The sequence below is a fragment of the Moschus berezovskii genome, chromosome 9 (genome assembly GCF_049115385.1).
Source record: "Moschus berezovskii isolate FMDL1 chromosome 9, NW_MosBer_1.0, whole genome shotgun sequence".
In the NCBI taxonomy this organism is placed as follows: domain Eukaryota; kingdom Metazoa; phylum Chordata; class Mammalia; order Artiodactyla; family Moschidae; genus Moschus; species Moschus berezovskii.
The window spans coordinates 105,030,359-105,102,447 of NC_142468.1; the positions used below are offsets into that span (position 1 = coordinate 105,030,359).

General features: G+C 36.3%; 2 protein-coding genes and 4 pseudogenes across 2 annotated transcripts; all 6 read right to left on the reverse strand.

The window, feature by feature from the left end:
• Nucleotides 1-1,524: 1,524 nt before the first annotated feature.
• LOC129562976 (olfactory receptor 4L1-like) lies at nucleotides 1,525-2,466 on the reverse strand. The gene has a single exon (XM_055436502.2). The coding sequence runs from the start codon at nucleotides 2,464-2,466 to the stop codon at nucleotides 1,525-1,527; it is 942 nt and encodes a 313-aa protein (XP_055292477.2).
• A 9,298-nt stretch (nucleotides 2,467-11,764) lies between these two features.
• Nucleotides 11,765-12,706, reverse strand: LOC148776909 (olfactory receptor 4K13-like; annotated as a pseudogene).
• A 9,907-nt stretch (nucleotides 12,707-22,613) lies between these two features.
• On the reverse strand, nucleotides 22,614-23,539 carry LOC148776910 (olfactory receptor 4N5-like; annotated as a pseudogene).
• Nucleotides 23,540-33,756: 10,217 nt separating this feature from the next.
• LOC148776911 (olfactory receptor 4L1-like) lies at nucleotides 33,757-34,686 on the reverse strand (annotated as a pseudogene).
• A 14,278-nt stretch (nucleotides 34,687-48,964) lies between these two features.
• On the reverse strand, nucleotides 48,965-49,894 carry LOC129563205 (olfactory receptor 4L1-like; annotated as a pseudogene).
• A 7,663-nt stretch (nucleotides 49,895-57,557) lies between these two features.
• Nucleotides 57,558-58,532, reverse strand: LOC129562868 (olfactory receptor 4K13-like). The gene has a single exon (XM_088840415.1). The coding sequence runs from the start codon at nucleotides 58,530-58,532 to the stop codon at nucleotides 57,600-57,602; it is 933 nt and encodes a 310-aa protein (XP_088696541.1). The 3' UTR covers nucleotides 57,558-57,599.
• Between the last annotated feature and the right edge of the window lie 13,557 nt (nucleotides 58,533-72,089).

A 72,089-nucleotide genomic window follows, 5' to 3' on the forward strand; every position in this document is an offset into this window, starting at 1 on the left:
CCTTAGAAATAGAATGGAGACTGGTGGTTGCCAGGGTGAGGTGAGGTGATAAGAGCACACATAATGGCTATGGAGTTTCAGTTTTGAAAGATGAAAAATTTCTAGAGATCTATTTCACAAGGTGCATATGTTTAACATTGTTGTACAATTGAAAATTAAGATGTTATATTTTAACCACATTTTTAAAAAGAATGAACTAGAGCAGGATATATTTAAGTAGATGAATCTCTACAACAAAACAGTGAGTGAAAAAATAAATTTCAGAATAACAGCAATAATATATAGGTACCATCTGTATCAAGTTAAAACTGTGAAAAATGTACTTTTTCACAATGTATCAAAAATGAGGAAAATATTTTTAAAAAATATACAGGGGAGTGATACTCATGGAGTTGATGATAGTTATTTTTTTGCTATGATAAAATAATTGAATATAGAGGATTGCTTGGAGGTTTTTATTATTTCTAATAATCCACTTTTATACTAAATAGGAATCTGAAATAAATAAGGTAAAATGTTAAAAATTTGACAAAACCACATGCCATATCAGTGTCTAGATTAAACTCTACAATTGAAATAGATTATAGGAAAGATACAAATATGTCCAGTGATCTCCAAGGACCTTTCCAACCCTCCTCAAAGCATTTTTTAAAATAAAAATTTAGTGTGAAATATATCAAGCACATATGGGTAGAGAAGCATTTTAAAAGCACACTTTAGCCTATAATTAGTTTGGACTGAAAGGAGATCAAACCAATCAGTCCTAAAAGAAATCAATCCTGATGTGAAGTAAATAACTGAATATAGAGAGTTTCTTTATTTTTTCCTTTTCCATGTGGATTGAAATAGTACTAATGCTCTCACTTGACTCTTGATAGATACATGAGAACACCTGTGAATACAAACATGAATGATGGAATAAGGTAAAATGAACTGTATGTAACTTTTATGTTAGGGTAGAATTTCTATTTTCCTTAAGAATTAAATATGTGCTTCTTGCCAGCAGATGACAGCTATTATTTTGATCTATCAACTTATAGAAAATTTTCCTTGTCAAAAAGCAATAATTCTTATAGGTATTATACGTAAAATTGTAAGTTTATGTGTGTATATGCTTGTGAGTTGAGTTAATACTTTTGTATGCACATTTGGGCAACTGGAGAATTTAGCTGAAAGATCCCTCATTTTGAATTTAAAAGTGGACCAGTTCATATTCGATTTCTCTTTATTTAATGAAGTTCAGTCTTGAACATTTCTGGGTTTCCCACTATAGTTAGTGAGTCAGTTGTTTTTTTCCTCCTTATTTCTTTATTTAAGAAATTTAATCCCAGCTGAATTGAATTCAATTAAAAATTATTCTTTCAATAAAACAAATTATAGAGATATGATGATGGAGCATTTGGTAGGTTTAAAATACATTATGAATATTGAAAAAAACCACAAAAGACAAATTAATACCAACTTATTCCAAGAGGTACTATATATGGATTATGGTCCATAAATCTTTGTCATCATGGTTGTTGCCTAGAAGGTCTTTCTGGAGCTCATATGTTGGGTCCTCAGACTATTCATGGCTGCTTTCATCTCCTGATTTCTCAGAGTGTAAATAATGGGGTTCAGTAAAGGTGTGATAACTGAATAAAACACAGAAAGAAATTTATCCACTGAAAAACTACTAAATGGCCAAGCATAAATGAAGATACACGGCCCAAAGAACAGAGTGACCACTGTAATGTGAGCAGATAGTGTGGACAGAGCTTTGGAGAGACCACCAGAGGGTCGATGTGGAACGGTTACCAGAATGACAGTGTAGGAAATGAGCAAGAGTACGAAGGAGATGAAAGACAACAGTCCACTGTCAGCAATTACTAGCAACTCCAGAACATAGGTCTCGGTGCAGGCGAGCTTTATAACCAGCGGGAGGTCACAGAAAATATTGTCTACTATATTGGGACCACAGAAGGGCAAGGTGATGGTAAAAACCATCTGGCTCATTGTATGCACAAAGCCAACAGCCCATGACAGCAGCACAGAGCCTCTGAGTACCCGGTGGTTCACGATGGCTGTGTAGTGAAGAGGTTTACATATTGCAAAGTACCGATCAACTGCCATAACTATGAGAAGTGTCATCTCAGTACCCCCTAAAAAGTGAAGGAAGAACATCTGAGCCATACAGCCCCATAGAGAAATAGTTTTATTCTCCCTGACAAAATCTGCAACCATCTTGGGGGTTGTGATTGTAGAAAGAGACATATCAAGAAAGGAGAGGTTTCCAAGGAGGAAGTACATTGGTGTGGAGAGGAGATGAGAGTCCAAGGTTATGGTGACCACAATGAGAAGGTTTCCTGCCATAATTGCTGCATAGGCCAATACAAATATGAAAAAAAAGAAAAGATCAAGTTCCCAAGTGTTGGTGAGTCCTAACAAAACAAACTCAGATATCATTGAGCTATTCATCGTTTTCATCAAGTTTGTGTACGTGTTTTCAGAAAGTCTTAAAAATGAAGGTAATCCAGAAAAAGTGATGATTTAATCTGTGACAGTTTTCAAGGTATGGGCATATAGAAAGTAGTATTTGATTCCTACAGGAAAAGAAAAGGTAGATATTTCTGAAAAATACAGTTTAATTGACTAATGCAAGCATATTACTCATATACACTTTCACATTACTGCATTTATTATCAAACAGAAAGGCACAAAAGGGAAATTTATTGTAAAATTTTGTAAATATAGTTTGTGGGTATAGCTTTTCTCTTCACATGTATTTGTTGTTTTTACCATGAGTTTATGAATTTGTGACCCCTGAGTTTAATGGATCATGTAATAATCAAATGGTCTTTGGTCATAAATTAATTCAAGTGGATTAGAATATAGTCATGTAACTTTTTGGCAACTAGTATTCAATCTTTTACCCTTTTCACCTTCCTAGTTTGAAATATTCAGATATGTTCATAGCAAATTGCTACGGTACTTTCTTCTCTCACCTATACTACATTCTCACCCTTCCCTTTCATCTCAAATATATATACCAAATGCTTTAACTTATTCCTGAAGGTTTAAGCTGGCTACAGTCTATCATGTGTCCCTACCTCCCCCAGATAATAATAAAATAAGCTTCCCAGGAAGTTTCTGCACAAGAACATAAATATTTCTGTGTTAATGTTTCTCTCTTCCTTTGTTCTTTCCTTCTCCCTCTGTCCCTCCCTCCTTCCCTTTCTCCTTTCCTTCCTTCTATTTTCTTTCTTTCCTTTTTTTTTTTTCAGTTGTGTTCTGTATCTCATACTTTGGTTCATGAATAAAACTCTTAGCCTCTGCCTTTTGTCTATTTCCCTGACTCTCTTGTTGCTGGATTCCTGGCTGGAGTTTTCTTTCTTGTCTCTTTACGTTCTCTGTGTAAATGATCTCTAAACAATCAAGTCTTTCACAAGTAGTGCTTTTTTTTCCCCTTGGCTCCTAAATGCTTACTTTTTGGTGATGATTGCTTTCCTCTGACTTTTCAAACTTGTGTCCAGACTGACTCTTGATAATTCCTGGTTCAAATATCCTTGATACTTGTACTGTTTTTCCACAATGAGTGGGCACTGGTGGCTTACTTTTGTCTAATTTTCTCTTTGATTTAGATTTTTTGGCCCCATCTTCCTGTTTCTTTTTTTTTCCTTTAAAAAACTATTAATGGCACATACCAGCTGCACAGACACAGAGACAGAATCAGATATACACACATATGCTTATACCAAGTTCTATTTCTAGAGTACAAGGACAGAATGTGGAGAATTTACTCTGAATTTCCCTTTTTTTTCTTTATAGTTCACGAAATATTCAGAAGTTATTGCTTAGTCCAGTTATCAAAACTTGGAAAAACAAAACAAAACACTGAACCAAGGGTCAAGAACCAAATTTTAGTCCTGCCCTAATATGTACCAGGGAAACATACTCTTTAATTCTTTTCAACATTGATACAATTTTCTATAAAAATAAAATAATATCTACTCTTCAACCTCTTGTTTTTGTTGTTCAGTTGCTCAGTTGTGTCCAACTTTTTGCGACCCCATGAATCACAGCACGCCAGGCCTCCCTGTCCACCACCAACTCCCGGAGTTCACGCAAACTCACGTCTGTCGAGTTGGTGATGCCATCCAGCCATCTCATTCTCTGTCGTCCCCTTCTCCTCCTGCCCCCAATCCCTCCCAGCATCAGAGTCTTTTCCAGTGAGTCAGCTCTTCACATGAGGTGGCCAAAGTATTGGAGTTTCAGCTTTAGCATCAGTCCTTCCAAAGAACACCCAGGACTGATCTCCTTTAGAATGGACTGGTTGGATCTCCTTGCTATCCAAGGGACTTGCAACAGATTCTCTAGCACCACAGTTTGAAAGCAGCAATTCTTTGGTGCTTAGCCTTCTTTATGGTCCAACTCTAACATCCATACATGACTACTGGAAAAGCCATAGCTTTGGCTATACAGACCTTGTTGGCAAAGTGATGTCTCTGCTTTGTAATATGCTGTCTAGGTTTGTCATAGCTTTTCTTCCAAGGAATAAGCATTTTTTAATTTCATGGCTCCAGTCACCACTTGCGTTGATTTTGGAGCCCAAGAAAATAAAGTCTGTCAATGTTTCCACTTTTTTCCCAAGTATTGGCCACGAGGTGATGGGACCAGATGCCATAATCTTCGTTTTTTGAATGTTTAGTTTTAATTCAGCCTTCTCACTCTTCTCTTTCACCTTCATCAAGTGGTTCTTTATTTCCTCTGCACTTTCTGCCACTAGGATGGTGTCATTGGCATATCTGAGGTTATTAATAATTCTCCCAGCTATCTTGATTCCAGCATGTGTTTCATCCAGCCTGGCATATTGCATGATGTACTCTACATGAGAAGGAAATGCAACACACTCCAGTATTCTTGCCTGGAGAATCCCATGGAGGGAGGAGCCTGGTAGGCTACAGACTGGTAGGCTACAGTCCATGGGGTCACAAAGAGTCGGACAAGACTGAGTGACTTCACTATCACTATCACTCTACATGTAAGTTAAATAAGCCAGATGACAATATGCAGCCTTGACGTACTCCTTTTCCAATATTGAGCCAGTCCATTGTTCCCTGTCCAGTTTTAATTGTTGTTTCTTGATCTGCATACAGATTTCACAGGAGACAGTTAAGATGGTCTGGTATTCCCATCTCTTTAAGAATTTTCCACAGGCAAAGGCTTTAGCATAGTCAATGAAGAAGAAGTAGATGTTTTTCTGGAATTCCCTTTCTTTTTCTGTGATTGAATGGATGTTGGCAATTTGATCTCTGGTTTATCTGCCTTTCCTAAATCCAGGTTATACATCTAGAGGTTCTTGGTTCACATACTGTTAAAGACTAGCTTGAAGGATTTTGATCTATTTTTGTGTTATTTTATTCTACACATAGGTGCTAAATACCTATGTGCATTCCCCAAATTCTATCATTAACTTTATCTTGTTTCCTGGTGATTGTGAGGATACTCAAACCAATAAGGACCACAGGAGGATTTTTACTCTGCAAGAATTGGTAAAGTACACTTAGTGTTAATGAAAATGTTTCTCCTTATTAAATATAAGTGATAATTTTAAAAGAGTTGTTGTCATCATCATTGGTATTATATTTAATGCAATAAAAAAGTCTACATATAGTTATGAAATTATCAAAATTATGCACTCTTCGATCTCAAAATACTAATAGAAGAAAACCTTGAGGAGAATCCTAAAAGTAATTTTTATAGTTTATTATGTAAAATTGGAAAATTAAAAGCAAATATTATATTTATTAATTTATGCTTTTAAAAAAAATTGCAAGCATATTTGTAAAATATATCCATCTAAATGCACATAAACATGATTCAAATATGTTATGATACAAAATAATTCATTTTTACAATTTTTGCTGCTGCTGCTGCTGCTCCTAAGTCACTTTAAGTCGTGTCCGACTCTGTGTGACCCCATAGACGGAAGCCCACCAGGCTCCCCCGTCCCTGGGATTCTCCAGGCAAGAACACTGGAGTGGGTTGCCATTTCCTTAACTCCAGTGTGTGAAAGTGAAAAGTGAAAGTGAAGTCGCTCAGTCGTGTCCGACCCTTAGCGACCCCACGGACTGCAGCCTACCAGGCTCCTCCATCCATGGGATTTTCTAGGCAATAGTACTGGAGTGGCTTGCCATTGCCTTCTCCGTTACAATTTTTACATATGATCAAATGTGAAATATTTTTGAAATACTCACTCTTCTACTCAGACACAGGTAAAAATAAGTTGGAATCAGAAAAATAATACAGTTATTGCTAACTTGAGGCACAGTTTAAAACTCACGTAAAAAGTTTAAATTTTTGAGTGGTATGTATTTATACAAATAATATTGAACTGAAAAGGAATGAAAAAATAATTGAATAACGCTCAATCAGGCAAGGTTTGGTTTTTCTCTAGCAGAAATTTCTGAGAATGGGATGGTTACCTGTGACTGGGGAGCCTAGCTCTTTCTGTGCTGTTTATGTGACTAAATGAGTAAGAATTATTAGTTCATCAATGGTGCAAACTTGAAGAAAGAAAACTATGTTTAATATTCTGTGTCTATATTCAGAAATAAAGCCTTTCTACACATTTTCATAAAAGCACTTAATGTATGTGGAGATATGTAACTGGAAGCTCTTTTGTTAAGTAATAAAGACTGTGAAGTTTGTATTGATCTTGAATTTTTTTAATGATTATTTATCCTCATAGTGTTAAGCTGTGTATGGATTAGATAACCCATGAGTAATATTCACTTATCACAAAAAATGTTTGACATGTGAACAGTCAGATTTTCTGCCAAAATAACCATTATAAATATTTTCCTAATTAAAAAATAAGCTTGCACAGTTGGTAGAAAAGTTCCAACATTATATGTGCCCAAAGAACTCTTTTCCCATATCAAGTTTAAAATATTAAAGTATGTATTTGTTATAAATGTAGGTAGAAAAAGGTGGTAAGTTTAGAAAAATTGGAAATAGTCCTTAGGTTACAAAATCACCAAAACAAATATATTAGCAGTATAATTAGACAATCATATTGAATAGAAGGTTTGTTACTTCAGGAAAATAAATATAGACTTGAGGGGAACTCTTTTAGATATTCATTTAAATTAATCACATTTAATTTAGAATTCCATAAGTGTTTTCTCAGTTGAAGTAAATATCCAATGTAGGAAAGTAAAAATATGAAGAATTAAATGAACATAAAATAAAATAAGTCAATGTTTTACATTTTCTTGATATGCAATTTTTATTAGACTATATTTTGGACTGGCTAAAGATGTTAAATGTAGCCAAGGATGAAACTAATTTTTTGTTATTTTTCCACATTCTAAATTATTTTGTCTTTTTATAAAATAGTGGTTAAACAATAAACAAACTCAAATTTATGTTCTCAAAATACAAACTCAAATTATAAATCTGACCCTTTAGATCAGGATGTCAGTGGTATTTTTCCATCACAGACTGGCTTTCTTCTTATTAAAACTGGGTAAATTTGTCCAGATGCTATCTGACCCAAATTGTATTTTACCATTGCCTTCATGATCAGAATAATCTGGTTTTCATTAATTTCTAGGTTTCGTATACAAAGTTTCCTCCTTTATTAAAGTATACAGTTTCTCAACGTTATTAGCACTGCTATTTAAACCTACCAGTTCTAGCTGAGGAATGGCCTCTTCAAAGATACGTAGACACAGTAAGATTCTGAATATATATTTATCTTTTATGCCTCTGTGGATATACACGACAATCATTTGCAGTCAGAAAGAAAAAGGACACAAAACACATACATAAGGTGTAGATTAGTGATTAACACCCAGAGGGAATTATTAGAGTAAAGGTGCTAGTTAGTTGTCTCTAGAGTTCAGAGTAAGGACTTAGTCTCTCATTATTTAAGTTGATTATGAATTCATCAAGTGTATGAGTTGTGTGGAGTCTCCCTAATAAGTGCTTTCCAGAAAAAAAGCATTAACTTAAGTGCTTTGGTTGGTAGAGGGTAAGCAAATTTATGAAAATGGATCTACCATAGATGATGGACTTCAGAAAACTATAATTCTATTCATTTGGCTTTACAATCTGAATATTTATAGTTTGATAATTGAATGCATTTATTCAATTAGAATTAAAATAAATAGATACACACAGAGCAAGGCATGTAAGAAAATTCATAGACTATAGACTAGTTCTTAACACAGAGAAAACTTTCCTTTTACTCTGTAAGGGAATAAGAGAGAGAGAAAGAGAAAGAAGCACACACACTCAGGAGCTAGAACAAGCAGAGGAGGCCTTCACCAGTGAAGTGAAGTGAAGACGTTCAGTCATGTTTGACTCATTGCGATCCCATGGGCTGTACCTTACTAGGCTCCTCCATCTATGGGATTTTCCAGGCAAGAGTACTGGAGTGGGTTGCCATTTCCTTCTCCAGAGGATCTTCCCGACCCATGGACCGAACCCAGGTCTCCCACATTAAAGGCAGACACTTTACTGTCTGAGCCACCAGGGAAACCCCTGGCCTTCACCAGGGTGATCAAAATGATTTGTGGTACTCAATAAGTGATTAGTTAGTGGAGTTTAGCAGATTTGGAATTTCATGTAGTCTTACAATTATGTTTAACTTCATGATGGCTCAACAATATTAAAAGAATATTATGGAGGTTACAATAAACTGTGGAACATTCTGAAAGAGATGGGAATACCAGACCACCTGACCTGTCTCTTGAGAAACCTGTATGCAGGTCAGGAAGCAACAGTTAGAACTGGACATGGAACAGACTGGTTCCAAACAGGAAAAGGAGTACGTCAAAGTTGTATATTGTCACCCTGCTTATTTAACTTATATGCAGAGTACATCATGAGGAACACTGGGCTGGAAGAAGCACAAGCTGGAATCAAGATTGCCGGGAGAAATATCAATAACCTCAGATATGCAAATGACACCACCCTTATGGCAGAAAGTGAAGAGGGACTCAAAGGCCTCTTGATGAAAGTGAAAGAGGAGAGTGAAAAGGTTGGCTTGAAGCTCAACATTCAGAAAATGAAGATCATGGCATCTGGTCCCATCACTTCATGGGAAATAGATGGGGAAACAGTGGAAACAGTGTCAGACTTTAATTTTTTGGGCTCCAAAATCACTGCAGATGCTGATTGCAGCCATGAAATTAAAAGACGCTTACTCCTTGGAAGGAAAGTTATGATGAACGTAGATAGCATATTAAAAAGCAGAGACATTACTTTGCTAACCAAGGTCCGTCTAGTCAAGGCTATGGTTTTTCCCGTGGTCATGTATGGATGTGAGAGTTGGACTGTGAAGAAAGCTGATCGCCGAAGAATTGATGCTTTTGAACTGTGGTGCTGGAGAAGACTCTTGAGAGTCCCTTGCACTGCAAGGAGATCCAACCAGTCCATTCTAAAGGAGATCAATCCTGGGTGTCCATTGGAAGGACTGATGCTAAAGCTGAAACTGCAATACTTTGGCCACCTCATGCAACGAGTTGACTCACTGGAAAAGACTCTGATGCTGGGAGGGATTGGGGGTGGGAGGAGACTGGGACGACAGAGAATGAGATGGCTGGATGGCATCACCGACTCGATGGACATGAGTTTGAGTGAACTCCAGGAGTTGGTGATGGACAGGGAGACCTGACGTGCTGTGACTCTTGGGGTTGCAAAGAGTCGGACACGACTGAGCGACTGAACTGAACTGAACTCTGCCATGTCTCCTCAATTAAAATCCTCTTGAAAAGGTTACAAGAAAATGAGGGTTGTAAATATATGATAAATATGATTCATTTCCAAAGCCCATAGTAAATATTGCTAATAAATTTTTTATTCTTTCTAACTGAACCTCAGAATTTTTTTCAATGTAGTTCTCCAGGCAACTGCCAGCAATTAGAATGCTATTAGAAAAGTATTTCAGCTAAGGAGATATACACCTCAACATAGCATGACCTTTGAGGAGATGTTTGCAAGAGAGCCGAGCATTCTTAAAAATAGAAATTAGAAGGATAATATGAGCACAATATTGATATCCAGATGAGATTACCCATACCAGTTGTTAAGGATTGTACACATTTAATTTTTCAGAATAAACTTAAATATTTGGTGCACAATGTCTAAGGTCAAACTAAAACAGGGCGGTGTATTGCTTCTCATCCTGTTTGTGATGCCAATTCATACTATGTTCTCTGTTCCTTGAACCCATGGGAGATAAGGTACAAGTGGGGAAGCTGGGAGAAAACCACAGCACAACCTCTCTCTAGGCTGGCACAGCGGTCATAACTGTGTTCTCTCCTGGCTGATGCGGCAGTGGTAGCAGCAGTCACGCTGTCTTCTCTCCTCTTGTGGCTTACCCAACGGACGCAGCCGTGATGCAGCAGTAATGCCACTGCTCTCTAGGTGGAGTTCACATATCTGTATCACACAAAGTAGCCCACAGGCCAGCAGCACCTGGTGATGTGAATGCACAGCGCTCCAAGTGATCAGAGCTGTTACATAATCATTATTTGCAAAATGTGGGGCAAGAGCGTGAGGCTGTAGGGTGAGAGAGCCTGACCATGCCATCCTGGCTAATTTGCTTTTTCCCTGCAGGCAGATACAATCGAACACAAGGGAAAAAACAAATAAGATGAAAATGAGAGAAAATATGCCTTATTCCAGGTTCCTTGTTTTGCAATATGTTAATAAAATACATCAAAAGAGGTGATCCTGAAGATGTTTGCGTAATTTAGGTTTTCAATACATCTTTAGAAGGACTCTTTGCAATGTTTCCATAAACTCACTGAATCATTAATAAATTCAGATTTGTAACCTCATATAGCCCACTATTTTCTCTGTGTTCATTTCTATTACAATTTATTCTCCACTTAAGAAGACAAACCTTCATGACACTTTAGAAGTATGTTGAATCTATTCTCAAACCTCCCATTCTCAAAACTCTTTAATTGCTTTATATTGCTAAAAACTAGGATTCAGGAGGCCTAAATACTCTGGTCTCTACCTTTCTATGTAATCTCTGCACGTGTCTTTCTTCCTTTCAGTCATCAGCCTCCCTCATAAACGTCTGTCTTTGGTACCTAATATGACTTTCTCACTTTACAATATCCGTATAAACTTTTCCTTCTGCCTAGAATGCTCTTTTTCCCACTCACATGTCTGTTCTTTAGCTTTTTTAATGCTTTTCTGTGAAGACTTCTTAACATGACCTTCTAACATCACCACGCCTAATATGGATGCCTCCTCATTACTCTATGCAAGGCAGAGAGCAGTGTTGTGTGATAACCACGTGTGTGTATAATTTATTTTAAACATTCATAAGAGTTCCCTTGAATTCTAAAACAAGGAGTTAAAGGAGGCAATGAATGCAAGCTTATTGATGTATTACATTTGTGCTAAGAATATTTTCCAATAAAATAAAAAGATACCTTATTTTCTTCACATTTAGTAAGGTAGAAATTTAATATTATTTAACATTTGATTTCAATTATTTGAAGAAATATTTAAATGATCTTCCCTGGTGGCTAAGCCGTAAAGAATCCACTTGCCAGTGTAGGAAATATGGGCTAAATCCCTGGATAAAGAAGATCTCCTGGAGGAGGAAATAGTAATCCATTCCATGGCAGTGGAGCCTCTTGGGCTACCATTCATGGGGTTGCAAAGAGTCAGACAACACTGAGCAGCTAAACAATAACAATAACAGCCCCCAAATTGCAGGGAACAAAAAATGATCGTATACAGCAGACAATATTTAGGGGGTGAACCAGGAACCAATATGCTGGTTGCTCAGTCTCTTAATGGCTGCCTTCATTTCCTGATTCCTCAGAGTATAAATAATTGGATTAAGGAGAGGAGTGATGACAGAGTAAAACATAGAAAGAAATTTATCTACAGAGTAACTATTAAATGGGACAGCATAGATGAAGATGGCAAGGCCAAAGAAGAGAGTGACGACAGTGATGTGAGCAGACAGTGTGGACAGAGCCTCAGAGGGTGCACTGGAGGAGTGCTGCCAGATGGTGAGCAGCATGACCACGTAAGATATGAGCAAGAGAATGAAGCAGATCAGGGGCAAGAGCCCGCTGTTCACGATCACCAAGAGCTCCAGGATGTAAGGATCAGTGCAGGCAAGCTTGATGACCAGGGGGAGGTCGCAAAAAAAGCTGTCCAATACATTGGGACCGCAGAAAGGCAAACCCACCGTAGAAACCATCTGGCTTGTAGTATGGATAAGCCCAATCACTCATGAGAGCAGTAGAAGCCCAATGAGCACCCTGTGACTCACGATGGTCTTGCAGTGCAAGGGTTTGCATGTGACAACATACCTGTAAATGGCCAGAGCTATCAGAAGAGACATCTCTCCACCCCCAAAGAAGTGCATAGAAAACGTCTGGATCAGGCAGCCCCACCAGGAGATGGTCTTGTGTTTTCTGAGGAAGTCTGAAGTCACTTTGGGAATTGCAGCAGAAGAAAGACATACATCAAAAAATGATAAATTTGCCAGGAAGAAATACACGGGGGAGTGAAGATGGTTATCAGCTATCACAGAGATGACAATGAGGAGGTTTCATACTAGGACGGCGACATAGACCAGCAAGAAGATTGCAAAAAAGAATATTTGAGTTTCTTGAGAAGTAGAAAGTCCCACCAAAATGAACTCAGAAACACTTGATCTGTTATTCAGGAGATCCATTCATCCTTCTGCAGAAGCTGTCTGAAAAGGGAAAACAAAGAGGGTGTATAGGAAGTAACAGATCAGGGAACTTAATATTTACTTAAGCATTTTACCTTTTATTCAGAGTAATGACAGTTTGGCAGTAGGACTGCTTTTTAGGTATTTAGCAGTTGGAGATATTTCACAGGACCATGAGACCGTAAAAAGTTGATGATTATGGACCAAGTTAAATCAAATTTTCTGATGGTTAGTGCAAAGCAAGTTCAGTTAGACACAGAAAACTTGTCTCCTTTCATGTTCAACTCCAGATCACACTGTGTATTAGAGTGACAAAGGAGAGTTTTCAAAATCTCCTGGAGGTAGATTTTTATCTTTTGTGAATCTCAAGAAGTACATCATGATATCCTCAGTATGCAGTAATAAGTTTACTTTACTAAAAAAGATATTATGAAGACCAATTCAAGCCTAAAGCAGCATGAAGAAAATAAATAACAAAAATTATAGCAAAAATTAAATGTAGAATTCAGAGAAAGATAACAAAAGAAACCAGTGAAACCAAGACCTGGTTGTTAAACAAATGAATTAAAGCAATGATCCTCTAAATAGGCTAAGAAGGAAAGAGAAGACGCAATTTAGAAAAATCAGAAATGAAGGAGAATTCGTCACTACTGGTCTACTCATCCCATAAACATTATGAGGATAGTAAATAACTCTATAAAATAAATAAAAAATTATTGCCAAAATCACATTATGTGCCTTATGCTTCCTGAAGTGGATTGATTAAAGACATGTATTGTTGATAGAAAGTTAAGTATTGAGACAGCTCCATGGTTTACTGAGATCAAACCTTATTCATTTACACCTGAAACACCAGATTAACTCTCAAAAGTGCAGATACTCATTTCACCTATTTTCCTAAATCTTCCCTTTATGTGGCTGTGTAAATAAGTTTATTCCATCTGTGCATTCTTGCCCTGCATGCTGCATACTGTCACTTCAGTTGTGTTCAACTCTGTGCGACCCTGTGGACGGTAGCCTGCCAGGCAAGAATACTGTGGGTTGCTTTGCCTTCCTCCAGAGGATCTTTCTGACCCAGGGATATCAGTTGCATCTCCTGCATTGGCAGGCGAGTGTTGCAAAATCCGTGACCGATTTTATCTGATATTTGCTTTTAACTCACATATTTTCATAAATACAATGAGTATGTAGAAATACCAAAAATAGTGTTACTAAGACCATGAGCTAGTGATGTAACCAAGGTAGTCCTGTTCAACTTTTCACTCAAAGAGATGTAAGAAGCAGGGTGACTGAACTGTTTACCATTGTGCATCTAAACAAACAAACTAAAAGTATGATGAACTGTTCGAACAGAGTAGCATCTTTGGATAGTTACTTCTCACCTTTGGACCTATTTCCTCTCATTGATTTTCCTTAAGTTTCCTTTAAACTTTAACTTTGTCAAGGATAGATAGAAGTCATAGATATTGTGGTGCTGATTGAGGTGGACTCTGTTAAGCGAAATTATTTTTTTTTAATATGAATAAAAGGAAAAGTCAATATTTCATCTACATAAATTCAGTTATTTCATCGCCTCCCCTGTAGATCTGACTTTAGCTCTATTGTTCAAGTTTAATTACAGGCTCAATGATCATCCCTAGTGCTTTTATTGCCTTTTTCAGAGCCTAGAGGCAGACCTAATGCCAAAATGAGAGAATAAAATAGGACATATTTGATTATTTGTGTACCTTTAACCTGTTAATCACACAGTATAGTTTTTAGAGACACAGTATATCCGGTTGATCATAACGAACGTTTTATGCACTTAGGTATGTAAGATTAATATCAGTAAGACACACATTTGATAAGTGGCCGTACTCTAACCATTATGTTTGACACCATTATCAGAGTTGCATAGAAACTTCGTTCTTTCACATGGTAGTCAGATAAAAAATGGATATGTGAAAATTGGATAGGATATGGATATGAAAATTGATATGGATATGAAAATTGATATGAAAATTTCATATGGATATGAAAATTGATAAGTGAATCATCATTCCTTCTTTGTGCTTCGCACTCTTAATGCAAGACAATGATTTTATCTAAGCTACAGCCACTGGATCTTCTGTGTTTTTCTGAAGTATGCACATAAGTAGATTTGAAGGTGCTCATTGACCTGGCAAACATCACATCCTAGACAGGGTGATTCTTCTTTTTTTTATTTTTACAAACTCAGTTCAGTTCAGTCATTCAGTTGTGTCCGACTCTTTGCGATCCCATGAACCTCAGCACGTCAGGCATATCTGTCCATCACCAACTCCCGGAGTCACAGAAACCCATGTCCATTGAGTCGGTGATGCCATCCAACCATCTCATCCTCTGTTGTCCCCTTCTCCACCTGCCCTCAATCTTTCCCAGCATCAGGGTCTTTTCAAATGAGTCAGCTCTTCAAATCAGGTGGCCAAAAGTATTGGAGTTTCAGCTTCAACATCAGTTCTACCAGTGAACACCCAGGCCTTATCTCCTTTAGAATGGACTGGTTGGATCTCTTTGCAGTTCAAGGGACTCTCAAGAGTCTTCTCCAACATCACAGTTCAAAAGCATCAATTCTTCGGAACTCTCACTTCCATACATGACTACTAGGAAAACTAATGTTTGCTTAAATACATGGCCATTTTCAGACTGCTGTCACTGGATAGTTTGTCATATATTCCTCTCCATAATTCTGAACAAGTGTAATGAAAGCATCAATATTTTGTATGTGTTGAAACTCTATTATTGTCCAAGCCATGAATCAGGCATTTTATCCTTGCAGTTTTGTTATCTATCTCCCTTTATAGTAACTGCATCCCTAGAAACAAATATTCAAATTCCTCTATATTATGTAGTAGCTCAAAGAATAAAGTCATTTAATCTGATCAGGGTCTCCAAACAATTAAAATATCTTGAAAACATAAAAAAGAATAATTATTCTCTAAGAATATTTCTAAGAATATTATTCTCTAAGAATAATTTCTTCGGCCTGGATTGCTGCCTTAATTCCCAGCAAACATGATTACAGTGATTTTTATATTTTTTCCACTTATATAAAAATAATGTTTTTTTCCAGTGCAATTTCACTCTTCAACCCTCACCTCAGTTATTATTTTGGCATTTGAATTTTATCACTTACAGACCCATTTATATCATAAATGAACTAGCGTGACAGATGTGATATATAGGTAGAGTAACACATCAGGATGATGTAACCTACCAGTTGCACTTTTACTTTAGAAGTAACATCACTATGAAATCCTGAATGCTCAGTTATTATCCAGTGATTTTATTTTCTGCTCTGGACTTCAAACTGCTCAATATATAAACGTATCCCTTAATAGGAGGTATAAAGGAGAAAACTTACTGGCTTGTTTCAGAGTCCTCAGAGACTGGCAGTAAAAAGTAACTGTTGTTAACTGTTGTTAAAAGAGACCTTTGCCATTATGGAAATTGAGATACCATTTTTCAATTCTCAAATTGATAATTCTTTAAAGGGTACAATAGATAATCAAGGGGGTTTTGGAAGCTGTCACTAGTTGTGAATTGTGGGACTTTGTATAGTTTCTTTTGTTTTGTTGTTGTAGTTTAATTTCTAAAATAAGCATTAAGAAATGTTATATTTAGGCAAATATATATTCCAGGTGAATTTAACTATAAATTTTATTAAGGTTGAAAATGTCACATTTAAACTCAAATCTGTTGAAATTTATTGAGAAATGATATAAGAAAATTTTCCATCATTCCAATGAAATAGTTACTCCACTAACAATTTTTTTTTGTATATATATATAAAACCTAGCAAATTTGTAGATGCATCAGGTTCTTTTTCGGGTCTGCTCATTTTATTCCTTGTCTTGGCTGTTAACTTTTGAGGAGGTCCTATGCACTTTATTTTTACTCTTTATGTTTGATGGTAAATCTTAGTGTTAGAAAGAGCATGTCCTATCTCATTGCTGTATTCATTCAAAGGGTTCTTGTATGTTTTTATATCTTTTTATTCCAAATTAAGTTGATTTTTACAAAATTGAGTATAATAGGAAATTCTTACATCCCTTTAAATATTTACTATCATGACAGCAAAATTTTGTCATGTTTGTTATTTCAACACATTTTTGGTAACACATTTTTGTTAAATCTAATCTTGCACACTTTGTACTTGGGTGCTACACTTAAATTATGTTTTCCCCTAACATGATTGATCTTACTGTTACTGTTTTTGTTTTACACATATAGGTGGTAAATGGTATCATTGCTGACATCTCATTTCTAATAGTTTTTCTACTACTTTCTTTTCTTTGTATTAGGTTAATGATAAAATGATCTCCAAACAATATTTTTTATATTATTTATCTTGTTAACTAAAATTTTCTAGCAATACTGAGTAACAGTGACAATAACTGCTATGGGCAAAACCTGTTAGCTTCCCAACCATGACTTTCTTTTTTCTTGATAATGCCACCTCATTTTCTTGGGATTAGTTGCCTATATACTTCCTCGAAGCCTCAAACTCTTTATAAAAATCTGCATCTCACTAACCAAGGTCAATCCCAACTCCACTATTTTCCTCACCAGTATCTAGTTTAGCCATGATTGTAGACCAGGTAGCAGAGACTGCTATTATCTGCTGTGTGGCCTTCTCCTGTTCGTCAGTTGTAATGGATACCTGAATTCATTTAGAGACATTGTACAGCCTCCCTTGTAATTAGAACTGGCAAATAGCATAAAACAAAACAATATTATCATGTGGCTACTTGGTGGAAATTCCCTATAAGGGCTGACTCACCAACAAGTCATGCTCTTTGCCTCTTGCTGCTGCTGCTGCTAAGTGACTTCAGTCGTGTCCAAATCTGTGCGACCCCATAGTTGGCAGCCCACCAGCCTCCGCCGTCCCTGGGATTCTCCAGGCAAGAACACTGGAGTGGGTCACCATTTCCTTCTCCAATGCAGGAAAGTGAAAAGGGAAAGTGAAGTTGCTCAGTCGTATCCGACTCTTCGCGATCTCATGGACTGCAGCCTACCAGGCTCCTCCATCCATGGGATTTTCCAGGCAAGAGTACTGGAGTGGGGTGCCATTGCCTTCTCCATTGCCTCTTGCTAACCCTATATAATCCAAGTCTGTGCCCTGACCAGTAATGCTGAAGAAGCTGAAGTTCAACTGTTCTATGAAGACCTACAGAACCTTCTAGAATTAACTCAAAAAAGATGTCCGTTCATTATAGGGGACTGGAATGCAAAAGTAGGAAGTCAAGAAACACCTGGAGTAACAGACAAATTTGGCCTTGGAGTACAGAATGAAGCAGGACAAAGGCTAATAAATTTTTGCCAAGAGAATTCACTGGTCATAGCAAACACCCTCTTCCAACAACACAAGAAAAGACTCTACACATGGACATCACCAGATGGCCAAAACCAAAATCAGATTGATTATATTCTTTGCAGCCAAAGATGGAGAAGCTCTATAAAGTCAGCAAAAACAAGACCAGGAGCTGACTGTTGCTCAGATCATGAACTCCTTATTGCCAAATTCAGACTGAAATTGAAGAAAGTGGGGAAAACCACTAGACCATTCAGGTATGACCTAGTCAAATCCCTTAGGATTATACAGTGGAAGTGAGAAATAGATTTAAGGGACTAGATCTGACAGAGTGCCTCATGAACTATGGACGGAGTTTCAGGACATTGTACAGGAGACAGGAATCAAGACCATCCCCATGGAAAAGAAATGCAAAAAAGCAAAATGCCTGTCTGAGGAGGCATTACAAATAGCTCTGAAAAGAAGGGAAGTGAAAACCAAAGGAGAAAAGGAAAGATATTAGCATGTGAATGCAGAGTTCCTAAGACTAGCAAGGAGAGATAAGAAAGCCTTCCTCAGGGATCAATGCAAAGAAATAGAGGAAAACAATAGAATGGGAAAGACTAGAGATCTCTTCAAGAACATTAGAGATACCAAGGGAACATTTCATGCAAAGATGGGCTCGATAAAGGACAGAAATGGTATGGACCTAACAGAATCAGATGTTAAGAAGAGGTGGCAAGAATAAACAGAATAACTGTACAAAAAGATCTTCATGGCCAAGATAATCACGATGGTGTGATCACTCACCTAGAGCCAGACATCCTGGAATGTGAAGTCAAGTGGGCCTTAGGAAGCATCACTATGAACAAAGCTAGTGGAGGTGATGGAATTCCAGTTGAGCTATTTCAAATCCTGGAAGATGATGCTGTGAAAGTGCTGCACTCATTATGCCAGCAAATTTGGAAAACTCAGCAGTGGCCACAGGACTGGGAAAGGTCAGTTTTCATTCCAATCCCAAAGAAAGGCAATGCTAAAGAATGCTCTCTACTACCAAATAATTGCCATCATCTCACATGCTAGTAAGGTAACGCTAAAAATTCTCCATGCCAGGCTTCAGCAATATGTGAACCATGAACTTCCAGATGTTCAAGCTGGTTTTAGAAAAGGCAGAAGAACAAGAGATCAAATTGCCAACATCCTCTAGATAATCAAAAAAGCAAGAGAGTTCCAGAAAAACATTTATTTCTGCTTTATTGACTATGCCAAAGCCTTTGACTGTGTGGATCACAATAAACTGTGGAAAATTCTGAAAGAGATGGGAATACCAGACCACCTGACCTGCCTCTTGAGAAACCTGTATGCAGGTCAGGAAGCAACAGTTAGAACTGGACATGGAAGACAAGACTGGTTCCAAATAGGAAAAGGAATATATTAAGGCTGTATATTGTCACCTTGCTTATTTAAATTATATGCAGAGTACATCATGAGGAATGCTGGGCTGGAGGAAGCACAAGCTAGAATCAAGATTGCTGGGAGAAATATCAATATCCTCAGATACACAGATGACACCACCCTTATGTCTGAAACGGAAGAGGAACTAAAGAGTCTCTTGATGAAGTGAAAGAAGAGAGTGAAACAGCTGCCTTAAAGCTCAACATTCAGAAAACTAAGATCATGGCATCCAGTCCAATCACTTCATGGCAAATATATGGGGAAACAGTGGAAACAGTGGAAACAATGGCTTACTTTATTTTTCTGGGCTCCAAAATCACTGTAGATGGTGATTGCAGCCATGAAATTAAAAGATGCTTACTCCTTGGAAGGAAAGTTATAACCAACCTAGAAAGCATATTAAAAAGCAGAGACATTGCCAACAAAGGTCCATCTAAACAAGGCTATGGTTTTTCCAGTGGTCATGTATGGATGTGACAGTTGGACTATAAAGAAAGTTGAGCACCGAAGAATTGATGCTTTTGAACTGTGGTGTTGGAGAAGACTCTTGAGAGTCCCTTGGACTGCAAGGAGATCCAACCAGTCCATTCTAAAGGAGATTAGTCCCGGGTGTTTATTGCTAGGACTAATTTTGAAGCTGAAACTCCAATTCTTTGGCCACCTGATTTGAAGAGCTGACTCATTTGAAAAGACCCTGATGCTGGGAAAGATTGAGGGCAAGTGGAGAAGGGGGGCGACAGAGGATGAGATGGTTGGATGGCATCACTGACTCAATGGACATGGGTTTCTGTGACTCCAGGAGTTGGTGATGGACAGATATGACTGGCGTGCTGAGGTTCATTGGGTTGCAAAGAGTCAGACGTGACTGAGTAAATTAACTGGACTGAACTGAATTGAAGATGTACAGTATATATTTATAACCCTAAATAACCACTAAAAACCACAGGAAAAATATTATTAATATGAATATATATAAATTAATAATGGAAAATACTTAAATATATCTCCCAAAAGAAAAAGGACAAAATCAGAAAAAATGGGTGAAACAAATATAAAATAGAGAGTTTTGTCAGTTTTAACCAAACTGTACTTCTAATCATGATATATATAAATGGCTTAATAACCCAATTAAACACAGAGATTGTCATATTGGTAAAATATATGTTGCAGACAAGAAGCCATCGTTAAAGCCATCGTTAAAATAAAATACTTAGAATAAAAGTAAAAGCACAGAAAAAGAAAAGTATGCTAATATGTTATTGTTTAATTAAATTGTGATGTGCTGGTTTACCTCTGCTGCTATAAAAAATTACCACAAACTTAGTGACTTAAAATGCCATAATTTCTTATCTTAGAATTTTTAGGTCAGAAGTCTGATGCACTCTCATTGTGTTAAATTCATAGTGTTGGCAGAGTTACATTTCTTTCTGTAAGCTATAGGAGAGAATACATTTCCTTGTGTGTGTGTGTGTGTGTGTGTGTGTGTTAGTCACTCAGTCTGACTCTTTGCAACTCCATGGACAGTAGCCTTCTAGGCCCCAGCCTTCTCGGTCCATGGCATTCTCCAGGCAAGAATACTGGAGTGGATTACCATTCCTTTCTGTAGAGGATCTTCCCCACCCAGGGATCAAACGCATTCTCCCACATTGCAGGCAGATTCTTTACCATCTGAGCTGCCAGGGAAGCCCTCATTTCTTCTCCTTTTTCAATTAAACCAAAAGAAAGCAGAAAAAATAGAGTAATACAAAACATCTGGCAAGAAAACAAATTTTATTGTAGTCATATCAATAATATCACTAAATATAAGTGATCTTTCATTTTGCACTATTGTCATGAATTTATACATGTATATACATATGTCATATATATAAGTCTCATGAGACATCTACTATTTTTTGTACAGTCAATTTTCAGTATGTAATTTTTTACAGGTATCAACATAATTGACAATCTGCTTCTATATCCCCCGGCTTTATAATTACTATGAGGACAGTAACTTGTTTTATATACCAATTTGTTGGCAGTGTTTTTGGATTATCACTGAGTACCATACCAAATATACCTTTACAGCACTTTCCATGATTTTGTAAGCACTTAATGCCTTATATTACCTTATTTAAAAAATAACCAGAAAAGTTTAGTTATCTGTAACCAAATAATAATATACCAAATATACTGTATACAAAATACCTATCATTATTGTATTAAGTGAAAAGATTTTTGAGTGAACTCAAATTCCTTTATAAGATTTTAAAAATTACCATTATGAATAACCACAAAACTCTCCAAAACTTTGAAATGTGAAGTTAAACTCTTTCATAACCATTTTCCATAGGATATAACAGCTTTCTTTACCTCACTCCACCAAATTAGGAACAAACAACTACATCTTTAAGTGTCCATTAAAATTATGTTGCAGCATGATACTTTGTACTTAATGATATTTTACTATGCAAAACCCTTTATTTAGAATCTCGAGAATCCTGCTTTAAATCAAATATGAAACATTAGTCACTCTTTTACTTAATACCTTTTTTGGCCTCTCTTTGAAATTTGAATATATTGAACATCTTTTTATCGCCTAAAATATATGATTTTCTTGTACCAATCTCTCTAGCTTCAATTCCTGCCACTTTCACACTAACTGTGCTACAGCCATTTTTCTTTATGATTTTCAAATGTATCACGCTTATAAGATCTTTGTGTCCATGTATTAGTCATCCTCTCTGCCTAGAATATTCAGTTCTCATGGTTATTGCATGGTTGTTTCTTTCAAATCATCTGGATATCAGCTAAATACCACTCAATATCTTGCTTAACAACCAAAAATAAAGTAACTACCATCTCTCAGTCAAACTCTAACATGCCATTATTTTTAATTAACTTCAGAGCACTATCTCTTCCAGACATTGTGTCTTTTTTTCAGTTTAATAGTATAACCTGTCTTTATCCACTCAAATACAGCAGATCTGGAATCTTATCTGTCCCATTCATATACTTAGAATAATGCCTGAAACCGGAAAGTGTTTAATAAATACATTATTTGCTAAATGATTGATTCGGTGCGTTAATGAATAAATAACTTATTTAATTCCAAATGAACTTACTCCCTTCCTTGGTTTTCCAGTCTTTCCATTGCATTCAGCAAACCATGTAATGACTCAACAACTTCTTCATGGAAGCTTTTACTTCCTGATTGCGAAGGGTATAAATCACAGGGTTCATCAAAGGAAAGATTACAGTGTGAAAGAGAGAAACCACTTTGTCAGCTGGGAAGGCTCTGAAGGGGCGGGTGTAGATGAAGATGGCAGGTCCAAACATGAGAAACACGATGATAATGTGTGCGGTGCACGTGGAAAGAGCCTTGCTCTTCCCTTCAGAGGAGTGCCCCTTTACATGGCAGAGGATGACTGCATAGGAGGCCAGAAGCCCCAGGAAGCACAGCAGGGTGAGCAGGCCACTGTTGGAGACCATCAGGAGCTCCACCACAAAGGTGTCAGTGCAGGCCAGCTTGATGACCTGTGGCACGTCACAGAAGAAGTTGTCCAGTCGGTTTGGACCACAGAAGGGCAAGTGGATAATAAGAGCCACTTGAACAATGGAATGAGTAAATCCCCCAAGCCACAGAGCCAACAGCAAGGCATAGCAGGCTCTAGGGTTCATGACAGTTGAATAGTGTAAAGGACGACAGATGGCAATGTAGCGGTCAAAAGCCATCACAACAAGAAGGAACATCTCCCCTGCCCCAAGAAAGTGCAAGAAGAAGAGCTGAGTGATGCAGCCTCTATAGGAGATCACCTTCTTCTCAGAGAGGAAGTCCACCAGCATCCTGGGAGCCACAATGAAGGAGTAGGATGCATCCAGGAAGGCCAGGTTCCCAGGAAGAAGTAGAGGGGGGCCGTGAGGCCGGGGTCTGACCTGATGGTGAGGATGATGAGGACATTTCCAGGGAGGATGATGAGGTAGAAAATTAAGACTAGTGTGAAAACCAGGAGTTGAACATCTTGAGACTGGGTCAGACCAGGTAGGATGAACGCTGTCACTGCAGTGCTGTTCTCCCCCTCCATCAGTGCTCAGTCTGCGGAATAACCAAGAGCAGAATGCCATCTGTTATACCCACCTTTCCATCTATCCCCTAGCTCTGCTCCAAATAAAAATGATATTTTCCACATCCAGCACCTTGCCAGCTGAATGCAGTTTTTGCATCATAGATCTCCTGTGTTTTCAGTTAAATTTTCTACCTTTCATTTTCCTGATTCTCCGAGACACTGATCTTATGGCCACACTTGCATTCCTATTTAAGTGTGTGTTTCTGTATAATTGTGTTCCTAAGCTATTTTGCTTGAAGCATGCTAGAAAACTCCTGATCAAAGCGACACTGGTCACTATTAAGGTTGTCAGGCTGCTGTTGCTCTTGTTGCTGTCAGTGGTGCACTGGCTCTAATGCTTAGGTTAGATGCTGAGTTTTGGTCCCCTTCTTCATCTCCACAGAGCAAAGATATTTTGCAGATGCTTCTTTCCTCCAGTTCCTGCAGAATCCCCAGTTCCTGATTTGCAGCTGTGTACCTTGTTTTCAGAATTTGTGCCTTATTAGTTCCATCACAGTGTTTTGCTTTGGTGCCCTTGTGCAACCTTACTCCATTTAGTCACCTGGATCTCAGCAAGTCCACTACGTTACACCTAACTCAGAGGTATTCCCCTAGTTGGGGCATCCCAGGTGACTGAGTGCTAAAGAATTCACCTGCCAATGCAGGAAATACAGGAGATGCAAGTTTGATCCCTGGATCAGAAAGATCCCCTGGAGGAGGTAATGGCAACCCACTCCAGCATTCTTGCCTGGATAATTCCATGAACAGAGGAGCTTCAACCCATGGGGTCACAAAGAGTCAGACATGACTGAGCAACTAAGCACACATTCCCCGACTTACACCTCTGACTGGTCCCCAATCCTGCATGTGTTCCACACCCTGTTCTTAAATTCTAATGAATACTAGTCTGGTCTTACTTGCTCACCATATATAGCCACAGTCTACTTTTCCCTCAGATCTCAGGATGATAGCCAAATGCTATTCCCACAAATATTTTCTTGTAAACCTTATTAGAATATATAAAATATCTTGACTATCTCAACTAATAAAATCAAAGCTAGATCTGGAAATGACCATATAGAACATGTAGTCTAATATATCATTTAACAGATGAGAAAAATAGAGCAATTTCAGTTAAGATTCTTAAATTTACAATGACTTTTCTTTTTTATTCTAATTAGTAAGTCATAGGGGAGAAAAGGTATGTGTTCCTCAGTTTAAACAGATTGTGTGTATGTGCTCAGTTGTGTCTGATTCTTTGCATCCCCATGGACTGCAGCCCACCAGGCTCCTCTGTCCATGGGACTTTCCAGGCAATAAAGTTACTACTATCAACTTGTATGATTTTATTTAGGTGCTTAAATAATTGCTATTTGCTTATGTAAATGCTTCGTCCTTGTGGGCTATAATCTAATCTAAAGAATTCTGTTCATGACATCCAGAATGAAGATTTAGTCTATATAGTGGTCTCCAAAATGGAATATGCTCATCTCAGTGGATAAACAAGATAATCCATTAGGGTGCATAAAAACAGTGGAACTTCTCCATATATTATTATAAATCATGCTTTGAATTTTTAAAAGTATTTGTGATTGATTTCTAAGTTTTACATTGCTATAGTTGTAGAAACATTCTGTAAGTAAATATTCACAGATGTGATATTTGTGCATATTTGTTGAGAAGAATGATGTAAAAGAAGAAAGGTTGTTGACTATAACAAAATATTATAATGTGACATATAGCAATATTTCTCTTGATTTTTAATTGCACACAATGTTGATTTTCAAAAATGCTATGCATACAGTGGAATGCAATTTAGCAATGAAAAGGAATGGAGTACTGATGTATGTTACAACATGCATATAACTCAAAACCATTATGCTATATAAGAGGAGCCAGTCACAAAGGACCACATATTGTTTAATTCAATTTATGAAAAATGTCCAGACAAGGCAAATCTGTAGATATAGAAAGTAGAAGAGAGTTTGCCAAGGAATAGGAATGGGATTAGAGTGACTGTTAATGAGTATGAGATTTCATGGGGAGTGACAGAATGTTCTAAAATTATATCATGTTGATGCTTGCATAGCTCATTAAATACACTTAGCACTGAATATTACGGTCTAAATGGTAAATTTATGATATGCTTTTTGTATCTCAATAAGTATTATTTGTACTGTGCTCAATCGCTCTAGTTGTGTCTGACTCTTTGTGACACCGTGGACTGTAGCCTGCCAGGCTCCTCTGTCCATGGGATTTTCCCAGCAAGAATACTGGAGTGGGTTGTCATTTCCTTCTCCAGATTTCTTTAACTACTATTTAATGTGGCAGAGAAGAGCAGAGAGGAAAAAATTTCTAATTGAAATTTGACATAATTATTACTAGCATCCCTAGAAAGAGGAAAAAAGAAAAGGAAAGAGTAAAGGAAGATCAGCTTTAACAAGTCTGTATAGGGAACTCATGGGAAATTCAGACAATCCACCAGTATTTTAGGCACACTTATTAGGAAACATCAGAACATGTGTTCTGTGTGATTAGTAACATTTGTAAGGAGCAGCCAAGTGTGACAAAAAAGGTGTTTATAACTCAGGGGTGGGCTTCCCTCATAGCTTAAGCAGTAAAGAATCTGCCCGCAATGCAGACCTGAGTTCGATTCCTGGGTCGGGAAGATCCCCTGGAGAAGGAAATGGCAGCCCACTCCCATATTCTTGCCTGGAGAATCCTATGGACAGAGGAGCCTGGCAGGCTACAGTCTGTGGGGTCGCAAGAGTTGGACACGACTTAGGGACTAAACCAACCAAACCATAACTCATGGGCACATATTTGTGCATAAAAATACATATTCACACATTGTGAGTCTAAGAAAATTTAAATAGGAAAAAAGTATCTTTGGTGACCTTCAAATTAGTTTAGGAGCGTCTTTCTTTCTTTTATCCACTTAAACACTGATTTGTCTCCACATTCATTCTTCATTCTGCCTGTAGAAACATGTTCTTAGGAAAGTAAGTCTACAGCTCCCTCTATCTGCTCTTAAGTTTTGTGCATTTCAGGTGCTCAAGGTTATTTCTTTGGGTTAATAGTTCCAGGACAGAGGGATCACTATGAGTTACAAGCTCTTCCACTCCACCTTTGCTTTTATTTTCCATCATCCACCTCTACTTCCTATTTGTTATTAACAAATGAAACTCTATACCACTTAATATTTTAAATTCACTACTCTTCTCCCATTCTCACGTACATACCTTCTATTCCAGTGATTCTCAAGTTGTGCTCATCACAGAGATAAAGGACAGGTGTGCCTTGGATGACTAAAAAAAAAGCATTCTGCTAGACTTACTGTGGTGATCATTTCATAATGTGTGCAAATGTCAAATCACTATGTAGAATACCTGAAACTAATATAATATTGTACATATATGTTTCAATTAAAAACAAATAGGCAAATAAAATTTAAAAATATACATCTTTGAGGTACCATGGTTCAAATTCAAATAATACCATCATACTGTACATAGAAAGTAATGGCTTCAAGTATCACATTTGTAATTTCTCCCTCCATGCTTTATGCTCTTGTTTTCTTATTCTTTAATATGCTATAAACATATATATATATAATAAATTGCTACTGTATTTCTTTGGATAATTTTCTAACAGTTGAAACAGGAAATTAAATTTAAAAAAAAAAGCATTCTGGAAAAAAAAAAGCCCCAAACAGTGGATCTTAGAGGGACAAGCTTTTGTCCTAATCCTATAAAGCATAAAAAGTACTGTCAGCGTAGGCTAAGATAGAGATCTGAATGCTCTCATCATCTCTAATAGTCCTTGTTATTTCAACTGGTACAAAAACACATGTGGCACTGAAGATGCACGGGGAATGTCTATCTCTTTTCCCTCTTTCTCAGAGTGCGGACCCGCAGCTTCCATCCACAAGCAATGCTGAGCATGCCTAGCCTCCAGCTGCTGTCAGATCAGCTCTCCTCTGGGGACCTGATTACCACCCTGGCATCTCGCTCTTTAATCTTTCCCCATTTATTTCCTGTTCTTGTTTTTCTATAATTTCCCATTCTCTTCCTGTTAATTCTACCTTAATACATTCATTTTCTCAATTATTCTTTTTATATTTATATTCTCTTTAGCTTCTTTTAGTTTCAATTTTATTCTTTTATTTTTTCTTGCAGTTTCTCTTCCTTGTTAGAGCTCTTGCTTCCCCGTCCTCCTTGCTTCCTTTCTTGTCATTCTCTTTCTTTTCCCTCTTTTTGCCCAAATTCTTTCAGTGTTAAATCCTTTTCACTTTCTTCTCTATATGTATTCTATTTCATCGTGTTCCATGCCTGTCTTTCCATTAGTTCTGAGATAAGAGATTGTTTTTCTCATTCCATGGTAGAGGGAGTATGGTAGGTGCTTCCTAAATATTCACTTAGAGTGGATTTTCTACAGACTGAAAATTCTTCACTTGGTCTTCAGTGCTAGGCCTTTTCTCCTGAATACTATCCTCTGAAATTTACTCAGTCTCCATCACACATTAGTCACTCAATCACACATTCTCTCACATGTTTTGTCTGTTTTTAACTCATTCTGATAGATATGGAATGACTTTGTGCTCTAAAATTAATCTCCTTAATACCACCCTTGCCAAGATGAAAGTTCAAATATGACAATGTGGTTTCTGATAATGTATTGTTTTCTATATTTTAATACAATATATTGTTACCATTACTACGAGTTTTAAAAAATGTGGATCAGGCAGAAGAATAAGAAATATTTAATTGATAGTAGAGTTGAGGATTATGTAAAATTGTATTCAATTGCACAAATCTTCACCCCTACAGTATCTTATAAATTAAATGGAATAGTTAAATTAGATCATAGAAATTTTTATTTTCCTTTAATACTCCAAGATTTTATATAATATCATGAATATTATTTGAAGATGTTCTATTTAACATAAGTGACTATTTCTGTAGTTTGGTAACTGTATAACCTTGGGCAAGTCACTTAGTGTTTTAAAATCTTCTTTTAATCTTAAAAGGAGAAATAATATATCCCGTCTTTCTGTTCTACGGGGTCAAATGAGACGATCAGTAGCCAAATCACATCTACTTAGACTGAACTAAAACATCCAGTAATTAGACAAATTCTGGTAAAAAATGATAAAGTGGACACTTGTCAGTAGATCTTTGGTCATTACCCTGGAGTTAATTCCATCAAAGATGATGACAGCTTCAATCTGAATCATTTCAGGGTAGAAGATTGTGGATGTTCAAGAAAGTGCCCATGTAAAGTTTTCTTAAATATTTCAGCTAGGGTTTGTGAATCAAGTCTTTCTTATTTTAAGATCCTTAACTTGGAGCCTTACGTTTTTGTATGTTAGGAAAGGACCAGATGCAAGCAAAAATACTCATGCCCATTGAGTGCGTGATCCAAGAAATCTGCAAACTTGTGAGGTCAGTGTAGTTTGTTTCTGGGACTCTTAGGACTCTGATTCTTCCTCCCTTTATATCTGATTTAGCTTGAGGAAAAATCATTCGTATGATATCCCAATTTAAATTCAGATGATTAATCTCCTAAAGCTACTGGCATTTACACTTTTTTATAATAGTGGAAATAAAAAATTTAATTTCTTTAAAGTAACACTAAGCACCAGGAGGATGTGGCAGGAGGTGTATTTGAGGCACAGGGTAGAAGTGCTGTTGGAATGTAGATCTCACCTTTTCTCTGTTCCTGCAACAGTATCCTATTATCATGCATTTTCAGGCAGCAAACGTCCCGGACAGTTACAATGTGAATTGTTTTCTATTATCTTCTTCCTTTCAATGTCTTTCAAATAGGAAGACTGAGCAAAAATTTCACCTCACCAGGTGTTTATTGTTACTCTCAAACAAATGGCTGTTATCTTCCTCCTGATGAAAAGGAGATTAACTGATCATTCCAGAATTTTTCCTTAAATATATATTCTCATGGTGAAACATGATGAATTCTAAATCTGTTCTACTACTTATAATGCAACAAGGAGTGCTTGGGGTATTATAGCTACTTTAAGCCTGCAGAGTACTTCCAGTGGGAATATTAGAATATCATCTAGAATTAGAAAGAGGGAAAGATGAGAATATTTTAAGGATAAACTGTTAAAAAATGTACCAGCTAGAGCCACACAGGTCTTGTTAGGATTTAGAATTTGACAATTTATCAGTGACAGTGATCATGGAATGGCACATATGTTTATTAAGCATAATGAAAGCAGAAAGTCTAGGGAGATTATTTTAGATCTTATTATACAATTCATACAAGTGATGAAAATGCTGGGTTTTTTAATCAGAAATTAAATAGTGAAAATAAATCAATGATAAATATGTTACTACCTGCATTTCTTTGTATAGAAGAGTTAGACAGAGAATATATTATGCTCAAAATGTTTTTCAGGAATAATTCTCCTTAAATAAGAGAACTTCATGATGTCTTGTAGAATAGTCTCTCTAAGGATATGCTGTCTCAAATAAAAGAATTATTCTACTGTTATTTTTGTATTTATAGGTATTCACTTTTTTAATGTGTGTTCAGCTGTAACAAAATAAAGAATTTTTAGTTTCTAAATTAATGATATATGGAAGAAAAAATACTTAATTGTAAAAACTTAATTTAACTTTTTGTTTAAGAAGTGAAATAAACCTATTACATTAAAATTAAAATAACAAACGTCTTTTACAAAAGGAATATAATATATGATCAAGTGTACTTTCATTCAAATTTATATCCAATTCAGCCATATGTGCTGCACATAAATAACTTTGAATATATGTCATTTTGCTTGGGTAAAATGAATATAATAATATAAATTCCCAGAAAGACAGACTGAAATGTAATTGGAAAAGACAGGAGAAAAGAGGGGAGGATGGAAAGACATAATTGAAAAAATAGGAGAAAAGATGTAGAGACAAAGAAACCATGCCCACAGAGATGCCTGTGCCACAAAGGCATGTATGCAGACACAAAAGAAGGAGAGAGGGGACCAAGAGAGAGGAGAGTGTCAGAGAGAGATGAAATATCTCTGGAAATGCAGTGTCCTTTGTTGTGGTTTTTGGTTTTGGTTTTTATTGCTTTTTTATATAATTACAGATTTCTCAGGGATCTCAGTTTTCAGTATTGATTGATAAGAAAGATTCCAGTTCTTTGAGAAGCCTCTGAGAAGTTGAGGTGTTAGGTGCATGGCTCGATTCTTTCCCTCCCCAGGGAGAAATTGAGAGCTGAGGTTTTCAATCACCAAGTAATATTCTATACTGTGGATACAGCACATTTTGTTCTATCCATTCATCAGCTGATGAACACTTGAGGATGTTTTAGCTTTTTTATTATTATGATTAAGGCTGTTGCAATCATTTGTCTACAGTTTGTTGTGTGCATATGTGTTTTCATTTATGTTGCATTGATATTTGAAATAAACTTGCTAGGTCATATGTTAATTCTATGCTTAACATTTTGAAAAACTACCAGAATTTTCTTTAAAAGTGTTGCACCATTTTATGTTTCACCAGCTATGTATTAGGGTTCCAATTGTTCTACATCCTTGTTGACCCTTGAAATTGTCTATCTATTGGATTATAGCCATCCCAGTGGGTGTGATGTGATTTCTTATTGTGAATTTTATTTGGGTTTCCTCCTGATACCAATGATGTTCAGCATCTTTTTAAATACTTATTGGCCATTTGTATATCTTTTATGGAAACATTTATTTAGATTATTTGCCCATTTTTAATTGAGTTGTCTTTTGATTCTAGAATTTTCTAAATTCTTGTATTCTGGATACAAGTCCCTAATCAGATATATGATTTATAATTGATTTATACCATTCTGTGTATTTTCTTTTCCCTTTCTCCCAATTCTCAGTTATGCTGAACTTTTTCTTTGCTTGTCTTGGGTTTTTTTATTGTGAAAGTGTGAAAGTTTCTCAGTCATGTCCAGCTCTTTTGTGATCCCATGGACTGTCATCCGGTCATGCTCTTCTGTCCATGGTTTTCTTCAGGCAAGAATACTGTAGCCGGGCATGCTCCTCTGTCCAGGCAAGAATACTGGAACTGGTAGCCATTCCTTTCTCCAGGGGATCTTCCCAACCTTAGGATTGAACCTGGGTCTCCTGCATTGCAGGCAGATTCTTTATTGTCTGAGCCACCATGGAAACATCTTTTATTGTGAGTTCTCTTTTAAAATATTTCTATGAGAGTAAGTATAGCCTGTCTGAAAATTAAGAGGAAACCTTAACTAAAATTGGATTTGGGAAGGCCTGTAAAGGGAGCTCTCATGCCCCACCATTTATCCTCAGTTACCCCAAACAGGAAGTAATCAGGCACTAACCTCAATGGGGATAGATGTATATCAGTTCAGTTCAGTTCACTTCAGTCGCTCAGTCGTGTCCGACTCTCCGCGACCCCATGAATCAGCACGCCAGGCCTCCCTGTCCATCACCAACTCCCCAAAAGGAAGGACAATCATTCTACTTTCCCAGCAGGAGTAAAGAATACTTTCTTCTTGTCCAGCAACAAGTTCAAGCCAAAGGAAAATGCCTAAGCTCAGACTTCATCTGAACTTTTACTTTCTTTCAATGAACTTTCTTCTTTTTACTTACATGACTTCCTTTGCTTATCTACTCTCCTCACTATCAAAGTTTCCATGTGTATCTCATAGTATCTTTCTGGCAGATGAGCCTTTCTACCTGACATGAATTGTTTAATAAGCCAATTAGATCTGCAAATTTACTCAGCTGAATTTTGTATTTTAACCAGTGTTTCAAACCACAGTTTTTTCAGTGAACTCTTGTGTTTTCTTCTACCAAATACCCAAGCCTATCACTTTGAAGTTGCATGTTAAAAGAAAATTCTCACCTTGATGTTTCAGGACATACAAATAATTTGATGACAAGACAAACCCTTGTTAGGGAAGCACTTATTTTCAACTCCACTAAAAATCAAGTTTGAGAGACTTTTTTTTTTTTTTTCTTGCTGTCTGCTTCTGCTGGGCAAGCTTTCTACTGATTTTCTCTTTTTTTTCCCCCAGACTCTGAGCTCTCGTTCAAGCGAAGTCTGAGCCATCCCTGTTCAGGCTCAAAGTCTAGTCCACAGTGCTCTCCCAAATTCAGTGTTACTAGCAGGCTCTGGGCAGTGTATTCTATAGATGTTCTCAAAGTAGGCAATGGTTCCATGTTGGTGTATTTTCCTGGAATGCCATTCAAAGTTCAAACTAGAGTTCAGGTGTGAATTTTTTTTAATTTATTTTAAAAATCATTAATTTAAAAAATATTTTAAATGATTTTTGACAATTCTATATGTTTTGTCAACCAAGTGACTGAAGAGCTCGAGCGATTTATACTGATAGACCCAAAAATCTTACATAATAATTTATGAAATGACATATAATTCCATCTACCACTGATTGTATACTTTACCTTGCAATTAGTTAGGATTCCTTTAATATCAGGTGTGCTATATTGTAGGACTGAGATATTTTTGTTTACTATGTAGAAATAGAGTTGAATATAATTCTTATGGCAAATATTCTTAAATTATGATATATAACATAAAATCAAGCAATGTACTTCTTTTTTTTAATTGACATTTGAAAGTCAAATCACACTTGTGAGCATGTGGTTTCAAGGCTGCTCTTTGTAGTTCTATTGAAATTGTCCTTCCATTATTTCTTTTTCCTTTCTGGTATTTATATTCACTCTGTCATCTTATAGTAACTATACTATCAAATTTATTTATTTTTGTTCTTTATCTCATTGGTTCAAGAGGTTGAAATTAAATTTTTGCCTTTGCTGTTATCATTCTTTTAATCATGATTTATTCAGGGTACCGCATTTATGGTAGTAGTAGTTAGTGATAATCATTAGCAATCTATATTAAAATAATCTCTAATAGTACCACTACATATTTTTCTATTTATCTCTTCACTAATAAATAAATATTGAATATATCATAAAGTATTTAATGACATTATATGTCTATTTTGCTGCAGATAACTAATTATCATTATGTGCTATACCAGCATTAACTGTGAATTTAAAGCATTTTATCATTAATTTTTTCTGCACCAGTTATGATTTAAAATAAAAGAGTAAAGCCATGTATTACATATAATATATTCAAATTTTGTTAGCCTTATATTTGAAAGCTGGGTTATTTATACAATTCTAAAATCTAAAAATTCTATGTGGAGCTAACATTTTGGATCCTTAATTTTTACATGGCCTCTCGCATTTTCTGATTTCTCAGGGTGTAAATAATAGGATTCAATAAGGGTGTGAATACAGTGTAAAATACAGCAAGGACTTTAGTGCTGGCAAAACTCTTGAATGGCCAGGCATAGATGAAGATACACGGCCCAAAGAACAGACTGACCACAGTGATGTGGGCAGACAGTGTGGACAGAGCTTTGGAGAGGCCTCCCGATGATCTTCGTTGCACAGTGGCCGGGAGGACAGTGTAGGAGACAAGCAGGAGGACGAAACAGATAAGTGACAAGAGTCCACTGTCAGCAATGACAAATAATTCCAGGGTGTATGTTTCCACACATGCAAGCTAAATCACAAGGGGAAGGTCACAGAATATGTTGTCTACAATGCGGGGGCCACAGAAAGGCAGGTTTACCGTTAATACCATCTGACTCATGGTGTGTATAAAACCAATTGTCCATGAGAGTATAACAAACCCGTTCAGCAACCTGTGGTTCATGATTTTCCTGTAGTGCAGGGGTTTACATATAGCCACATATCTGTCAAAAGCCATGGCTACCAGAAGAGTTGCCTCAGCACCTCCAAACAAGTGCATAAAGAACATCTGAGCCATGCATCCCCATATAGAGATGGTCTTGTGTTCAGTGAGCAAGTCTCTGATCATCTTGGGTGTGGTGACCGTGGAGAGACACATGTCCAAAAAGGAGAGGTTTCCGAGGAGGAAGTACATGGGAGAACGAAGGGTGGAACTGCATGTCACTGTGACCACAGTGAGAGCGTTTCCCAGCACAGTAGCCCCATAGATCAAGGAGAATGTCACGAAGAAGACAACCTGAAGTTCCCATCCTGCAGAAAATCCTTGCAAAATAAACTCAGTCACTACAGATCCATTTTTCAGATCCATTTACTCAACTCAAAAAAAGTTCCAGAAGTTTTTTCTTATCTCAGATATTTTCAAGAAATGATTAGTGCCTGCAAATTAGAGAAAATAAAGTGAAAATAATGTTGTTACTGTAGGTTAGTCTACAGAAGTATACAGAGTGGATCCTGAAATGTTGACTGTTTACCTGGGGAGTACACAGAGGACAGAAGCACACTAAGCCTTCTATGAAGAGTTGTGCTACATGAATAAAATGTAAATGAGCATAAATATTACTATTGACACTTTTGTGGCAGTAAATGCAATAATTACATGCACTATGGAGAAATGACAAGGCTCGATAACTATTAAAATGAAAACCAGCTATAATTTGGAAACCATTGCCTTTGTCACATGGATTTATCTTTTTTGCTTCCAGAATTATATTTTGTTATTTTTTAAAACTAAACATAAAGGTTTCTATTGTAAATGCTCCTCTTAATGAAAAACAGACTATATTTTTCACATAGTTCCTATGTTACATAGAATTTTACAACCCCTGATACAACTAACAAAAGAAAAACCTGAATATGAAATTAATTCAATTAAGCAGAAATTGATTAAAAAGACTTATACTGGCCTTTTACTTTATTTCAGAGGGAAAGATGGCATGAATTTAAGTTGATGACTTTCCCAGTGCTTGTGTCTCTCATTCTTCTTCCTGAGCAAGTCTTCTCAAAATATTTATTTCTGCACTTCTATTATGAATACAAAGGTAACATAAATGAAAGGAAAGAAATTATTATATAGCTTAGACAACAACATGTATTGGTAAAGAAACTTTTATTCCTCTTGAATAATTAATTGCCAATTAGATTTTATTACTTTCACTAAATTTATGATCTACTTTGGATAAAATTGAAGGTAGAAAAATAATACATTAGCACTAGGAAAGAACTTTCTAATCACTTTTCTCCACACCTTATTTAGTAAATGAAAAATCAAGGTCTAGGTAAGTAAGTAAATCTCCCCGAGTCCTAAAGGCAAGACCACTCCCAAGAATGTGTAGTGAGTATTAGATGAGATAGTGTATATATAAGCTCCTGGCTTGGCACAGAATGAGCACCGAGAAGGCGTATATTGAGTCAGCTATTCATGAAAATCCAAGATTAAAGCCTGAGAATAATTTATATAAATCCCTATTAGAAAAGTAATAAACCAAGGCTTATTTTATTATCAGATATGAACAATACACATTACTTAATGTAACAATTAAATATTCTCTTTCCGTTTTGTTATAGACATTTTAAGAAAACACACATAATTTCAATATAGATGCATTTTATATTTTTTAAAACCTATGCACACTTATCCTAGACAAATCTCAAAAACTAAATAAAAGAGACCTAACAGAAAAGACCACATGTTATATAGCTTGCTTTATATGAAATATTTAAAAACAAAAATCCGTAAAGACAGAAATTATGTCAGTAGTCCCCGTGAGTTGGGATGTGAGTGCCAATGGGCACTGCTGATGATAATGACTTAACATCAGATTGTGGTGATAGATACACAAATATATGAGTATAAAAATAATCATTGAAATGTGTACTTAAAAAGGGTAAATGTATACTATGTGAATTATATTCAATAAAATGTAAACCATTATACATTTTTAACTTTTATTCTTGTCAAAATTTTGTGTTTGTAAATTATAGAATGGAATTGTAGCATGTATGTTATCATGTGACCAGTCCAGGTTCAACACATAAATTTTCCTCTGTTCATTTCTTTGCATTTGTGCTTTTTTAATAAAATTCTTTTTTAGAAATAAAAAATAAATAAATAAATAAATTTAAAAAAAATTATAGTTTTCTAGTACTGTACAAGTACGTCAAGTACTTGTCAAGTACTTGTCAAGGCTGTGTATTGTCACCTTGCTTATTTAACTTATATGCAGAGTACATCATGAGGAACGCTGGGCTGGAAGAAGCACAAGCTGGAATCAAGATTGCTGGGAGAAATATCAATAACCTCAGATATGCAGATGACACTACCCTTATGGCAGAAAGTGAAGAGGAACTCAAAAGCCTCTTGATGAAAGTGAAAGAGGAGAGTGAAAAGGTTGGCTTGAAGCTCAACATTCAGAAAACAAAGATCGTGGCATCTGGTCCCATCACTGCATGGGAAATAGATTGGGGAACAGTGGAAACAGTGTCAGACTTTATTTTTGGGGGCTCAAAAATCACTGCAGATGCTGATTCCAGCCATGAAATTAAAAAACGCTTACTCCTTGGAAGGAGAGTTATGACCAACCTTGATAGTATATTAAAAAGCGGAGACATTACTTTGCCAACAAAGGTCCATCTAGTCAAGGCTATGGTTTTTCCAGTGGTCATGTATGGATGTGAGAGTTGGACTATAAAGACTCCTGAGCACAGAATTGATGCTTTTGAACTGTGGTGTTGGAGAAGACTCTTGAGAGTCCCTTGGACTACAAGGAGATCCAAACAGTCTATCCTAAAGGAGATCAGTCCTGGGTGTTCATTGGAAGGACTGATGTTGAAGCTGAAACTCCAATACTTTGGCCACCTGATGAGAAGAGCTGACTCATTTGAAAAGACCCTGATGCTGGGAAAGATTGAAGGCAGGAGGAGAAGGGGACGACAAAGGATGAGATGGTTGGAATGCATCACCGACTCAATGGACGTGGGTTTGGGTGGACTCCGGGAGTTGGTGATGGACAGGGAGGCCTGGCGTGCTGAGGTTCATGGGGTCACAAAGAGTCGGACCCGACTGAGTGACTGAACTGAACTGAACTGCTCTCTTGAATATGAAGGATTTCCAGGTGCCTCAACAATTAAAAAATCTTCCTGCAATGCAGGAGACCCTAGTTCGATCCCTCAGTCAAGATGAGCCCCTGGAGAAGGAAATGACAACCCGCTCCAGTATTCTTACCTGGAGAATCCCAAGGACAGAGGAGCCTGGCCGGCTGCAGTGCATAGGGTTGCAGAAAGCTGGACACTACTGAAGCGACTTCGCACTTTAATACGAATATCCTGTAGGGACTTCTCGCTCTTTCAGATTTATTTAAAATCTCATTGTATTAATGGTACGTTTTATACAGAGATTTTCTAAATATCTAGTTTGTGTCTACCTAATTCTACCTTGCCAAATCCTGCTTCAACTGTCATTATATATGCATATTTACTTGTTCTGCCAACACTTGAAGCTTGATCCCTATTCTGCAGAAAATATCATGAGTTTCTAGGTTTTCCATTATTTTCAATGATAGTATGAATTATCTGGATACTCAGGGTTTACTTTTCTTAATTTTAGTCATGATTCCTAATCACATCATCTATTGTCATATTTTACTTTGCAATATCATTTTGAGAATATTTATCTTTTAAATTTTCATGGAAATTGTTGATTATAGCTCATTGTGAAATAAGGATGTGATTTCATATCTTAAAATCCATAGCCTTTTCCTTTCAGCCAATACAGGAGTAATTAAAATACCTTTTTCAGAGTATGAACCTTCTAATGAATTAGCTCTCTGTAATATTTTCACTTACTTGTTCTAAAGGCACAGTATTAGGAGCAGCATGTTCAAGGGTTTATTCAAAATGACAAATCTACTTTTCACTCTCTGTGATTCCCTTCATATGGTTCTGGGTACTATTTTAGGCCTGTTTTATAAAAATGTGAACCACCTTGGAGGCAGACTTGTTGGATCTCTGGGAATCCAAATTTCAGTGGGAGTAGTTAAATCACTGAGGCAAGATGTTCACACTTAATTTCTGATCCTGGAATATACTGTCACTCTCCTGTCATTTCCTGGAGTATTCAAATTTTCCTTTATTCTCTTGAATATGAGGGGCTTCCCTAGTGGGAAGTTGGAATGATTAAAATAGGCATGAGAGTGTTGGTTGATTGTGATATAGTAAGTGTAGACAGCTTTGATTTAACACACACTTTATTTTCCTCACTTCACTCCCAAGAAATTTTCTTACATTCCTTCTAACAACTCTGCAGTAATTTTTGAGATGAATAATCGAAAAATCATTCTGTCCATCAAAATATTAATATAAAAATTGATCTACACATATTGTATAAAAGCACATCTTATGTATATGTTTACATGTTACAGTAGAAATTTTTAAAGATAAAATTGAAATAAATTATGCTAAATTATTTAAAATTGATATTCATTAATGATTAATCATTAAGCTAACTAAAGTATAGCTATTTTCATTATTCAGGTATCTTTCTATGAAATTTTGAGAGAATGTTTATACTCGGCACAAAATAGTTTCATAATCATTGCTGTGTGCTGTTGTGCTGTGTGCTCAGTTGTGTCTGACTGTGACCCCATGGACTGTACCCTGCCAGACTTCTCTGTCCGTGGAATCTTCCAGGCAAGAACACTGGAGTGGATTGCCGTCTCCTCCTCCAGGGATCTCCCCGACCCAGGGACCAAACCTGCGTCTCTTGCATCTCCTGCACTGGCAGGGGGATTCTTACCACTGTGCCGCCCAGGAAGCCCTTTCATAATCATTATCTTTCTTAAAATAAAATATAATAAATTCTTATTTTGTAAGGTGTTGCTTTTACTGAAATAATCATATTGATATTTCTGGTATACTCTGCAACACAGGCTTCAGAGTCTGTTTCAATAACTTGACAACAAGGGCTGCCCTGAATAACTTTTGAATTGGTTGACATCTCTGTTCCTAATCTCCAAATCTTTATTTAATTCTAGTCAAATTCATCATTTAACCCATGGTTTCATACAGAGTTTTTGCATAGATATTGCTTTTTTGCAAGAGTCATTGTAGTTGATGGGAATTTCTCATATACAAATGTTAAAATCTCCCATAGTCTTACAATAAGCGAAATTCCTTTCCACAAGATTTAATTTATTCTATCACTATATTTGCAAACCTTAGAAATGGTTTGTGTGTACCTTTCCATGGTGTTTGCTGATAAGGAATGCATTTTATTTATTGTCATATTGCTCATCTTACCATTTTTACAGAATAGCAGAAAAACAAGTATTTTCTCAGTGGAATGTGGCTTTGTTCATTTGCTATTAATAAGAAACATTCTAAAACACTTTCTATTACATTAAGTGAAAATTTTAAAGCCTTCCATTGATAATTATATGACTATTAATATTTCAAAGAAAATTATCACTAGTTTCATTATGACATTATTGGAAAAGGTGTTTGATATATTTTCAATCTTATGTTTATTGAGGCTTATTTTATCTCCTAACTTGATATCAACCATAGAGAGTGTTCTATGTGCAATTGAAAAAATATGTGCAATTGAAAAAATGATGTAATGTTCGATAAATATCTGTTAAGTTTTTCTGTTCTAATCTGTCATTAAAGACCAATATTTCTTTACGATTTTCTATCTGGAAGAATATCTGTTGATATAAGAAGTGTGTTAAAGGTCCCCTACCATTATTGTACTGTGCTTTTATGTCTGTTAATATTTGCTTTATGTATTTAGGAGTTCCTATGCTGAGTGCATAAATACTTACAAGTGCTATTTCTATTTTGAAAATAAATGATTTTCATTTTTACAAGATGTAATACCAGTCAATCTTGTTTATATTCAGGTTAGCAAATAAGGTATGAATAGCTGCAAAGAGATTTTTAATATTTTAGTAAATTAACAGAGCACTTGATCGTGTAACACAACCTGTAATTTAAAATTGTATTTCATTTAATCATAAATTTCTGATTTTAAAAGCAGAAGATAATCAGCAGCTTAGAAAACAACAGAGAAGAAACAAAAAATAAATTTTTAAAGAGAGACAGGGGACATAGGAGAGCTACTTGGGAAGTGTGGTGTCTCAGTGGCATGTTTACTGGATGACTTGAAGACAGAAATACAAAAAAAAAAAAAAAAAGCAGCCATGAGGTTGTTCTCTGATACCTGTTTCTCCTGCACTACCCTGCCTTTTCAAAGCTTCTGCTCCAGCCGTGTCTTCCATGATTCAGACTTGCTCGTTGTTTCCTAGCATTCCAGAAATTTATTTCTCTTTCTTCTATTTTAGTTCCTAAATTTATGTTATCTTAAACTTAGAAATATTTCATTACTCTGCAATTATTCGCTTGTTCTTGTTTATTTCTAGCTGAAAATTTTGAAGAAAATATTCCTCTGTAGTAGCATTACACTGGTTCAATTCAGTTCCATTGCTCAGTCATGTCTGACTCTTTGCAACCCCATGGACTGCAGCACGCCAGGCTTCTCTGTCCATCACCAACTCCTGAAGCCAGTTCATGTCCATCAAACTCATGTCCATCAAGTCGGTCATGTCATCCAATCATCTCAACCTCTGTCATCCCCTTCTCCTCCTGCCTTCCATCTTTCCCAGCATCAGGGTCTTTTCCAATGCATTTTCCTTTGAATCAGGTGGCCAAAGTATTGGAGTTTCAGCTTCAACATCAGTCCTTCCAGTAAATATTCAAGACTGATTTCCTTTAGGATTGACTGGCTGGATCTCCTTGCTGTCCAAAAGACTCTCAAGAGTTTTCTCCAACATCACAGTTCAAAAGTATCAATTCTTTGGCACTCAACCTTTTTTATGGTACACCTCTCACATCTGTACATGACTACTGGAAAAACCACAGCTTTGACTACAAGGACCTTTGTTGGCAGTGATGTCTCTGCTTTATAATACACTGTCTAGGTTTGTCATAGCTTTTCATTCAAGGAGCAAGCTCCTTTTATTTTGTGGCTGCAGTCCCCATCCACAGTGATATTGGAGCCCAATAAAATAAAGTTCATCACTGTTTCCATGGTTTCCCCGTCTATTTGCCATGAAGTGACAGGACTGGATGCCATGATCTTAGTTTTTTGAATGTTGGGTTTTAGGCCAGCTTTTTCACTGTCTTTTTCACCCTCATCAAGAGGCTGTTTAGTTCCTCTTTTCTTCCTAATATTAGAGTGACTATTACCTGCATATCTGAGGTTGTTGATATTTCTACCAGCAATCTTGATTCCAGCCTGTGAGTCATCCAGCCTGGCATTTCACATGATGTATTCTGCATAGAAGTTAAATAAGCAGGACAACTGTATACAGCCTTCACATATTCTGTTCCCAGTTTTGAATCAATCAGTTGTCCCATGTAACGTTAGAAATACTGCTTCTTGTCCTGCGTACAAGTTTCTCAGGAGACAGGTAAGATGATCTAGTATTCTCATCTCTTTCATGTCCCCTAAAGTCAGGAATAAGACAAGAGTACCCACTCTCACCACTACTATTCAACATAGTTTTGGAAGTTTTGGCCACATCAATCAGAGCAGAAAAAGACATAAAAGGAATCCAAATTGGAAAAGAAGTAAAACTCTCACTGTTTGCAGATGACATGATCCTCTACTGAATAATAAACTGAAAAAAAATTTTTAAAAAAATTTCCACAGTTTTGTTGTGATCCACATAGTCAAAGGCTTGTATTGAAATAAGCAGATCATCAAAGGAGATAATTTAGTATAAAAAAAGAACCCGATATACCACCATTCATCATTGGATCTTGATTGCCAACTAAGTTCTCAATTAATAATCTGAACATTTTAAAATAAATAGAACCCCTGGGATACGTCTTATTAAATACTTATATTTATTTATAATAAAATTGTGACCCAGGATTTGATTTTCCCAAAAAACTTGACAAATTATCTTGTCAAAGAAAACAACTGAAGCTCTCTCTCATCATATAAAATAACCCATGTCTTTAATGATTAGTTTTCTTCAGTTTGAACTGAGAAGTTCATATAATGTTCTAAACTATGTTTTAATTTATATAAGATGGTCATTTATGGTAGTCTTAGTGCTTGGGAAAAGGAAAGAATAAGGCAATAAGTAATTTACTAGTGAATTGCATCTATTTTTTCTGAAAAAAAAATAGAAAACTTGAAGAGGTATTAATTTTAGTGCACTGCTAGTTTAATTTTAACATATAAGGCAAAATTAGAGACAAATATAGCACACAAAAATGTCCCAAAGTAGAGTATATTAAAAAAATAAAAATAAAATTTCTATTAGGACCAGTAAAACTAGAACTCCTCTCTGTCACACCTGCTTTTACCATGGAAAATGAATTAGACATTGGCTTTAAGAGCTTATAGCTGCATCCCAGGAGAAGGAGAAAAAGGTTTTTGGTAAGAAAGCAAATCAAGATATTGCTCTATTATAATTAATATTATTTCCATAAAGCATCCTCAGAATTTCTTTTATTAACTATTGAAAGGATACCATCCCAAATAACTTTATTTGATATTTTTGCCATTTTTAAAGCCAGTCTTTAAATTCTGTTATCTACATGATAAATAATTTATAGATGTTAAGATGAACCAATCTTAAATGTATAGTTTGAAAATTTTGTTTTCTTGTGCAGGCATCTATGAAACTACCACACTTGTCAAATTTCTAAATAAATTTTTTTCACACCCAAAATTTCCCTTCTACTGCTTTGCAATAAACATTCACCAGCAGAGATAAGGACTATTCTCATTTCCCTCACGTAATATCAGTTTTGTCTATTGTTGAATTTCTTTTAAATAAAATCTTACAATGTGTATGCTTTTGAGTATCTTCTCCCTAAAATAACAGTCTTTTAGAGATGTATCCAGACTGTTTAATGTACAAGTTTAATTTTTTTAAATGTATTACCGAGTTTTATTCCACTGTGTGAATGTACTATGAATGTAACCTCATCTTGGTATCCATTTCTCAGAAGACCTAAATTAACATAGTTGGTACTGGGAGTGGTCTGAGAAACAGATGAAAATGGGGATTTGTAGCTGGCTCATCACCTGGTGGCCAATAAGATTCCACTGCAAATGGCAGGGTTCCCAGTGGCTCAGTGATAAAGAATCCAGCTGCCAGTGCAGGAGATGCAGGTTCAATTCCTGGCTCAGGATGATCCCCTGGAGGAGGAAATGGCAACCCACTCCGGTATTCTTGCCTGGAAATTTCCATGGACAGAAGAGCCTGGCAGGCTGCAGACCATGGGGTCATAAAGAATTGGCTCTGACTGACTGAGTGAGCACACATTCACTCAGGTGGTAGATGGGACACAGGCCCTCGCTTAGTGCAGTTGGCTGATGGCTAAATATTTCATGGGTGGTGATCTGGGAATTCAACCTGTTGGAAAGGAATGCTATTGCAGGTGAATGATTCTTTTATTTGGAAGAAAGAGAAGAGAAATTCCTATAAAGAGAGCAGTTGTTTGGTTACTGTAAGTTGTATTGATGCCTTGAAATAAAAAGAAACTGAAAGTCGTTAACTAACAAACATTAAAGGTTAGGTGTAAGGATTTAAAAACTCTTTGGTAGTTTACAAAGAGTTCCTTGTCTCCTGAGTAAGTAGACACAGACAAGCAAGATACTGAAGATCTAACAGAGTTACACAAGTATACCTATAGAATATCCTTCACCTTTGAAACTGTTAGTTACTCAGGAGTGTCTGACTCTGCAACCCCGTGGACTGTAGCCCGCCAGGCTCCTCTGCCCATGGAATTCTCTAGGCAAGAATACTGAAGTGTGTTGCCATTCCCTTCTCTAGGGGATCTTCCACAGTTACACGGATCCAAAAGAGTACAAACACTCCAGGCATGTGTATCATGATAAGGTCAGAGCACTGGTTGGGAAAAGTTTAAAACCCTGAAGTATGGAATGAGTACATCTGGATAAATGCCCTGATAGACTGGTTCTACAGATTCCTCAACATCAGTAAGAGCTAGAACTTTCTGCTGCTCAAGGAGCTTCAGAGGCGTCACTTCTGCAAGGAGATAGGTCATCTTTTAGGCCTGGACTAACTTCCTCTTCTGCTTAATAACTAAAGTAGAAGCCCAGCATAACCCCTGGGATACACTGGGCCTGATAAAAATGAAAGAGACTATTTACTAAAGTAATTGTGAGATTTTACTGTCATGTTCTGGCAGGAGCCGTGAGACTATTATTGAAGGGAGTCATGAGACTGTTACTGAAAGGAGTATTCATGCTACGCTCTCTTCATTCCAAAGGGAATCTTTATGACAGTTACTTTCAATTCTCAGTCAGGCAAATCATGAACTGTTTCATTAGTGTCAGTTTCTGGAGATTTACCTTGCTTCTTTCTTTAGAACATCTTTGCCTGGTTCTCTGTTGATTCTCTGCATTGGTCTCTAAACATTAGACCGTGCAGGCACCTCTCCAGTCTTCACAGACTGGCCTTGTACAGGAGGAGGTCCTCACCAATAAACCTGAACAGAGGTTCTGGAGACCTCTGCCAATGGTTTCCCTCCTCAGGAGGAAGCATGCCTCTTGGTAGTGATTTTTGTTTTCTCACTCTGTGGACAGATCGTGGTGGGGTATGTGGTGAAGCTTTGGCGTCTAGAAGCCCAACCTGCTATCCCCATTCTCCCCCAGCACCTGGACTCTATCAGAACCATCACAGCTCCAAGCCTGGTGAGATAAGTACTAGTTCTTTGGGAATCCTCTGTGAAGTTGGGATGCTAGATCCGTAAATTAACTCTTTCCTTTACAGGTGGAAGCTGAGAGCTGGAATATTTTATCCACTCATTCTGTGCTGAGTTATGGAGAATCAATTATATAACTGGTCCAGCTAACTGCCTCTGTCTTCCCCCAGACAGCCAGACTGTGACAGACCTGTAAGAGCTCCAATACTAGCAAGACCTGAATCTCCTTGCCTGATTTGGTGAGTCTGATTTTTCATTCTCCAGGGGTAAAAGAGATTTTCAATTGGTTTCAGGGTTCCCACAAAGAAAATCTGTTCACTCAGTTCAGTTCAGTTCAGTTCAGTTCCGTTCAGTGGCTCAGTCGTGTCCGACTCTCCGCGACCCCTTGAATCACAGGACATCAGGCCTCCCTGTCCATCACCAACTCCCGGAGTTCACTCAAACTCATGTCCATCGAGTCAGTGATGCCATCCAGCCATCTCATTCTCTGTCGTCCCCTTCTCCTCCCACCCTCAATCCTTCCTAGCATCAGACTCTTCTCCAGTGAGTCAACTCGTCGCATGAGGTGGCCAAAGTATTGGAGTTTCAGCTTTAGCATCAGTCCTTCCAATGAACACCCAGGATTGATCTCCTTTAGAATGGACTGGTTGGATCTCCTTGAAGTCCAAGGGACTCTCAAGAGTCTTCTCCAGCACCACAGTTCAAAAGCATCAATTCTTCGGCGCTCAGCTTTCTTCACAGTCCAACTCTCACATCCATACATGACCATGGGAAAAACCATAGCCTTGACTAGACAGACCTTGGTTGGCAAAGTAATGTTTCTGCTTTTTAATATGCTATCTAGGTTGGTCATAACTTTTCTTCCAAGGAGTAAGCGTCTTTTAATTTCATGGCTGCAATCAGCATCTGCAGTGATTTTGGAGCCCAAAAAAATAAAGTCTGACACTGTCTCCACTGTTTCTCCATCTATTTCCCATGAAGTGATGGGACCAGATGCCATGATCTTCGTTTTCTGAATGTTGAGCTTCAAGCCAAACTTTTCACTCTCCTCTTTCACTTTCATCAAGAGGCTTTTGAGTTCCTCTTTGCTGTTAAATTGGTGTGTTTATTGGAGAGCAATGGACCAGGGATTCCTCCTCTCATGTTGCTCATGTCACTCTTAGCATCAAGTAGTGAGGTAAGCTGTGACGTGAATGAGTCTTGAAAACATTGAAGAGAAGCCAGTCTAAAAAGACCACATCCTTGCTTCCCTCACACTCCCGGCTCTAGGCAACCATTAGTCTACTTTCTACTTCTAAGGGTTTGCCTATAAAGGATATTTCATACGAATGGACTAAAGTAACGTGTAGTTTTTAGTGACTCATTTCTTTAACTTAGCCAAATGTTTTCAAGATTCATACATAGTGTAGCATATGCCAGTACCTGATTCATTTTTATTTCCAAATAATATTCCATTATATGTATATAGCATGTTTTACGGAGAAGGCAATGGCAAGCCACTCCAGTACTCTTGCCTGGAAAATCCCATGGATGGAGGAGCCTGGTAGGCTGCAGTCCGTGGGGTCGCTAAGGGTCGGACACGACTGGGCGACTTCACTTTCACTTTTCACTTTCACACATTGGAGAAGGAAATGGCAACCCACTCCAGTGTTCTTGCCTGGAGAATCCCAGGGACGGGGGAGCCTGGTGGGCTTCCGTCTATGGGGTCACACAGAGTCGGACACGACTGAAGTGACTTAGCAGCAGTAGCAGCAGCATGTTTTATTTATCCATTCATTAGTTGATGAACATTTGGGTCGTTTTAACATTTTTACTAGTATGATGAAAGCTGCTACAATCATTTTAGTATAATTTTTGGGGTGTACATGTGCCTTAATTTCTTTTGAAGATGAATTTGGAATGAAGTAACCTGGGCACATGGTAATTCTATATTTAACATTTTTGAGGAACTGCCAAAATTCTCTCCAAAATGGTTACACCATTCTGTATTCCATCAGCAGTATATGAGGGTTCCAATTATTCTACATCCTTGTCAACCCTTGTTATTTGTCACCTTTTTGATTATATCCATCTTAGAGAAATAATCATAATTTTATGGGACAATTTTAGGTATAGCATAAAACTGTTTCACTGGTAATTTTTTATGAACATTCTGGTCAATAATATGTTATAGGTTATTTTGACATTTGTGAACTACTGCAAGGAGATCCAACCAGTCAATTCTAAAGGAGATCAATCCTGGGTGTTCATTGGAAGGACTGATGCTAAAGCTGAAACTGCAATACTTTGGCCTCCTCATGCGACGAGTTGACTCACTGGAAAAGACTCTGATGCTGGGAAAGGTTAGGGGCGGGAGGAGAAGGGGACGATGGAGAATGAGATGGCTGGATGGCATCACCGACTCTGTGGACATGAGTTTGAGTGAACTCCGGGAGTTGGTGATGGACAGGGAGGCCTGACGTCCTGTGATTCATGGGGTCGCGGAGAGTCGGACACGACTGAGCGACTGAACTGAAATGAACTGAACTGAAGCATGAATTTGGAGAAGGCAATGGCAAGCCACTCCAGCCCTCTTGCCTGGAAAATCCAGGAGGAGCCTGGTAGGCTGCAGTCCATGGGGTCGCTAAGAGTCGGACACGACTGAGCGACTTCACTTTCACTTTTCATTTTCATGCGTTTGAGAAGGAAATGCAATCTACTCCTGTGTTCTTGCCTGGAGAATCCCAGGGACACGGGGGAGCCTGGTGGGCTGCCGTCTATGGGGTCACACAGAGTCGGACACGACTGAAGCGACTTAGCAGCAGCAGCAAGCATGAATTTAGCTTGCCATACAGTTTAAAGAAACAGGCTACCAACATGCTGTAAAGAATCCGAGCACTGTGTTTTAACAGCATCACTTTGGATGAACTTGAAGATGCATTGAATGGAGAAAAAAATCTATATCTTCTTTAGGATTAATTTGAAAACTATTGCCTGGAACAAGAAGAAATGTTTAGTCTCTTGAATTGGGGAAGAATATTTAAGTTTAGCCATCAATAAGTTTGGGATTCTGAATTCAGCAAGAAATGCCCCCTTGCCCTTAACACTAACAAGCAAATGTTAATTTGCTTATAATTGCAAGAAAAATTTCAAGCTTACCAAAGACAATTGAACCATAGTTTAAGCACTTGGAAAAGACAAGTTACATGGTATATTACATAAAATTTAAAAAAAAGTGCTTCTACTTTTGTTTCCTTAGGTTTGAAAGTCAGTTGTGAATACAAATGGAATTTCTTAAGAGTGTTTGATTTCAAGGCTGCTCTATGAAGTTCTATTAAAATTGCCCTTCTATTGTTTTTTCCCTTTGGTATCTTATGTTCAATCTAGCATTCTATATTTATGATGCTGTCAAATATGACTTTTTATTCTTACATTTTCTTTCATTTGTTCGAATTCTTTCAATCATTGTTTGTTCAGTCTCATTTAATGATACTGTAAATGACAGTCATTTATAAATGACTATGAGTATAAATGATAGTATTATGACTGTCATTAACAACCCATTTCAATTAAAGTAATCTCTAACAGTAATCACCATGTTTTTGTATTTATTTCTTCACTAACAAATATATATTGCCTGTATCATAAAGTATTTAATGATTTTTATATGGCTATTTGCTGAGATCACTAATTATCATTATAACAGCATTTAATAAATTTAAAATATATTATCATTAATTTTGTATGCATCAGTTATGATTCTAAAATAAGAAAGTAAAACTATGTATTGCATATGTATTCAAATTATATTTGCAATATATTTGAAAGCTGGGTTACCTATACAGTTCTAAAATCTAAAAGTTCTATGTGGAGCTAACATTTTGGAACCTTAATTTTTACATGGCCTCTTGCATTTTCTGATTTCTCAGGGTGTAAATAATAGGATTCAATAAGGGTGTGAATACAGTGTAAAATACAGCAAGGACTTTATTGCTGGCAAAACTCTTGAATGGCTAGGCATAGATGAAGATACACGGCCCAAAGAACAGACTGACCACAGTGATGTGGGCAGACAGTGTGGACAGAGCTTTGGAGAGGCCTCCCGATGATCTTCGTTGCACAGTGGCCGGGAGGACAGTGTAGGAGACAAGCAGGAGGAGGAAACAGATAAGTGACAAGAGTCCACTGTCAGCAATGACAAATAATTCCAGGGTGTATGTTTCCACACACGCAAGCTAAATCACAAGGGGAAGGTCACAGAATATGTTGTCTACAATGCGGGGGCCACAGAAAGGCAGGTTTACCGTTAATACCATCTGACTCATGGTGTGTATAAAACCAATTGTCCATGAGAGTATAACAAACCCGTTCAGCAACCTGTGGTTCATGATTTTCCTGTAGTGCAGGGGTTTACATATGGCCACATATCTGTCAAAAGCCATGGCTACCAGAAGAGTTGCCTCAGCACCTCCAAACAAGTGCATAAAGGACATCTGAGCCATGCATCCCCATATAGAGATGGTCTTGTGTTCAGTGAGCAAGTCTCTGATCATCTTGGGTGTGGTGACCGTGGAGAGACACATGTCCAAAAAGGAGAGGTTTCCGAGGAGGAAGTACATGGGAGAACGAAGGGTGGAACTGCATGTCACTGTGACCACAGTGAGAGCGTTTCCCAGCACAGTAGCCCCATAGATCAAGGAGAATGTCACGAAGAAGACAACCTGAAGTTCCCATCCTGCAGAAAATCCTTGCAAAATAAACTCAGTCACTACAGATCCATTTTTCAGATCCATTTACTCAACTCAGAAAGATTCCAGATGTTCTTCATATACAAAGAGAATTTTTTTAAAAAGCCACAGTTAGCACTGACTGACATGGGATCGCAAAGAGTCAAACACGACTTATCAAATGAACTTCAACAAAAACACCAACATTTTTTGATTTCTATTTGATGAGTAAAGATAGTCTTAAATCTCAGATCTTTTGGAGCTGTTTTCTCAAATCCTTTTATTATCATTGTTCACAGTGAAGAGTTTGTGTGTTGTGTGCAAATGGTATGTCGTGGTTTAGAAGTAAATAGTGAAATTATTCAATCCTAATGTATAGATATTGCTTTGGTTGTAATATATCATACTAAATTTTATTTGCTGAGCTTTTAAATGTCATTCTTAGGAGGTAGAGTGATCAAAATTAATTATAATTATGTGATCACTATGTCATAAGCTGTGTTGTATTTCACATATGTTAACAAGCTTTAGTGTTATGAGCATAGCAATGTCGTTATTATAATTATCCTAATTTTGTATTAAAGGAAACTTGGCACAGATGTTTTAAATGACTTACACCAGCATCTGGGCATGTAGCAAAACACCATATTCCAGCCAAACATAAAGGAATGTATATTTATGGTCAAGTTATTAAATATTGATTGAATTAATATGTTCCATTTATATGAGCATAACAGACATGATTCAACAAGTATTTGGAATCCCTCTATGTAATTAACTGCACTTTTTTTCTTATACAAAAGGAATCAGAATCTGGTATCTCAGGAGTTAACCATCTAGAGATTAATTATCAATCAAAAATTAGCAATGAGACATGGAAGAAAATATTTAATTTAGCACATGATTTGTGAAAAATGTAAGTTTTTTTAAATTGGCAACCAGTTCCAAGTGTCACGTTTAAGACACAGCTTCAAGCTTGCTTGTTTTTATCTTCAAACCATTTTAAAAAGTAAAAAAAAAAAAAAACTTACTCATGGTCAGTAAATAAAAAGGACAAGGCTTAAAGACTGAAGATTTATAAGAAGAAAAGAATTGATAGCAGTGAGTAGAAAGAGTGGTGTATTTGGAAAAGTGACTGAATTAAGTTTTGAAGATGCTTAGGAAATGTTTGTTTTCTTTTCTCCAGTGACCTGTAAATCTCTCCTTGTTTTCAGCTCTGCTCGGTCTCTTGTCAAAATATCTTATCACCGTTATCCAACCTTAATTATCTTAATTATCTTGTTATCTTACCTCCGATATTTTTAAGAAATAGTCAGTGTCTACAAACTAGGGGAAATAATAGTGAAAAATGATGTAGTTCCTGTAGGTCAACCTCCAGAAGTGTACAGAGTGGATGCTAAGTGGTGTACTGTGGACCTGGAGGGGCATGCAGAGGACAGTCTCCACACCATGCCTTCTATAACGATTGTGTTACATGACTATCATGAGAGTGACCAGAAATATTGCTGTTGAGACTTTTGTGACAGAAATTTCAATAACTGCATGCATTTTGGGGAAGTGACATGACTTGATAACTGTTAGAAAGAATGAATATGCCAGTTATAATTTGGAAACCAATATCCTTGAATTTTATTTCCCACAATAAAGTAAAAACAGAAAAACTTGCAAATGGAATTAATTTAGTTAAATATAATTGATTATTAAAGATTTATTTTGGCCTTTTATTTCAGAGGGAAAGCTGGAATTTACTGTGTTGATGACTTTCCCAGCATTTCTGTCTCTTATTCCTCTCTTTCATTTTTTATCTATTTATGTTTTAAATTTATTTATTTTAATTGGAGGCTAATTACTTTACATTATTGTATTGGTTTTGCCATACATTGACATCTCAAAATATTTATTTGGTTCTGCACTTAGTATACCTGCTTCTATATTATGAAGGTAAAAAGACTATACAAATTAAATAAGTTATCATATAGTTTAGACAAAAATCCTATCAATGAAGAAAATTGTCTTCCTCTTAAATAATTGCACATTTTATTTTAGTTAACTTTACTCAATTTATGATTCTCTTTGCAAGAATTTGAAGACAAAATCACAGTATATTAGAGTTAGGATGGAACTTTGTAATCATTCGTTCTCTTTAGTAAATGAAAAATCAAGACCCCCATAATTAATTATATTTTCCCAAGTCTTAGAGGTAGGACCACCCCGAGGAAATGTAGTGATTATTAGGTGAGATGGTGTATGTATAAGCTCATGGATGGACACAGAATGGGCACAGAGAGGGCATGTGTTGAATCTGAGTCTCTCATATAATCTTAGATAATCCTGAGACTTTTCCATATAAATCTGTATTAGGGAAGGAAGGAGTCAAGACTTGTTTTAGTAAATTGTTGAAAATAAATATTTCTACTCTTGCTCATGTGTATATAAGACATAAATTACTTAATATAACAAAAGAAGAAGCAGGTAGCAGAGGATGAGATGGTTAGATAGCATCACCAAATCAATGGACATGAATCTGAGCAAACTTCAGGAAATAGTGAAGGACAGGTGAACCCTGTGTGCTGAAGTCCATAGGGTCACAAAGAGTCAGACCCAACTTAACAGCTGAACAATGAACAGTATAAGCATAACTAACTCAAATAAATATTTTCTCCCATTTTCATTATAGACATTTAAATAAATTAAGCATAATTTCTATCGACTAATTTCACCTTTTTCTAAAACTGTACATATTTATCTTAAAATACAGATGAAACTGAAAAATATGATTAATAAAAGAAACTGGGCACAATAGACTATATGCTTTGTAAGTTCACTTACATTAAATGTCTAGAAACAGCTAACCTATGAAAAAAGAATGCATATTAGTAGCCCTTCAGCTGGGGATTGATTGGAGATGGGGGTGAGTTTTCTTTTTGCAGTGGTGAAAATTATTTAAAACAAGATTGTGGTGATCCTTGCACAGCTATGTGAATAGAATAATAATCATTCAAATGTGTATTAAATGGTTACCTGAAATTGATTAAAAGAAATCGTATGAGAGCCGAAAAATTGATGCTTTTGAACTGTGGTATTGGAGAAGACTCTTGAGAGTCCCTTAGACTGCAAGGAGATCCAACCAATCCATCCTAAAGGAGATCAATCCTGGGTGTTCATGGGAAGGACTGATGCTAAAGCTGAAACTCCAATACTTTGGCCACCTTATGTGAAGAGTTGACTCATTGGAAAAAAAAACTCTGATGCTGGGAGGGATTGGGGGTGGGAGGAGAAGGGGACGACAGAAGATGAGATGGCTGGATGGCATCACCGACTCGATGGACATGAGTTTGAGTGAACTCCGGGAGATGGTGATGGACAGTGAGGCCTGGCGTGCTGTGATTCATGGGGTCGCAAAGAGTCGGACACGACTGAGTGACTGAACTGAACTGAGCTGATCCCTATTCTGCAAAAAATAATATGAGTTTCTAGCTTTTCCACTATTTTCAGTGATAGTATGAATTATCTGGATGCTCAGGAATTTATGTTTCTTAATTTTATCCATCATCCTTAATCACTTACCATATACCACCAAATTCATTTGCAATATCAGTTTGAGAGCATATACCTTTAAATTTTCATGGAAATTGTTGATTATAGTCCATTGTAAAATAAATATGTAATCCCATGTCTTGAAAACCATAGTATTTTCCTTCTAGTCAACACAGAATTAATTAAAATACCATCTTCGGTATACTAAATTTGTAATGAATTAATCCTCTATAATGTTTTCACTTACTTGCTGTAAAGGTGCATTATGAGAAACAATGTGTTCAAGACGTTATTCGAAATTAGAAATCTAATTTTTACTCTCTGTGATTCCCTTCATGTGGTTCTGGATATTGTTTTCTGCATCTTTTATAAAGACGTGAACCACTTTGGAGGCAGATTTTTTTTGGACCCCTCGGAATCCAAATTTCAGTGGGAGTAGTTAAAACTTTGGGACTGCTGTGATAGCATGACCAGGAGAGATGTTCACTCTTCATTTCTGGTCCTTGAGCCTTGGAATGATTAAAATAGTCATGAGAGTATTGGCTTTTTGTGATATAATAAGTTCAGACAGCTTTGATTTAATGGACACTTCCTCTTCCTCACATTATTCCCAAGCTACATTTTTACCTTCCTTCTAACAATTTTGTGGTATTATTTCAGATGAATAATCTCTAAATTTTTCTGACCATTACATCTTTAATAGAAATTTGATCTATACATGTTACAGGCTTACTCCTAAAAGTGCATATTATATGCACATTAATATATTTAGGAAATAGAAAATTGTAAAGATATACTGAGAATAATTCACATTAAATTACTTCAAACTTCATATTATACATTAATGTTACAACTAACTGTTTTATGGTTATTAAAATACTAATATTTTTTAAAATTTATTTACCTTGCTATGAGAGTTTCAGAGAATATTTATATGGCAAAATATGTTTTCATTGTCATTGCCCTTTTTACTATAAAATCTTACAGTAAATTCTTTCTTTATAAGAGTTTGCTTTTACACAGTTCATCATATTGATCATCCTAATATACTTAGCATAGCAGGCTTCAAAGTCTGTTTCAATAACTTGCCAGCAATGTCATGAGTAACTTTCAAATTGGTCGACATATCTGTATCTTATCTGCAAGTTCTTATTTAATTCCAGTCAAATTCACTATTCAACCAAGGGCTTAATGTAGATTTTTGTCATAGACTAGCTTTCATTATGAGTTAGTATTATTGATGACAATTTTTATGTACAAGTGTTAAAATCTTTCAACTCTTGTATAAGGCAAAACTCCTCCCAAGACATAATTTATTCTATCACTTAATTGTGAGATAGTTAGAAATAGTTTCTGTGTGCTTTTCAATAGCATTTGCTGATAAGGAATGTATTTTATTTATTGTTGTACTGCTTATCTTAGTCATTTTTATAAGAATGGCAGAAAATACAAGTAATTTCTCTGTGGAATGTGGCTTTTGTTCTTTTGGTACAAGTAAGAAACGGAAACACTTGTTACTACATTTAGTTAAAATTTAAAGCCTTCCATTGGTTATCATTGACTATTAATATTTCAAATAAAATTATAGAGGTTTATTTTATGTTTTATATATTTAGTTTTTAGTGTTTTACTAATTTTGATGACTAGCTAATTTATCAAGGTACGATATATATTGTCACATTCATTGTTAATAAAGATGGAAGTAAATCCATATTGTGAAATAATTTTTCTTAACTTAAAATATTTTGCCAGTTTACCGTCAGTTCTGTATCTCAATGTTCTTTTATTAATACTTTGTGATTTAGCTAAGAAAAAGTTCATATTGTGGATATAATTATGAATTCTGTCATTTTATAATCGTTTACATGAATTTTAAAAACAAGAATGATCTTCAATCCAAGGTTTATTCACAGAAACATTTTTAAAGCCCTAATGAAGCTGTGGAGGATAAATTGAGCTAAAATAAGATAATATAATCTTTAAGTATTCCCTCCCCTTTACTTTTAGCACAACTAAGCTATTATATGGAGAGATAGTTGTTTATTGAATAACAATTTGTTCAAAGTAAATGACCTTGAAGAGAACTGCTTTTGATCCCCCTCTGTCTTTGATTAACTCACATTTTCTCCAGAAACTTTAAATGCCATATAGCATGACCAGGCAACACACAGATTAATTGAGTACCTAAAATAATCTGTGTAGTAAATAATAACAAAATTTATCATTTAATATTAAAAGACATAAATAGATGTTCTCATCTTTTTGTACCTAATTAGATGATTACAGTTAGTTTAAAATGCATGCACCCTCCTTAAAACCATGGGTTTGAATAACATTTTAAAATAACTGCTTAATTCAGGCTTCTCTTTTGTTTCAACTATGAATTCTAACTCAATTTATTTATATAATATCCTTTATTCTTGATTAAATATGCACCCTAAGTTACTGGTCAGGGTAAAATTCTGTGATTCTCGATACATGCCTTCTCTCTTCTCAAATGTTTAATACTCTCATTCTATCTTTATTTAAACTGCCAAGGAACAACAGTTGTCTTAGCCTAAAGATGTATACAAATTAAGACAGTCACCCTCTTTTCTCCAAATGGAAAGACGAAATTCTATAGGTTACTATGTACATCTCAGTGTGGTATTATTATTTCCTCTAATTTAGTCATAATCCCACATGAATATCCCATATCCTAGAGACAAAATTCTAAAGTTAACCTCCAACAACTACTTGATAATGAACAACCAAAAAAAATTGAAATTTGTCAGCAAATACTATACATATACAATGACCATAAATATTTTAGGAAGAAACAGTCTTAGTTTCTATAATCATCATTCTACTAAACTATTGTAGTATTTATTTATGTCTATCTTCTTTTACTACCAATTGCATTCTTCTTTTGTCTTCATCCAAGATCTCCAATGATGGTGATTCTTTACTTGGTGGAGTGAATCAAATTCTAATTTGTACTAGGTTGTGTGATTTTCTTTTTTTTTTAAGAAAAAAGAAATTTTATTATTTTTTAAAATTTATTTATTTTAATTGGAGGCTAATTACTTTACATTATTGTATTGGTTGGAGAAGGCAATGGCAAGCCACTCAAGTACTCTTGCCTGGAAAATCCCATGGATGGAGGAGCCTGGTAAGCTGCAGTCCTTGGGGTCACTATGGGTCGGACACGACTGAGCGACTTCACTTTCACTTTTCACTTTCACACATTGGAGAAGGAAATGGCAACCCACTCCAGTGTTCTTGCCTGGAGAATCCCAGGGACGGGGGAGCCTGGTGGGCTTCCGTCTATGGGGTCACACAGAGTCGGCAGCATTGTATTGGTTTTGCCATACATTGACATGAATCTGCTTGATATGCACATACTGTGAGGCACCATAGAGAATCACATGGGTTTCAAACATGATTTTTCCTACCCTGCTGTCTATCAGTAGTACTAGTACACCTTGCTCAATGGGTCAACCTTCTTGCTGCTGCTGCTGCTAAGTCACTTCAGTCGTGTCCGACTCTGTGTGACCCCATAGACAGAAGCCCACCAGGCTGCCCCATCCCTGGGATTCTCCAGGCAAGGCTATTTTAATAAACTCTTTTTATTGAATCAGAGGCATAAGGAAACAGAAATTGTTGGCTTCTTTTCACTTTCAGATCAAGGGAAAATCACTTTAACCTTTTGTTGGGAAGATTTAATTATTGGGACTATGACATGTAAGGGAGAGGACAGGAAGCAAACATGTATGAATACTAATTAAAGTTTAGATAAAAATATTTTACTTATAACAGCATAGATTTTGTAGTTACATGTAGGATCTGATTCTAGGTCTAGTACTTAACAATTTTTGTGACAAGTTTGTTAAATTTTTAATGTGCAGTTTCTGGTGATAAATATAAATAATATTCTCTATTTTCATTGTGTGAGGTTAAGAGAAAATGCATGCAAAATGCCTTAGACATGGTTAGAACTCAACAAACAGTATTTTAAAATCTAAGAATTTATAGAAAAATTTAAAATTGCAACATAAATGAATGATAATATATTGGAATGATTTGCACTTAGATGTACAATTCATAATGCTTTGTTGCATATATGCTTGTGTAAGGAAAAGTAATAATTTCCCAAAATATGACTTATGTTCAGTGTAAAATCTTATACCTGTATCTCTGGATGATGATTACAATAACAACAACGATGATGCCTTTGATGATTGTAATATTTAAGTTAAAAGGCTGATCTGGAACTCACATTCTTGGACTTTATTTTTATTATTGCTTTCTTCATGTCTTTATTCCTAAATGAGTAAATGATTGGATTTAAAAGGGGAGTAAAAATTGTATAAAACACAGAGAAGATCTTATCTATGAAAACATGGCTGAATGGCCATATATAGATAAAGAGGCAAGGTCCAAAGAATAGTACCACCACGGTGATGTGGGTTGAAAGAGTGGACATGGCCTTGGAATATCCACTGGAGGAGTGATGATGGACAGTTATCAGGATGATGCTATAGGAAATGAACAGAAATGTGAAACAGAACAAAGAAAGTAGTCCACTAAATGCGATGACTAATAAGTCTAAGACATAGGTGTCAGTGCAGGCAAGCTTGATCACCTGAGGCAGGTCACAAAAAAAACTATCTACAACATTGGGGCCACAGAATAGTAAAGTCACTATAAAAACCATTTGGCTAACAGAGTGCACAAACCCAGTAATCCAGGAGAAAAGTGCAAGTCTGATGCAAATATGGTGGCTCATAATATTTTTGTAATTTTTGCATATGGCAATTAATCTATCAATTGCCATGGCTACAAGCAACATCATCTCACTTCCACCTAAAAGGTGAAGGAAAAAAATCTGGGCCATGCATCCTTCATAAGAAATGGCCTTATTTTTACTAATTAAGTCACCAATCATTTTAGGAGTAGCAAAGGAAGCCAGAGACATATCAATAAAGGACAGGTTGACCAGTAGGAAGTACATTGGAGACTGTAATGGAGGGTCCAGTTTCACTACCAAGATAATAATGAGGTTACATAATAAAATGGCTATGTAAATAATGGTAAAAAAGAAAAAAAAGAAAATCTGTAACTCATGAAACTCTGTGAGTCCCAGCAAAATAAATTCAGCCACTACAGAGTGATTTTGTTTTTCCATTTGTTTGGCTGTTGGCATATGTTACCTAAAACAAAATCAAAATAGAAAGTCTGTTAGTTAAACTTGAAAGATAAGTGCATAGTCACTTAACTTTTTTTCCCTAAAATTCACTGAAATGCTTAAAAAGGATAAAAAAGAATCAACACTAAATCCAGCTTTTTGAAAGAGATAGACACAATTTATTAATAAAAATTATGAGGAATATCTACCATAAACCAAGATGTTTGAAGAAAATTGAAACTATCAATATGTAACTCATATTTGGGCTAATTATAAGAAAAGTGATTATCTCAGCTGGTGAGAGAATATTCAAGCTCCTTGCCACGTTTTTAGATTTTGAGAAATAGGTTTATTCATCCTCCATAGACAAAAAATAAGGTCTACCATCTTGAACTCTAATAATAGTAAGGGTCATGTAAGTGAAAGAAAGGCCAAGTGGTTTTCTAATTATAAACAGGACCAAGAGAAATGAAACTGAGTAACTGGAATATAGAGCATCAACAATCTAGAAGTCATTCTGTATTTGCGGCTGAAAGTTAGATGAACAGAGATAATAAACATGATGAGTCTTTGAGACAAATGAATCTATGCTGGCAAACTGAGATAGCTTCTCGTCTTATTTTTTTCTGAGACGGAAGAAGTGTCCAAATATTTGAGTCTTCTCCCACAGGCCCTGATTTCCTTTGGGCCTATGAATTTAGCAGATTGTGAAGTACAGTGCAGTGATAGCCTAAATGGATGCTTGCTGCTGGCTTGTAGATCCCTGATAAACAAAAGGAAATCTGTTTATCAGGAAACACATCCATATTGCTCTGGATGTGTAAAGCAGACCTTTGTAGAATGACATCCACTTATACCATGTATAATGCTAGCCAGAATTTTTGAAACAAAATAACAAGGAATATATACCAGGTATCTAAGAAGAGATAGTAACACAACACATTGTTAAGAGATCTAAAAAAAAACAAAAAACGGAAGAGTTTCTAGCTGGGCAAAGGAAAATATTTTTAAATATTTTAAGAATTCGGAAAAGTAAAAAATACTATAATAAAGATCATCCTGTTTTAAGAATTAACAAGTATGTGCATTTTTATCATTTTGCATCAAATTTTTAAAGAAAATAAAAAATACTGGCAGAGGTAAAGTTCACTTATCATCTAGTTTATGTATGACATGAAAATGATTACGTGATATCCTGTCATAACAACATTTTGCAAATGATTTTATTTTTACTGACAAACTGATATTCTAAAATTGTACAATATACTCGTACATATCCATTTACATGTAAAAAATTTTTTCAAGATTACATTACCAGAAGCACAATTACTAGTCATTTTCAACTAATCAAATAATGCAAATTTCTCAATAAAGATTTATATAAATACTACTTTGCACAAATATTGGTATTTTTTTAGCTCTCATTCTCACCACCTGATTTTATTGTAGGAATGCAAAAATGGTTCAATACTAGAAACTCACTTTATATAATTAACAAAATTAAAGAGTTAGGCAAGTAACATAATTTACAAGTGACAACAAAATAAGCATCTAATAAATATTGGATTCATAAATTGTAAAATATGCCAATTATCTTTAAGTTCATATATATATTCATATACTCCCAATCTGAATTCAAGTAGGAGTTTTTGGAAAATTGACATGTTAATTCTAAAATGTATATTGAATTACAAAAGGTCAAGATGAGCCAAGGCTGTTTTGAAGAACAAAGCTAAATTTATACTGCCAAAACCTACTTATAAAGCCATATAAGACAGTTTGATTTTGGTTCAAGGATGTAAAAATAAACCAAAGAAACAAGTGAAATATCAGAAATGACAACAACAGATGACATAGTAAAGCACATTTGTGGAGAAACAAATATAACTGTTTACTGATGAGCCAGTATGTAATAAGTAGCTGATGCTGGTGGCTCTGTTTTGGGAAAGAGGACATTTCTAATGTCAGAATTCCACAGTATCAATAAATACCATTAGTTGGCTTAGTCATATTCTCCTAAAAATTTGGCTTCAAAATTAATATTGCTTAACTTTAAAGATTTGATATTTTAATCTTTTCTTCCAGTTTGTTCTCAGGTTTGCCTGATTATAAAGTAGACCAGGCAGTGGATGAGATAACTTTCCTAGGACGCATTCTAAGTCTACATGCAGCAATAACCCAGCTTCCCAAGAAATGATGAGAAAAGAAGGAATTTTGCTAAATTTTTACTTATAAGTTTTTCCACTAAATCATACTTTTCACATATGACTCTGCCATGTGACATAGCGGTGTTTGTCTTCATACACTGTTTATTCCACAAATTACAGATTTCAGAGAGTAAGGACCCAGAGCGGAAAGAATGAGACAGAAAAATGAAACAAAACTACAGTTGACCGTTGAATAACAAGGGTTTGAACTGTGCATATGCAGATTTTTTTCCAATAATAAATACTACAGTATTATATAATTGTTTAGTTCCACTGTATTGGAAGGTTGGTGCCCCTAATCTCCCCATGTGTTCAAGTTAGTAGCTCAGTCATGTCTGACTGTGATCCCATGGACCATAAATAGCTCACCAGGCTCCTCTGTCCATGGAATTCTCCAGGCAAGAGTACTGGAGTGGGTTGCCATTTCCTTCTCCAGGATGTGTTCAGAGTCAATTGTATTGTCCACACCTAGACACAAACACATAGGTAAATGAGATATATAATAGAGATAGATTTTGGGATCAGTAAGGGAAATAGTAAATGATAATGGGGCAACTACTTAGCAATCAGGAATGGCAAGATCAAACCTCTAATTTCACTTCTCTTTTGAAAATAAATCTCAGAAATGTAAAAGATTTAGATTAGAAAAATACAGCTATGAAAACAGTAAAAGCAAACATAGGTGCATGTTTTAACCCATTCAAAATAGCTCATTAAAAATATGATGCAAAAACTAAATTCTAGGAAGATATGGACTAGTATATTTGACTTTACTAAATGTAAAAAATAAAAAAGTGATCATAAAGAGATGAGAATATACTTTCAACAAATGAAACTAAGAACTGTTTCAAACTAAGAACTTTGATTAGTAAGAAAAGGTTAAAGAAACAGTGGAAAAGTGGAAAAACCATATGGATTAGCAATTCACAGAAGTAGAACTTCAAATATCTTTAAAAAACCCTTCTGAACTTTATTGATAATTAAGGAAATGCAATTTATAGCAAAATATGTAATTTTACTTATCACATTTAAAAATAAATTTAATTTTGACAGAATGTGAGATAGAGTTTAATAATTCTCTTTTTTATTTTGGCCCTATATATTTTTTGGGAGGGGGAGTTGGCACTATATCTTAGATTTAAAGGTTTTACGACAGTTTAATGGAGAACCTCCACTTGTGGGATTTATAGGCTAAGTGTTCAAAGAAACATAATTGCATGCTTTTTGTCTTTAATAACCAAAAATCAAGAAGCTCCTCAAAATTCCACTATTTGTGGGATTATTTTAAAATGGAAATGTATGTGTGCTGATCTGGAAAAACATATGACATATTAAATTTGTAAATGTTATATTTTAAATTGCTGCAATATTTTAATGAAATATTTCAAACAAATTTCGGAGAACTATCAGTTCACTAAACTGCCAAGACTGCCTACCTCTGGCATATTAACATATAAAGTTTAATAAAGATTCTAAATTTTATAAGTTCAAATTCTGTACAATTTAATAAAATTGAATTAGAGTCTAGTCCTGGATAAGTGCTCTCAAAAATGTAGTTGGCATTTGTCTACCAAAAGCTTTGAATCAGAGAGTCATTTATTTTACACACAGCTATAGTCGGACACGACTGAAGCGACTTAGCAGCAGCAGCAGCATAATGGAATATTTAAAATTATCCATAAGTAACCTGAAACTTGTGATATTAACTTGCTGTGCCAGTTTATCATCTACTGCCTAAAGCATTTAGAGTTGCAGTGGCAACTCTAAGTTGGTAATTATGGATTTGGCAATCAATCATACCTAGCCAGAATTGGAAACATATTCTAAGTTGTATATCAACTTTGACAAGGAAACTTCAAGTCAGGACGATATCTCTGTCCCCTTACCCTTCAGCCTTTCCAAAATTTCCTCTGTGAATAATGAGAAAAATTTTTGAAGTGAAGGACAATGAAATCTGATATTAAAATGTATTACAGAGCAGAGTAATACAATGATATTTTAGTTTCATAACATTAGATGGAGTAATGAAGTGACTGTAAGAAACCTGAGAATTTAAAAATAGTCGTAGATTAAGAATATGTTCTTAAGGATAAATTTACAGTTATTTGAGAATAAATATGGCTGGTTAGCTACATATCTTAAAGAAAAATAAATTCAAATATTTAAAATATTTCGACAATAATTTCAAAAATAAAATACTGACATAAATATATGTGAATATATATACTCTTTTGTATTAATATTGGGTAAGATCAAGATAAACCTATAAGTAAATATATTCTTTTGTTATTTTATAATATTGAGTTAGGATCATGTAAAAGGCAAAAATAAAGGTGAATAGATTTTATTCAGTGAGGATGAGTAAACTCTCTATTATATCAAAAACATAAAAAAGATTGTAAGAGGCAAGAACTAAACTGGAGAGAAACAGTCAATTTACATGCCCTTAATAGCAATTTTTTATGAGTCAACAGGACAATATCAAGAGCCATGTAAAAAAATTAGGACAAAGTGAAGTATAAAATGTTTAGGAAAATATATGTGATGTTTGAACCTGTGGAAAAAAGAAATTAATTTCCATAAAAATATAGCTTGAGATCATACACAGCAAAGTTTTGGTGATTTAGTTGGATGGTAGAATTAGATTTCTGGTTATATTTTCCCATATATCTTGATACATCACAAATATTTTGTAATAAAGATATTTAATTTTTAAAATTAAAGATGTTTGAATAAATATTTTATTTAATGTATTCAAACATAAAAATGTCTTTAGTTTTTTTCTCCATACCTTGTACCTGCTTTGAGAGTTGTGGCTGAAAATCACTGAGATTCTTCTAGAATTTTTTTTTCACTTGCTCCCACTTTCTTTAATCTTCTTTCTGTATGTGCAAATTCTAATAAAGGAGAATTTTACTTGAAAATGTACAAGACAGCATGAAAAATGTGTCAATTATTGACCTTGGGAAAATCTGGCATCTTATAACTGAATTCCCTCAGCAATTTAAAGGACATGTATTTGGCAAGCTAGAGTATTCAAATTCTCTCATTAGTGTGTAGTTTTTCCCAATAACAAGGGACAAAAATAAGGCTTTGCCAACAAAACAATACATCCACATTTCAAAAAGCAGACATGGATATAAAAACTGTGTCTATATAAAGTGTAGATAAAATTGAATTTTCAAAAATACAAAGTAAGAAGGATTTATAAATATAAGAAACAAGATTAATTATAATTTACTTTATTATAGAAAATTTCTTCAAAAAAAAATACTTTCCTAGCCATAAACATCTCTTTCTTTAATCCTATTATCTGAATAAAAGTCAAGAGAACAAATTTAATTGGAAATATTGGAAATAACTTATTCCTAAGAGTCACATTCCTCTGATACCTTTCTATTTTCCTCTGTAATTAGTTCCTCTTGGATTTGCAAGCTCCCCCATAACTGCATTGTTCCAGAAGAGTTCAAACTGGTTAAAATTTGGTTAAAATTAAAGAGATTTACTGTTTTTTTATTTCTTCCATGTCAAACAGCAGCTAATTTATTTCTCACATTTGACTGCCAATGTTTATGTCAATAAATGGCCTATGCAACCAATTATTTTGTTGAATTATATTGTGATTTCAGTGAAAAACCTGGTTAATAATATCCAAAAGTACTTCTTTTCTGCCTCTATATTGACAGTTTCACATATTGATTACTTCACGTATTCATAGTTTAGATACTCTTAAGAAAATAACATACCTGTTAAAGGGTTAATGTGTTATTCCCAAATCTGCTATAAGCATTCTTGTACATTTCTTTTGGACATGATCATTTCTTTCTCTTTAGGTGTATACCTTGCAGTGAAATTACTGGCTCCTAGGTAGGCATGTCTTTTAGAAACTGCCAGTTTCCGATGTTGTTTCACCAATTTATCCTCCCACCAGAAGTGTACAAGAATTCTAGAGGTTCCATATCCTTCACAGACTTTGATATTCTCAACCTTTTTTAATTTAAAGCTATGTTCTTATGTACATAGCAATACTAATTGTGGTTATATGTACATTTCCCTGATTACTAGTAATAAGGAATACCTTTTCATATGATTATTATCTATTTGAATATTCCCTTTTGTGAAATACCTATTTAACTCTTTTTGCCCAAATCTTGTGAATGGACAACTTAAATGAAACAAGCAAATCTTGAAACCACAAATTATACTACTGGCAAGAGAAGAAAGAAAATGTACATGCTGTGTATCAAAGAGATTAAAACCATAATTTAAAATAATCCCTTTAAAAAAGAAACACAAGGAACATTTGTTTCACTAATGAAAAAATTTCCAAATGTTTTAAGTGAAATAACTTGGAGTAGACAGAGATGATGGTAGAACAGGAGGATGCTTATTGCACCTCTCCCCAGAAACACATCAAAAACATCTACATGTGGAGCAATTCTCACTGAAAACAACTTTGAAACTGGCAGAAAGACTCTTGTTTGTAAGAAAGATACACACAGAATTGGGTAGGAAGGGAAGAACTGAGATCAGTTCAGGACTCACAACCCATCAGAGGGCACATAGAAGAAAAGGGGTTTGGAGATCCTCCCTGGGGAGTGAGCAGTTCAAATCACATATTTGACACCCCAGCCCTGGAGTGTAACACTAGGAAGATGAGTCCCATTAGCTGATTTGAAAACCAGTGGAACTTATAGAGGACTGTGAGAAACCCAGACCCACTGGTGAAGGGCATGTACATCTTTCTTATTCCCAGGAACAAGGAAGAGGAAGCAGGTTGAAACTGCCTTGGGCTCTGGCTGGTTTCCAGAAAGTACCCCAACATGTACCTTTGCCCATGCCAGTCACCCAGTCTGGCCCCTCTACCTCCAGCACAACCCCCCAGTAGAGTGAACACTGCTTTTGTCAAGCAGAGTGTTCAGTGTTGATGAATTTATGCCTAAAAAATTCCTGAGACTAAAAAAGGAGACAGATATTCAGGCAGAAGATAAATATTCAGATATTCATCACAGAGAATCCTAATCAAGAAGAACCTGAAGAGACCCACACCAAGTCATATCATAACTAAAATGACAAAAATTAAAGATAGAGAATTCTAAAGGGGGCAAGAGAAAAACCAAAGAGTCATATACCAAAGAATCCCTATCAGACTATCGGCTGAATTTTCTGCAGAAACTTTGCAGTCTGGAAGGGAATGACATGATATAAATTGCTGAAGGAGAAAAAAATAAACCTAGAATACTCTACCCAGCAGGATTATCACTGAGAATTGAAGGAGAGACAGACAAAAATTGAAAGAGTTCATCAACCTCATTTTGTTCTTTGATCTGTGGGTTCATTGTTGTTATTCAGTCATCAAATCACGTCTGATTCTTCGCAACCCCATAGACTGCAGCGCACCAGGCTTCCCTATCCCTCACCATGTCCACCGAATCAGTGGTGCCATCCAACCATCTCATCCTCTGTCACCCTATTCTCCTTCTGCCTTCAGTCTTTCCCAGCATAAGGGTCTTTTCCAATGAGTCAACTGTTCGCATCAGGTGGCCAAAGTTTCTTCTTCTTCAGCATCAAACCTTCCAAAGTGTATTCAGTGTTGATTTCCTTAAAGATCAACTGGTTTGATCTCCTTGCTTTCCAAGGGCCTCTAAAGAGTCTTCTCCAGCACCACAGTTTGAAAGCATCAATTCTTTGGCACTCTGCCTTCTTTATGGTCCAACTCTCACATCTGGACATGACTACTGGAAAGACCATAGCCTTGACTATATGGACCTTTGTCAGCAAAGTGATGTCTTTGTTTTGTAACACACTGTCTAGTTTTGTCATAGCTTTCCTGCCAAGAAGCAATCGTCTTCTAATATCATGGCTGTGGCCACCAACCACAGTGATCTCAGAGCCCAAAAAGAGGAAATCTGTCACTGCTTTTTCCCCTTCTCTTTGCCATGAAGTGATGAGACTGGATGCCATGATCTTAGATTTTTAATATTGAGTTTTAAGCTGGATTTTTCACACTCCTCCTTCACTCACATCAAGAATCTCTTTAGTTCCTCTTCACTTTCTGCCATTAGAGTGGTATCATCCACCTATCTGATGTTGTTGATATTTCTCCTGGCAGTCTTGTTTCCATCTTTTAACACATCCAGCCCAGCATACTTTTCATTAAATTTAGATTTTTTTAAACATTATGTCTTTAGATATTTCTTTCTTCCATCCCTGACTCCGGTACTACATGTGGTATATTATGTGATATTTTTCATAGGTTATAGAGGCTCTTGTAAGTTTTTCTCCAATTTTGTTCTGTTTCTGGTTTAGCTTAGATGATTTCTATTTTCTATCCAAGTGTTTTATTTTTCCTTTGTTTCCCAAATGGAATTTTTCAGTTTCTGTATTATATTTTCAGTTCAGTTCAGTTCAGTGGCTCAGTCGTGTCCGACTTTCTGTGACCCCATGAATCACAGCACGCCAGGCCTCCCTGTCCATCACCAACTCCCGGAGTTCACTCAAACTCATGTCCACAGAATCGGTGATGCCATCCAGCCATCTCATTCTTTGTCGTTCCCTTCTCCTCCCGCCCCCAACCTTTCCCAGCATCAGAGTCTTTTCCAGTGAGTCAACTCGTCGCATGAGGTGGCCAAAGTATTGCAGTTTCATCTTTAGCATCAGTCCTTCCAATGAACACCCAGGATTGATCTCTTTTAGAATGGACTGGTTGGATCTCCTTGCAGTCCAAGGGACTCTCAAGAGTCTTCTCCAACACCACAGTTCAAAAGCGTCAATTCTTCGGTGATCAGCTTTCTTCACAGTCCAACTCTCGCATCCATACATGACCACGGGAAAAACCATAGACTTGACTAGACGGACCTTTGTTTTCAGTTCAGTTCAGTTCAGTTCAGTCGCTCAGTCGTGTCCGACTCTCCGCGACCCCATGAATCACAGCACGCCAGGCCTCCCTGTCCATCACCAACTCCCGGAGTTCACTCAAACTTATGTCCACAGAGTTGGTGATGCCATCCAGCCATCTCATTCTCTGTCGTCCCCTTCTCCTCCCGCCCCAACCTTTCCCAGCATCAGAGTCTTTTCCAGTGAGTCAACTCGTTGCATGAAGTGGCCAAAGTATTGCAGTTTCAGCTTTAGCATCAGTCCCTCCAATGAACACCCAGGATTGATCTCCTTTAGAATGGACTGGTTGGATCTCCTTGCAGTATAAGGGACTCTCAAGAGTCTTCTCCAACACCACAGTTCAAAAGCATCGATTTTTCGGCGATCAGCTTTCTTCACAGTCCAACTCTCACATCCATACATGACCACGGGAAAAACCATTGCCTTGACTAGACAGACCTTGGTTGGCAAAGTAATGTCTCTGCTTTTTAATATACTATTTAGGTTGGTCATAACTTTCCTTCCAAGGAGTAAGCGTCTTTTAATTTCATGGCTGGAATCAGCATCTGCAGTGATTTTGGAGCCCAAAAAATAAAGTCTGACACTGTTTCCACTGTTTTTCCATCTATTTCCCATGAAGTGATGGGACCAGATGCCATGATCTTTGTTTTCTGAAGGTTGAGCTTCAAGCCAACCTTTTCACTCTCCTCTTTCACTTTCATCAAGAGGCTTTTGAGTTCCTCTTCACTTTCTGCCATAAGGGTAGTGTCATCTGCATATCTGAGGTTATTGATATTTCTCCCAGCAATCTTGATTCCAGCTTGTGCTTCTTCCAGCCCAGCGTTCCTCATGATGTACTCTGCATATAAGTTAAATAAGTAAGGTGATACCACCCCCCAATTCCATTTGGTTATTTATTTCATATCTTCATTTTTTTCTCTCATGTTCATATTTTCCTTTAAATTCTTGATTTATTTATATAATGTCTATTTCAAAATTTTTAATTTTAAAAGCTTATTCATCTAAATCATTTCTGAATATGTATCTCTTGATCATATAGATCATATCTTACTTCTTTGAATTTTTATTAGCTAATGATTGGATGTCACATATCAGTGGGAATCTCCATGAAGGGACATTTGGCATTATCTGGGGACCTGGTTGGATGTCACATGTGGGGGCTGCTACTGGAATTTAATGGATAGAAGAAGGAATGCTGCTAAATATCTTAAAATGATCAAGAAGACCTTTGAACCTACAATAAAGCTACCTTTAAAACTTAAAGTTGAAATCAAGACTTTTTAAAGCATACAAAAGATTAAAGAATTCTTAGCAACCTGATGCTTATATAAATATGTTAAATGAAGTTGTAATGAAAATTTTTACATTTATTTATGTACAAATAAAATTTGAATATGACAATAGTTCATAGAAGAGAAAGTGCATAAAGAAGTTTCTTACATTTATTTAATGAAATGTTATAATTATCTGGAGGTATGAGAAATAGAACTTTTCTTGCCATATCAGTAAACAAAGATGTTACAGACATTAGCAATTGCAGCCACCACCATGGTGAGCTGGTAAGCTCTGAGGGAACTCGGAAGGAGAAGAATACCTGCCATATTGAAGCCATCAGATTATAGCCACTCCCTACATTGAGCCACAAGGAAACTCAGGATGTGACCGACACAAGATACTGGTCCTACACAGCTCAGGTGCAAATAAATGGGATGATTTCAGTGAGCCCAAACTCTTGCATCTTCCCATACATGGAAAAGAACTAAATTCCTTAACTTGAGTTATCCAGTTTTCTTTAAGTAACAACAATATTTTGTTGTTCAGACTATGTGCCTTTTGTTGAAAAAATTTTATATAACCTGGTTCTTCCCTTCAACTCCTTGGAGCAGTTCTCTCAGGGTCATTTTAGATGCTGTCTTCTAGGTTTGAAGTTCTAAAAATCCTCACTGGAAAAAAAAAAAAGCTCTCACCTTTTAGGTTGTGAGTATTTAAGTTGACAGAAATCAGAAAGTGACAATTTAAAGTTCAGTTCAGTTCAGTCACTCAGTCATGCCTGACTCTTTACAACCCCATGGACTGAAGCACACCAGGCTTCCCTGTTCATCACCAACTCCCAGAGCTTGCTCAAACTCTTGTCCATTGAGTTGGTGATGACATCCAACCAACATCCAACCATCTCACCCTCTGTCGTCCCCTTCTCCTCCTGCCTTCAGTCTTTCCCAGTCAGGGTCTTTTCCAATGAGTCAGTTCTTCACATCCGGTGGCCAAAGTATTGAAATTTTAGCTTCAGCATCAGTCTTTCCAATGAATATTCAGGACAGATTTCCTTTAGGATTCACTGGCTTGATCTCCTGGAAGTGCAAGGGACTCTCAAGAGTCTTCTCCAACACCACAGTTCAAAAGCATCCAATTTTCAGCACTCAGCCTTCTCTATGGTCAACTGTCACATCCATACATGACTACTGGAAAAACTATAGCTTTGACTAGACAGACTTTGGTTGGCCAAGTAATGTCTCTGCTTTTTAATATGTGGTCTAGGTAGGTCTTCTTCCAAGGAGCAAATGTTTTTCAATTTCAAGGCTGCAGTCACCATCTGCAGTGATTTTTGGAGCCCACGAAAATAAAGTCTCTCACTGTTTCCATTGTTTCCCTATTTGCCCTGAAATGATGGGACTGGATGCCACGATCTTAGTTTTTTGAATGTTGAGTTTTAAGCCAGCTTTTTCACTCTCCTCTTTCACCCTCATAAAGAGGCTCTTTAGTTAATTTCTGCCATAAGGGTGGTGTCATCTGTGTATCAGAGGTTATTGATATTTCTCTCAGCAATCTTGATTCCAGCTTGTGCTTCACCCAGCCTGGCATTTCATGTGATGTACTCTGCATATAAAGTTAAATATACAGCTTTGATGTACTCCTTTACAAATTTGGAGGGCTTCCTTGGTCGGTCAGACATTAAAGACTCTGCCTGCAATGCAAGAGGCCCAAATTAGTTTCCTGGGTTGGGAAGATTCCCTAGAAAAGGAAATGGCAACCCACTCCAGTATTCTTGCCTGGAAAACCCCATGGACAGAGGAGCTTGGCAGGCTATAGTCCATGCGATCACAAAGAGTCAGACACAGCTGAAAGACTAAGGCTTTTTCCAATTTGGAACCAGTCTGTTGTTCCATGTTTGGTTCTAACTGTTGCTTCTTGAATGACATACTGATTTCTCAGGAGGCAGGTGAGGTCATCTAGTGTTTCCATCTCTTGAAGAATTTTCCACAGTTTCTTGTGATCGACACGGTTCAATAAAGCAGAAATAAATGTTTTTCTGGAACTCTCTTGCTTTTTTAATGATCCAACGGATGTTGGCAATTTGATCTCTGGTTCCTCTGCCTTTTCTAAATCCAACTTGAACGTCTGAAAGTTCTCGGTCCATGTACTGTTGAAGCCTGACTTGGAGAATTTTGATCATTACTTTGCTAGCATGTGAGATGAGTGCAACTGTGTGGTAGTTTGAACATTCTTTGGCATTGCTTTTCTTTGGGGTTGGAATGAAAACTGACGTTTTCCAGTCCTGTGGCCAGGACTGGAAAAGTTATGTAATTTAAAGTTACATATTACATACTCTAAAGAAACCACAGAAATGAAACAGAGGAAGAGAGTATGACAGAAAGAGGAAGGAAAGAAAGAAGGAAGAAAGGAAAAAAGAAGAAAAGAAAAATGAAACAGAGGTTATCTAAAATAATCGTGTCTGTCTAGTAGTTACTAACTTGGAAAACCCAGTCTAAGCCATTTGATTCTTTCCTGGTCAAACCAAACAGGCGTTTGGGGCTCGTTTTTAGCGATGGGCTTTCCAGAATGAAGGCCATGTTGCTCTTTGCATTATTAATCAGCCAGAATCAGTCCCAATAAGCAATAAAAATGTTGAAAAAGGGAAATCTGTATGACAAATGTGCCAAGTATCCCATGTTAGTATTGCAATAGGAATTCTGTTCATAGTCACAGTGATATCTTCAGACATTGATAGTCTCTTAAACCAGTGTTCTTCCTATGTGGTCAAGTACATGGGCTTCAGATAATTGGAAAATAAAACCACTCTTATTTTGAGAACTTGGTCATGGATACTTTCTTGGGAACTTTGAGGAAGATTTAAAAGGTCATGTAGAAATCTCTTGAGAAAAAAAACAAAACAAAACCTAGATCCAGGAAACTGGAATGCATCTGCAAGTTCTTTCAGATGACTTAGAATTCTTAGAAACAGCTACTTGGAGTCATGAAATACATTGACATGGGAACATCAAACAAAAAATAGATGTGCATATTTCTCTCATACACAGCTGCTGAAGCCACTTCTCTGAACTGAACTCGGTGCCCATGGGGAAAATAATCTGAAGATGAGTTTAGGCAAATTTCTCTGATGGCAAACCTGCACAAAATCAGAAAATGGATTGTATTGGATTCACTCCTGAAACCC

Excerpts from the sequence above, each read along its gene's own strand:
- LOC129562976 (XM_055436502.2), bottom strand. The coding sequence starts at position 2,466 with ATGAAAACGATGAATAGCTCAATGATATCTGAGTTTGTTTTGTTAGGA.
- LOC129562868 (XM_088840415.1), bottom strand. The coding sequence starts at position 58,532 with ATGGAAAAACAAAATCACTCTGTAGTGGCTGAATTTATTTTGCTGGGA.